Source organism: Homarus americanus, unplaced genomic scaffold, assembly GCF_018991925.1.
Source record: "Homarus americanus isolate GMGI-L3 unplaced genomic scaffold, GMGI_Hamer_2.0 scaffold13041, whole genome shotgun sequence".
Lineage (NCBI taxonomy): Eukaryota > Metazoa > Arthropoda > Malacostraca > Decapoda > Nephropidae > Homarus > Homarus americanus.
The window spans coordinates 426,008-498,096 of record NW_024749663.1 but is presented as its reverse complement, the minus strand read 5'-3'; the positions used below and the strand labels follow the sequence as shown (position 1 = coordinate 498,096).

The window sequence follows — 72,089 nt, the reverse complement described above, 5'->3', positions numbered from 1 at the left end:
TTTGGTTATCAGAGGTTCCAGTAGCCTCTCTGTTTATCTACTAATTCAGCTGTGTTTTTTTAGTCATTACGTAATTATAAAAGGATCAATTGAAGATTAGTCACACCTTTGCATACAGGTAGTTCTGCTATAACGCGATAATTGTGTTCTTGTAAAATATCGTGTTATAGAAAATCGCGTAATAGAAATAACAGGGCTTATGGAGAAAATAGGGTTAGGTGCAGATTACTCGAAATCGAAAAAATTTAGTAGTTAGCCTAACACAAAGGATAGCACAGTCTAAATAAATGTTACATTCATATCTAATAATGAAATCATACAGTAAATTTAACACTTTACCTTGAAAAAATATGAATGTAACTTGATGGGGAGAAGGGTGATTTTGAGGTTGATAACATCAAGCTTCTCTTCAAGTGTTATATCCTTTCTTTTACGATAATCACCGGGAATTCTATCATCAGAATGCTTTTTGGAGATATTCTTCTTTACCATATTCACAGTTAATACCACAAAATTGGAGAAATAGTAAGCAAAAATCGCGTTATAGCAAACAAGCGATCGCGTTATACAAATATTGTTCCGAATTCATAAATCGCGTTAGAGCAAATTCGCGTTATCAAAACACGCGTTATAGCAGAACTCACTGTATTTTCACCTGATGATTAAACATTTGGCGGCAATAAGCGTGAAGACACTATCGTCCTCCTGCACTAGCAAGTGTGAGGATACAAGGAGCAGAAACCATTTATCTCTAAAACTAAATACACGAGTAACATAAAAACTGTTCTTCTCGACAAAACACAAACATCTGTATTAAACCTACACATTTCACATAAATTAATATATATATATATATATATATATATACACTGTATATATAAAATACCCGAGTCCATAATAAATCAAATTTCACTAATAACTCAAACAGATAAGGTATTTGAAGTCAATTATTCTTAAAACTCTAACATCACGAGTCAAGTTAAAAAAAATAGTAAGTCAAGTATGGTTGGCTATGTCCGTAGACTTCAACACAAACTCTTCCCAATGGAGACTTAACATTACTCCTGTGAGAGTTTATACACCTTATCCACTACTCATTACACAGTCAAATTAACTACAATACGTTATGTAAATACTAATTAAGGTAGCCACACAGGTGAGGTTCATTATGCCAATTAACCTTTGAAAAACACCTGTAGTGTGTAATGGTGATGTGGAGGAGATATTATAATAATTCTTCTAAGAGATTATATTAGTTTAAAGTTGTATAATTGCGACGGTTTGGTATTATAGGTACTAAACTACTCTAACAATGTATAAATTCCCCATCTAATCTAACCTAACTTATCCTCTTATAACCTAACCTAACATAAACAAACCTAACCTAATCTAACTTTTGCCTCTTGCAAATTCATCTGCCACCTCTTATCTCTCTAGCCCCCATCAGCCAAACTCTAGGCCCCCCCCCACCACCTTACCACCCCTATGATGTATTTGGTGTAAAAACCTTCACCCCCTCCCACACACCATCTTTTATCACTGCCATCTTTACCACCGCTGGGCTCTCATAACATGACTGCCGATCCTACACTCTTACACTTCTTAAAGACTAAACTAAATTTTCATTCATGGTGTACAATGAAATCTCTATTTAACGGACTATCCATCAAATGAAGTACAGTTGACCCTCGTTAAAATGGACTAATGGGGGGGAAGGGTGTCCGTTTTAGTCGATTGTCCGAATTAACCGATTTAGGGGTTAATATTGCATTGTACAGCTGTGTATGTTTATTTGAGTGCCCCGTCATAGGAGTCCATCTTCTCTCACTTCAGGATGCCTGAGTCGTCCGTTTTCTCTTAATCTTAGAGTGCACCAGAGACTTTGTTATTCCTTAGTAGTGACACAGAATTTGAAATTGCAACCCCAATTGCAACTGGGACAATCCCAGAACCAGAAATTTGAGATGGACAGTTCAGATTTCGTCCAATTTATCCGAAATCCGGATTAACGAGGGTCGACTGTATATAGTGATGAAAGTCCGTTATATCGAGGGTGCATTAGATGTGAAACCTCCATCCAACGGATTATATACAAATAGAAGTCCGTTACATGGAGGAGGTTACACTATACACTATTCCCTGGCTCACCATGGACAGACAGACAGTTACCACTATCTAGTTGCCTCTTCCGATATGAATGACCGTAGCTAACCAGTCACAACCCAACGTGAATCACTAATACACCCTGGTGATAGGAGCAAATACTGTACTCTTGATTCTCGCAGTCTTTGTTATCCTTTATCAATATTGTATCGTCTTAATTAGGCTACGTTACATTATGACCTCAGACTGACCCTTATAACAGCAGCCACACTGTAACCACTGTGAAAATCATCAATAACTCTCAAATAATGTGTGTTGACTCATTGCCAATCTCACTTTTGTACTTAACTGCTCAGAAATTCCATGTTACAGTAATAATAATAATAATAATTATAATAATGTTCTTTCTTACTTAATTGTCCCACAAATTATATTCAATAAAAAATTTCTATGTTTACAAATATTTCCTTCAACATAACCCCAAAACAACAAAAATATTTCACCAAAAAAAGAAAAACAGTTTATCAGATTGTGTTGAAACTCACTGTGTAGGACGTATGTTGACCAAATACGAGGTTATATTCTGGTGAAGGTCAATCAGGGGTCAAGATCAGTCAGGGGTCAAGGTCAATCAGGGGTCAAGGTCACTCAGAAGGTCAAGGTCTTAGCTTCAGGAATAAGTCAGTAACACAGACAAGTAATAGGTCAAGGAAAGCTCTTATAGAGTCTCCCTACATCGTTAGAATCATTGTGTTGTTAATTACACCCCCCCGCCCCCTACACACACACACACATTACACACACATTACACACACATTTCACTACACTACCTGCTGGGTCCTGTCCCTCAGCTCACCAGGAAATGTGCTTACAGCCACCTCGTTAGCACTTGCAGCTTACCCTGCTAACTGGATGTTATGCAGGTAAGCTGCTTCCTAAACCAGCCAAACCTTCCACGGCTGGCACTGAAGTCAGGAATATTGGAGGAGGTGGCTTTCCCCTTCACAGAAAGCCACAGAGACCTGGCCTTCTTCTGGAGCAGGGCCTGGCTTAAGGGACAGTTCCTCTGCTGGTTGTCTTCGATCCATAAGATCAACAACCCTTCCATATTCTTCAGCTTGGGGTCACTTACTCTGGTTACGGTGCTCGAGGAGGGAGAAACACAGTCACCAGCAGCTGCCTTGTACTTAGCTTTGTCCTTAAAGATGGTAGAGACAGTTGAGGTGGTAAGTTGAAATCCTACCAGTCTTTGCTGGTCCATTTAGGCATGAATTTGTAACATACGAAGCTGGAAATAATGAAAAACACGAAGTTGGAGACAACAGGGTACAAGGTGGGTGAAACACACTTGCAGAAGTGGGAAAATGGCAGCAAAAGCACACAGCACTCGTCACTAGAATTCCCACCACCCGCCAAATTCCAAACATCTCTCTTGCTCCTCCCCCATCGTTGGATCAACGGGGTACGCAACGAAACTTGCGGGATATTTCCCCTATACATAATCGTCTGTATGTGAATTGGTGGTTATTAGGACAGTGGTTTTCGGGGTACACTTATAATTATATTAGCATGATTACTCATATAAAACTATTTATAGATAGTAATTTATTAACAATGCTAATGCAACAAATCTCACCTTTTTATCTCAAATAGCAAGCTTGCTATAATTCATTATGCACAATTATCTCTCGTGTGGTGCAGTCAAGGGCGGTAAAGTGAATAACAGGCCAGACCCCGAACGTCTACCTTAACCCAAGTGTTTATTACCAGAAAACATTGGTACTCTATCCACACTGTTAAATGGTTCTACATCTCCAGAATAACACCCGCCCGCTTCTTGGTAATAATGGTAGACATTATTGCCATGCTCACAAATTCTGTTCCTGGCTTTAAGAAACTTGCCATTAATTACTGAAACATGGTTGCTATAATTCAACATTTACTTACACTTGCATGCATCATAGCCCCCTTTGTTTGATGAAATGTTTAATTAAAGACAATTTTGACCAAAGTTTATTTTTTTAAATAAACAATGGATGACAGTTTATATATCTTCTTGTAAAATACTACTATAGATGCGTAGATCATGATAAAAAAATGCTGATTTTGTAACCTAAGGAAGATCTTTAGTCAAAATCTTCTACAAGTCACATGTAACCAGTACCAAGTAACTTGTCTTTTAATGAACCCAAGGGCCTCAAGTGGTATCCAGATAAAATACATATTAAATTACAACTGTTAAGAACCATCAAAGCATCAAATAAAGTTAAAATTGTTTGGATGCCATCAATGTACAACAATCTTATTTACAACAAAGGTAGAAGAATCTTGATTATAACTTACCAGAAGGAGGCACTTCATACATCAGGAAAAAGAGAACAATAATATTCAATAAAGATACAATCAATACTTAACATAATTCAGTAAACATTAATTGTAACTTCCTCGTACAATACAGGCATCCCCCGAATTACGGAAGGGGTCCGTTCTTGAAATTTTTTCCATAACGCGAAATTCCATAACACGGGACCAATTATATAATTTGAGATGCATTCCCAAGGAATTTTTTCAGCCCAAAAACGTAATACAAGCACATATATGAATGAAAATAAATAGTTTTAAACCCACAATGATTCATTCATGATGTAATATGACAATAAATGCACACAACACTTGAATTTAACTTACCAGAAACAATGTTGAGTGCTGCATGAGGTGATGTGGTGGTATTTAATTTACCTTCTTAAAACATTAAGTTTAATGTTCAATGTTATTCCTTTTAGCACCACTGCTTACACCTGAACTTGATGGTCTTTTTCCACTCATCTTGAATAAGGGTACACAGTAATACAGTCCTGAACACAGATGCAAAATTGACCCCCAGCTGAGGAATGAATTCTAACTAAGCAGCACCATTGTTGTTGTGGGTCTTCAACTGTCTTGTAACAACCACACAGAATCCACACGAAATAAATCTGAAAATTTCTGTGAATTTGTTATATGTCAATATTTTTTTTAATATAAAATTTTACCAAAATTCTGTAAGGATGATTTTTTGGGCCAAATCCCCAATTTTGGGGTCTTAATTTCAAAATTCCATTATCGCAAATTTTTCTAACCCGGGTTTCCGTAACGTAGGGATGCCTGAACCAGAAAACGGAAAAACATCAGGATACTCAACTCTATATAATCCTACTCCACCACTTGTATTGTACATAGGTTCACATTATTTGGCAAAAACCCACACATGTGGTTACCAGCTTTCATAGCATGGGTTCACAAGACTGAAGAACTGCATACAAATAGCACTTAGTATAGAAAAAAATTATACATATTTTAATATTTACATTTCGTGTCACATATTAAAAAAACTTTGTGCATGAACAACAATTTATAAATGACATTACATAGATACATTCACATTTACTGTGAAAAAATATCCAACATTATGTTTTGTAAAGAAAACTAACATCACCCCTTAATCAATGGGTACTTACCAAAATTAGTGATTACAGTTACAGTACTTTGAAAATGTAAAATTTTCACTGAAAGGATATGATCATGGCATAAAGCTTTGATGATGTAGGTCAATGATCTGCTGATGCAGGAAAAAGCTTACTCGATAGATTAATTAATTACGGTGGATACTGTACTAAACTGCACTGTAAATTTGAAGAAAAAAAATTGGATTCTTGTTTAAACTTGAAAAAATTCAGCACTAATACCTCATTTACACAATACCCAGGAGTCCCTTTACCAAAAACAGCATGGAGAGTTTAATAAATACAGTATAGTCTGGATTTACGTGGTCAATTGAACCCGTGGAGGTCCGCGTATAAAGCGAAACGCGTAAATAAAATAACAGAACATATGGGATTAATTGAAATAGAGACTGGGCCGACCGCCAAACTACCCTTTTTTTGGCTATCGCCGACACAATACGTATGTTGTAGTAAAAATAACATCTTAATTTTATGATGGTATGCACATACAATTAATATTTAAGAGAAATATCAATATTATTAGGTTTTTTAACACTTCCGTTAGTAGAAGAGATGGCTGGGCACACGGGGATGGGGGTTTGGTTCCGAGGCAGAGGGTAGATTATTGACCCTCACCTGTATCTCTATCCACCACTATCACTAACTTGGGCTGGCTCAATTCATTCACTCCATATTGTCTGGCCAGATCCACCTGCCTTGTGCCTTTTTCTAACTCCTGAACGATCTTGTACTTAACCTCATAGCTTAAGGCCCGTCGCACCTTCTTGGGCTTGGGCCAGGTAGTTCAAGGTTTCTCAGGGGTGGTGGGGGTCCAGCGGTAGCCATTGTGTAGAAACAAAAAAACAAAATAGGTTCCTGGGCACGAGTGAGTATATGCGGGACCAATGAGACTGGCGCAGCCAAGGTCATCAGCCTGGTGGCAGGGGCACGCAAGGTTAAATAGACCAATCACAGAGCGCGGCGGAGGGGGTGCATGGGTGGTAAGGATACGTGGCCCAATCACAGTCCGCGACGTCATCGGCATGAGTCTGACGTCAGCGCCCAGCACCTTGCCCGCCGCTCACCGCGTAAATTAAGGAATGTACCGCTTAACTAATAATTGTCGCGTCTGGACAGGTGCCGCGTAAATGGCCAATCGCGTATAAATTTCCGAGTAAACCCAAACTATACTGTACTGTATTACGAAATATGAGTCACTTCGCAATCAGGCATTTCAACCATTCTGAGATGACACAAGCCATAGTGCTCATTCTGGACTCTGTTGTGCCCAGCTGTTCGAAAACTATTTGTGGCGAGTGTATCTCAAATATATACTGTATTGTGGTACAGGGCACAGTACATATGATTAAATATAATGAAGTATATCTGCAGATGGTGCCATAGTTGGCTGCACATTTTATGCTGTGCTTAGATTAATTTACATATTTTCATCAAATAACTACCACTTGTTTACTGTTTACACCATCTTATTGTAGTAACAAGTTCAGGTACTGTATAAATTACCAGAGCAAGTGTCCCATTTTTCTGCAGTATCAGCTTAACTTCATTGTCTATACTGTATTTGTCTTATTCCTGTTATGTTAAATACATTTATCCCTATTCAACTTTTCTTCTAAATTCCTAAATTACTTTAAAAAGAACAAGGTTAGTGAACATATAGCATGTGGGTCTTACATCCCAGGTACTGTACTAATAGCCATTAAACATTTTGCTCACCAAAAAACAAATGAATTTCTTGGTTTTAATAATTTACATTTATGACTCAATGAACAACAGATACAAGATACATCATGTAAAATAAATGAGTCATATTAATGATTGAGGAACTATATTCTACTGCATAAACAGTTCTGTTCTGTTAGCCGGAACAATTAGCGCAGAGCACTTTCGGGAATGAGAGATTTTCTGGTAATGAGACGACGCTCTCAAAGCTGGAAAAAATCCCTCATCCCCAGAATTTTCCACGTAATTTAAAAATGTTCTCGGAAGTTCCAGAAATTGCGCATTACATCATCTCTCAAAGCCGGAAAAAATCCAACATCCCTGGAATTTTCCGCGTAATTTAAAAATGTTCTCGGAAGTTTCAGAAATTGCACAATACATCACCTCTCGAACCCGGAAAAATATCCCCCATTCCCGGAATTTTCCAGAAAATGTGCTCCTAGAAAAATCGTTCCCCAAGCCGGAATTTTCTGGAAAATTCTGGCTTTTGAAACGATTTTCTGAAAAAATTTCAATTCCGGCTATCGGAGAGTTCCGGGTTTGAGGGATTCTGGGTAACGGATATACTGTATATGAAAAATCAAGTAACATCTGCTTTGATTACTTTAAACAGGTAAAGGTGTCGCTAATTAAAGCATTAAGATTATATGAGTTTCTGGAGTAGTACTGCACTGTGCTGATGTAAATCTTCAACATCAAATTAATGAGTGTGGAGTTCCAAATACCAACAAAGTTCCAATAATACATAAATAATCTTATTATAAAACTTATGAAGTGAAGGATAATATTAAAAATAATAATTCTGAAATGTAAATAAATACATATATTCCCCGACTTACGACGGGGTTAGGGACCGACATCAAGGTCGTAAGTCGAAATGGTCGTAAGTCGGAAATGCTTAAATAATACATAGAAAATCTAAAATGGGGGTCTCTTTTTCTTCTCAGCACCACAAAACTCTCACTTTTAAGCTTGCCAGCCATTTTAAAGTGAATTACAGATGAAAATTTTGTCTGTGCACTGACTTTGGGACTCAATAATACGTTATTTGACCAAATTTTGGTACGACTGAGGCAGGTCGTAAGTGCGGGTGGACGTAAGTCGAGTAGGTCGTAAGTCGGAGAGGAGCTGTAGTTACAGTTTCAGTTCCTATGAAAATGTAATAGTGCACAGTAATCAGCTATAACATTAAGTGTAATTTAAAAAAAAAATATTATTTTACATCACATTTTCTAATTACTGTACATATACAGTAGTATTAATTGAAGATTTATGATCACCATTTTAAGGGAGTGTAAAGGCTGTGCAATTAACACTTAATGTACAGAACATTCCCAATATCTTAGATATAAATCATAGTACAGTACCGTAGTTCAGAATTAACTCAATAGAATCAATATATATATATATATATATATATATATATATATATATATATATATATATATATATATATATATATATATATATATATATATATATATATATATATATATATATATATATATATATATATATATATATATACATGTATATATATATATTCCCTTTAACTGAACTCCCAAATATAATACTGTAACATGAAAATGCTGCTCTGATTAATATTTGTATTAACATCAAGTAATTATTCATTATATTTGAAAGAAAATAGACATCACCCACCTAAATTCATAGCACAATTCAGTTTCTAAGTTACTTAACAATAATATATAAACCATGTTAAATCATAAACCAACTCCTGCTTTAATATATATATATATATATATATATATATATATATATATATATATATATATATATATATATATATATATATATATATATATATATATATATATATATATATATATATATATATATATATATTTATTTATTTATTTTTGTAATTTAGAGATCTGGTTATCAAAGGATATCCACCAAGAACTATTAATTGTACTCCGTGAATTAGTATATTGTAACTAAAGGGTTATAAAATGTAGAAACTAACAATATTCTATAAATACTGACGTGTAAAAAACAAGACTGTACACCTCTAAAGTGTTGCTGCTGCTATTCCTGCTGGCAACTCATGCATTGAATTAACAAAATTAAATTGTCTGAGCTTCTGTCACCAAGAGCTGGTCCTTACTGTCATAAGTAATGGCATTAACAAACTGCATTCTCCAACAGATTCCACGATAGTTACAATACAGTACAGGCACACTTCAAGATACGGAACACTCAATTTACATAAATTCGACTTCTACGTGGCATTACGTATGAGCAAACTCAGGTACTACTTGTGGTTCTGTAGCACTGTGGAGTGTTGATGACCCTGACGACCCTCCTCCTCTCCCTTTCCTACCTCCACGATGTACAGTAGTACTGTAACACTACCATCACACTACCACTAGCAAGTCAAAACTAGGAATTATAGTACTGTACAGGGCAATGTGCTAGTGCAGTACTGTAAATATTTAATTAATCAAATATTACAGTATCTCTTAACACAGTGCAGTAGGTTATTTTATTTGAATTCATTGCATGAAAAGTGAGTGGGCATAACTGCCTGTTAGGGGCAATGTGGATGCAGCAGACTGTATACCAAGTCTTCTGTACACAAGGAGGCAGCATGGTCGGTAATGCTCTCGACCGCATTCACTTCCTAAAGTTGGAAACTTAGGTACCAATTTACAACTGGGTGAACTGGTAGCACCCAGGGATCGAACTACAGTACCAATCCCTGGACAAGGCAAGCGCTGTATCGACTCGGCTGCATACAGAATGATAATATACTGGACTGTAGTTATTTATGTCTAAAAGGTTGCATTACCTTACACTAGGTATTGTGTATATTACATACTGTATAGCAGTATGGATACCCTCTTAAGGTTACTGAGTAAAATCCAATTTACATAAAAGTTCAAGGAAAATAACTCTTATTTAGTCAAGGAGTACCTGTACTGTACAGTACTGTATTCTGAAATTCAGAGTGTAAATCTGAGATTATTTTAAGAACTCAACTCCTCCCAACAAATGTTACTAGGTCATTTAGGATTTTTTTTTATCAACTCCATGATACTGATCCTGGTCATATCATTCATTTACCTTAGTCTGCCAAGGTGGCTTTACTATGAAAAAAGTCAAGTTTACAAGGGATGAAACTTCTCACTAAAAGTCATTAATAACAAAACTCTCCACCAACCGTTTGGATGTTACCTCCTTTACCTCTCTTATTATTACTTTACATTTATCCCTTCCTGTATGTAAGGGTAAACTTACTTCCTGATGAAACTACACTATTATACATTAATGGCAAACTTAGTACTCATTGCAGCCAGCCACTGTTCACTTAAATGCTAGGCTTTAAACATACATGCAGAATCATTCAACCATGTGTCTTAAACACTACAACTGGATCTTCACTACTCGAGTCTTTTGTGGTGTATTTTTAATGAAGTGTTAATTGAAGAATCTTCCTGGAACACACTTCTGAATGAAAGATACAGCTGATATGATAAGGCATATAATTTTAGTACAGTATTAGCTTCTTTTTTTTTCCATCTGTTACTGAGGCAAATTTGCATCCCCAATTACTGGAGAAGCTTATTTTTATTGTTACTTATCACTACTACTTTCTACTGTGATTAATCCAAGATATGTTATGGTTACATTATGGCTCAGTTCTGAATGCTAAGGACAACTACCCCCAAAACATGAAGTTTCATTGCTTGAGTGATTTCAAATTATGCACTTGTAAAACAATAAAGAAGACACCAAATTTAGCTATCAGTCACCAAACTAGTGTGTGTGACCCTACAAGTTACTGTACTTATAAGAATAGTAACTACTAAACCATGGATGTAATAACCAGTAATCAGTATACTGTACTGTACAGAACAATTCATTTTTAACTGAGGCCAAAGAATGCTTACTAGGGAACTTATTACAATTGTTTTTACTGACAATATACAGTAATAGCAAATTAAAAGATTAATCTCAATGAAAAACTGACACCATACATAAAGATTTACAGTTAAAGCAGGTATCCCCTGATTTACGATGGGGCTGTTCCTGAAAAAAACCCACCGCAAGTCGAAATACTATCATAAAACGGGATCATTATAACATGGGGTTCAATAGGATACATTCCCAGCCTGTCCGACACCCACATGCATCACCTAAAATAAAATTCCTACAATAATAATACCCTGTATGACTAAAACACAATTAAACAACACTCACTAAATCATTAAGAACAAACCTGGTCGTCATCACATGTCCCCTTTGTGGCTAAAGGGACTCGACTCTCACACAGCATCAGGGGAGTCAAACTTCACCTCCAGACACAGTTTTCCTGGGTGCCTTGGCTTTCTCAGACATTTTCAAAGCTACACTGCTCACTTCACAGTCACAAAAACAGAACAAATGATGATAACGTAAAATCTATGATAGTGGCCAACACTACTGAGCTGCTCACATCATGTTCACAAAAACAGAGGCAAAGCACTTTACAGTCACAAAAAAACAGCAAAAATCACTAGTCATCAAAACAGAGTATACATTACTGTACAGTACTACAATGTGAATATTAGTGATATCCTCTCACTGTAAGATAAAAAAATAACGCAGATAATAAGTAACAAGAGCGATATTGACCAATAATAATCATTGAGCTACACAATAACGGACATGTGTGATCATCATGGATAAAGCGTAGGACTGTAGTGCACTGGTGGCTGTGTGGCAGCGCACAGATAGACTGCAGCTGACAAGTTTAGCGAGATATGCGTTTCATATTCTGCACGTCAGCAATTTTAGCCAAACGATGACCATCGTTCAAGCAAATTTTTTTATCATAAACGGGGTGTGTGTGTGTGTGTGTGTGTGTGTGTGTGTGTGCGTGGTCTTAATACATCACCACCGTTCAAGTAAAATATCGTAAATAGGGAGGTCTTAAATCGGGAGATAGCTGTATATAAATAATCGTAAATGTGTAATATTGAGGAGTAAAACCCATTAAATTTGCATTGGGGTAGGTTTAAGCTAACACTAATTAGTTTCCACGGAAAAATAAATACTGTACAATATTAATATGAAATATCCAACACCTATAAAATATTTTTCATAAGTAAGCCAGACAAAAAATTCTAATACCTGTATTCTATAATGATGCCAGGCTGATGGAATAACAAGTTCTAATAGCTTCCAGTTAATATGCAATAAGAGTATGAAAAATTTTGTGAAATTAAAACATACATAAGTACAGTATACATTTACCTTCAAGAATGAATATTAGCATTTCATTTTCTTAACAACTAAAAGTACTATGATATCCGGCAGTAACTACAGATAACGAAACATAAAATTATTTGGCACATAGACAGTATCTCAAAAAAGTAACTGCCAAGTGAATCCGATGACTTCAAAAATGCTACATGCAACTCGTGATGTCCCGGGAGGTTTGGTATGCGTGGCTCTGTGACATACTGATCCTACTACATTTGGTAATTGAACATCATATTATTTATGCCAAAGTAGTTACTGTACACACTGCATTACTTACATTAAACTGTACAGGGCAGAAAAGTGTATATCCCAATATTTATCATCCATGGTCTCAATGTTTCATGCAGTGTGTGGAAAGTTACTTTTTTGAGATACTATACGTTTGTAGTTAAATTCATCACTATCTTTTAAAGTTACTTTGACACACAGAGCTCATATTATACTCTAATATGCACTGAGAACACAATTATGATGCTGCATGTGTAGAACATTCATCACAACAAAGTAAGTACTGTACTGTACTCAATTGGCTGTAAGACATTTGTCATAAAAAGTTATTTCCTTGTTAATTATTTCAAATTTTACCCCATTACTGTACTTTTTGGAACAGATTCATCTAAGTAACCACACTGAATGACATACAAGCAGTCCTTGCGATACATAATGGATGAGTTCCACGAAAGTTGTGCGCAAAGCAAAAATTTGTATACTGAAAGCGATTTTCCTATAGACAGTATTATAAATGGCGGATGCGTTCCTGAAGCTCATTTTTAGATACATGTACCTTGCACAACGAAAACTGACCAAACTAAATATAAGACTGACTCAATAAATCAATAGAGCATCACTAAATACATAAGTAAATGAATACTCACCACAAAAACAATAAAACAAACAAAAAATAAATTTTGGTAGCATGGAGGATGATTTGGACTCATTAGTGATATTGTTTATCTCACTCCAGAAACTTCTCGTAGGTTCCCCTCGCAGAGGGAAAAACACTGGCGCAGAAACCAGCACACCTTCTCTCTGCAAGAGGAGAGAGGGTTGGAGACAGGTATAGCTTCCATGCATACCTCCTCAATAAACTACAGTACAGTACTCACAACCCAGACCACTGACTGACTGACATAGGGATGCTCCCAAATGATTGTGTTAGCACTTCGGCATCTTCCAATAATACCAAAAACTAACATATAATTTTTGTAACTTCAGGATATTCAAAGGTACTGTACAACAAAGAACATGATGAAAAGTTACCAACAATAGTAGTCACTCAATACTAATGACAGGTCCCTGACCCGACACCATAGATTGGCAAAAGAATAATACCGTACCTGCACAGTGAACTCTATTTGGTGGAGTGGTGCAAGTTGTAGTGGAATGGTGTGGCCCAAAGTAGCTTAGGAGCGAATTTTTAAATTTGCACGACAGGAAAAAATGCTTATCAGTGATAATACGTTGTGCATAGTGAAAAGTGTTCACCGACTCTTAAACTCGGCACAGGGTACTACATACGCAATAATATATACTACATATTGGGGGTGCGCATAGTGAAGACTTTCTGTACCATACATTCACTATCATCATCAGTTTGAATGAATGCTAAAAGGACAATAAATAAAAAATAAAATAAAAAATTTATGTACAGTACCATACTCAACCATGTTTATTTTTATGAGACAGTGAAGTTAGGATGTTGTTCTACACCATCCAGTGTGCAAGAGATAACTTTGGCCTAGTTAGTCACTTCTCATGTCAACATAATTTATCTTATCTTTAGTTTTAAAACAACAGCTAATCTATTGAAAGCTTTTCTATGACCATTTTTCTCACCCATTTATTTAATTTTTTCATTCCCCTAACAATGCCTCACATTCCACACTTAACCACTACATTCCTCATCCACTCTATCTTCATCTTTCTTCCTTCCTCAGAATCCAATCGCCATTCTAAAACTCTTTTAAGAGATCTATATCAGTTGTCTCCATTTAACTGTGATGTAGCTGTTCACCGTCATCTGTCACACAGTTACACATACACAGATGATCAACCAAGCTAGTGGATTCAATGAGTACTGTACAAGGATTTTTTTTTTTTAATAAAGTAGATTTTTTTTGTTTTAACAAGATAGTCACAACCCAGATCACACAAGAGACCACTTCACAGTCTGCTTGGATTAGGTTCCCTGCCCCCCAAAATGAAAACATTAATACAGTATGTATGTATGTATATACTGTAATGCCTTTAATTGAAAAGGTAGAGTACTACAGTACCGTACTGTAACATACAGTACTTCTCATTCCCCACTGCTGTTTAAAGCTCGATTAGTTATTGTTTCATACAAGCCACATAATTCATTCTTGTTACTCTAAAATTCAAGGTGAGAATAATTTTGGCTTTGATTTTCTTAGAATGGTACATATGACAGTGCACCCTCTAAAAGACAATACAGTACAATATACTGAACTGTAACTGATAAATTGCCTACATATATTCAAACTAGGCTTGCTAGTACAAGTATACCTATGATTTTGATATGTGACAAGAGGTGAAATAATACCCAGCAATTAAAGAGTTGAATGTTGTAGGTGAATGGAAAAATGTGAGAGGGGCCATAAATATATTTCTTACTTTACTTTAATTTATCCTCCTCGCCACTGTTCAACCTGTTCGCTGCTTGGGCAGTCTGTCACGTCTCTATTACACACAGTTGACAAGTACCGAACCTGCGCCAGTGTTCATCAAGTCTGGTCTTAAATGAGAGAAGTGTTGGTAATGATATACCGGTAAGTGGCGATGAAGTTTGATAAAGGCAACATGCATGGAGTAGGGGTGGCTGACGTCTTACAACTTGGAGTGAAAGGCAGGAAGCTGACCATTCTTTCAAATGTTTGCAGCAACTCCTTTTTCTCTTATGCAAAACAGTCATTCCTAAAATCACCTGCATGCTTTAACTGAGACAAAGACCAAATTACAATGCATAATCTAATATGAAATAAACCCATTTGAAATTTTTTCCCAAAAAAGTGACAAACTTATAACAGAGAAGGTGAAGATACTAAGTGATATAATACATATTTCCTAAGTTGACATGACAGTAAAATACTGTACTGGCTTGGAATAAAACAGGATGATCTAAAATATAACCCATTTGCCACACAGGTGCCAGGCAACTTGTTTCCTGCTGAACTGGGATGTACAGTTTTGGATTTTCAAAATTGCTAATTGGATGGAGGGGAATAAATTGTTAATCAAAGAAAAGGAAGTTAATCTACCACCAGACTGCCCTGAAACAATGATATCTGATTATTAAGAAGATAATAGGTGGTCTATTGTGTGTAAATTAATGTTACTCTCACCTACATCTTGGCCAACAATACATGTCTTCATTGGCTTGATTTTCTCAAAAATTAGGTCTAATCTAATTATGTTAGGCTAATATCACAATTTTGATATTTCTTGATTTGAAATCAGAAAACAAAGGAAGATTAATGAGGATGAATTGATCAATACAGTATTGAGAACTTTCCATAAATTGAATTCACTGTACAGTATGCCATTTCTGGGTACAGATAGAAACAATGGACTTTTAACGGAAAGTCCAATGTGTCTTAAAACACTATTGACAAGGGAGTACCACAGTCTGGGATTTTAAGAGTACATGTACTAATTAACCCCCCCCCCTGGAATATTTTCTGTTCTTTACAATAGGATCCCATCTGCTACAGATCTCCTCATAAATATCTCATGTAAGAAAAAAAAAAAATATTCCACGTTAGATTTCAACTGCAGGTTAGGAAAACCCATCTCGACCATCAACCAGTTCTGGATACTCAATCTTGTTAGGTACACTCACCACAAAAGGTTCTTGAATGCTCTAAGAGTCATACAATATGACAAAACAAATGAGAAATCTGAATATTGCTCTCTTTAGTTTTATTGCAAATTAAATTACTTCTTTTCCCCTGTAAATACTGTACTATAAAGACAAGCAACATACTGTATATTATTACAAAGTATTGAAAATCACTTTGCAACCAGGCAAACCAACTATTCTGAAATTACAATAGCCATAATGCTGTGTTCATTATGAAATGTGTTGTGCCCAGCTGTTGCAGCACTTTTTGTGGCAAGTGTACCTTAAACAACTGAATAATCAGATCAAAGTGGAATCCCTAACAAAAAAAAATTAGTTACAGGGGTCTGGAGGTGGGGGGGGGGCCTGGAGGTCCAGACCCCCCCCCTCCCCTTTTCATCAGAAAATTCCAATACCTTTTCTTTAATGCAGTGTTGTACTCAGGCATTTTTGTAAAGTAAAAAATATCGTTGACCTCAGAATATCTCCTAATATCAAGTGCACATGGCTTCAAAATGCTCATGCCATATTCCCCCACCCACAACTTCTTGGACTCCCTTTTGATAATCCTGGATCTGCCCGAGTTATGATCTGTGTAATAAGGTTACTCTTACATCGTGAATGGACTGTCATTCCCACAGACTAACAACCTAATGTAATCCATAGATAATACCATTATGTTACATGCCTTGTCACGAATGAACTACTCGTTGTTTACCAAACCTTTAAGTACAAGTGACGGTGTGGCTACTGCCAATATGTACACATTAATATAAACAGTTTTAGACAGTTGAGACTTATCTAACTTATTATTATAACAAGTAACAAAAATTAGTATGTCAGAAATTTGTAAGGTCAATACACTTAACCAACCTCTGTGGAAATTGATGGTGGGAGGACCTGGATGGGATAGTTTCATGGGCCCTGTTTTCTATAATCAGGTAAAATTAAAAGTGGCTATGCATTTAGTAGTAGTCAATCTTAGCCTTGTGGTATTTCTGCATTGAATGTCAACATCCATACTATTCACAGAAACACTCTATTTTAGATATGAAAAGTTGAAAAAATGACTCCATATGTAGCACAGTACAGCTGTTATGCTCAGAAAGCAAGATAAGATTGTTCTGACATTGTGTTAGTGAACAATATTTTGGGCTACTTCCAACCTCTTGATCATAAAATTACTTAATTGAATGACAACTCTGTTAGATAATTCATTATATATATGTTACTTCTATTTGCAGGGCACTAGTCATTTAATAGAATTCTAAAGGTGTTGTAATAACAATGGCAATTGTTCCATACATGAAACTACATATCCAGATATCTCACAAAATAAATATATGTTGGGCTGACAAGCATTTCTGGCAAGCACATAAACAATATCCTATATTCATGTGTTTGTTAGCAATACTACCACTTATATGAGGCGTTTACTACTCGCATAGTAATGTAAACATACACATAACACTGTGCAGCAGCTACAAATCATGTGCATCTGGATTCATACCAATGTAAAATTATATGCCAATTGATTCACAGAACTATATAGATATATAGCAAGTTGTACACTATAAAAAATTCATATATGTTTTGTCACGCAAACTAAAAACCATGAAGGCTATGTCATCTGCATATAATCTCAAATTATGTGCATGTGGCTGCTAGCACACCTACATTTAGCCCAAATTCAAATTAAAGAAAATCATGTGACACTGGAATGCAACTGTTTAAAAATTAAACAAGGTTTGATTCATAAATCCCAAATTACCAATAAATTTCTAGACCAAATATAATTACTGTATTAGGAAATACTGTACAGTACAATATTTTTTACTAAATGTACTGTAATATACTGTACAAATATTAACAGTTCTAAAATCAGGAGACAAAACACTCACACCCGAAGAAATTTTTGGTAAACGAGAACTTTTATCATTCAAGAAACTTGGCCATTATGTGATCATATAATGTTGTATACTGCATTGAGATGCATCTGTTTTGATATCAAGATAATTAGGGATGATTACAGGTACTCCTCGACTTACGACCTATTCGACATATGACCGCCTCAGTCGTACCAAAAATATTTCAAATTAAGTACGTATTTTCCAGTACTGAAACGTTTCCGTCCCGTACGAGAGCGTGGCGTGGGCTGGGCCGCCTCATAGTTTACAGCGTCCACGCCATAGAGCGCTCAATTGGTGGTTGGCCATCGTTGTCGTCGGTAGTGATCGCGCTGTGTACTGACAATATTTTCGGTTCTAATTCCCTTTAAAATGACTGGCAAGCATAAAAGTGAGAGTTCTGGTGGTGCTCAGAAGAAACAAATGGCAGAGGCATTTGCTACTATTAATAAGGGGATGCAAATGTTTGACGAAATGGATCAAAATGTTGAGCGTTTTGCAAAAGTTGACAGAATGATCCAAGATGCACTTGCTTGCTACAGAGATATTTACAATGAAAAGAAAAGGCAAACTGTGCAGTCTAAATTAGACATATGTTTTAAGGAGTCCCCCACTGCTCTCTCTCCATGCCCCGTGTGCATTCAGCTGACTACATTAAAGGTAAGTGCACAGTAACACTATATTCATTCATCATTATTGATTACTTTTACTGTACTGTATTGTATTTCATTTTAGATTTTCTATGTATTATTTTTTGCATTTTCGACTTGCAACCAATTTGACTTACAACCTGGATTTGGGTCCCTAACCCCGTCCTAAGTCGGGGAATGCCTGCACTACCAAATTAAGTCCAATGAAAATACAAAACTACAAATCTCAAACTTGATAATTTGAGATATTTAAATGAGTGGTTAAAAAATAACTATAGTAAGAAGAGCCAATATTGACCAAATATTTGTTAAAGGGGTTTTCATACATGTAAACCAGAGCAAGCAATATGTAATATCCATAATACTGTATATACAGTATAAGAGGTAATAGCAAGATACTTATTGTGACATGTATGAGCAGGTTGCTCACACAAATACATTAACTTCTCCAGTCACTAACCAAATTTCTTATTACCAAAAATCTTCACTATGTCAACTGGATTTGGAAGAGCCACAAGAGAGAGAAATAATCCTTCTAGAATTGTCAAGAACCTTCCACACAAAGATCTAGTAGATTTTTACATGAAATGGGTACCCTATTAAAAATTTGGGGCTCACTATAAATTGGGGTCCAATTATCAGTCTATTGTGATGGACAGTCCAAGACACCAAAAATTTCAGTACTACAGGTTGACAATCCCTTATCTGAAATCCTTGGGGCCAGAGGCATTTCGGTTTTCGGAATTTTTTGGTTTTCAGAATTTATTTTTATTTTTATGTGTGTGTGTATTAGCCGATCCAAGCACAAGTCACTGACCCACATTGGGGCCTGGGGGGGGGGAGTGAAAATAGAATAAAAATTATAATAATAATAATTCATAGGTCTAGGTCGTGTTTCTCACTTTTGATCTTTTTTCATCGTATTTCTATTATTATTATTTTATTATTACAGTATTATTGCTATTATTATTATTGATAATTTTTTATTATATTTTATTAATATTATTATTATTATTGTATTATTATGGTGTATTTTTTATTAAAATTTTGATTTACTATGAATAATTATTATTATTATAATTATTATTACTATTACATTTTCGCTCCCCAGGCCCCGATGTGGGTCAGTGATCTATTCGGTTTTCAGAGCTTTTCGGTTTTCGGATACAGGGTTGTCAACCTGTACTGTATACTGAAGATACTGCCACAACAGTACACCCCCTTACAGTACAGTACATGTACAGCATAACCTCACATTATCAAACAATAAGGGGCTGACTCATGTTAGAGAACGTGAAATGGAATGTGAAATGTTCATCTCCTGCCTTTTACAGTAACTGTATATATTTAATCAACAGTAAACCCTAAAGTAGTATTACAGTGATCTTGACATGTTCATAACCATTCACTGTTTATATGTTTTCATAGCTTTTGTTACATACAAATCTGCAGGTATGAATGTTATAAAATATAATAGTGTGTGTGTGTGTGTGTGTCAGCCTTTACCACCTTCTATAAGCTACAGCAATGACTTATTTGTTACTATGTCATTTATGTATACTGTAATGTATTCCTGGCAAAGCATCAGGCATGTGTATCAGCATCTACATCAACTTCCTAGACACCAAAAAGTACAGAATTGGGCAGGCTAGTGGCACTACTGTACTGCAGTACAAATGCTCAAGACTCTGTAACTATATAACTTAGTTGGCTAGATATTTGTCCAGTCACCTTAGCATATATGAAGACATAAGTAATTGTTTACAAAATTATGGACAGTTCATATCATACAAAAGATTTAATTCATTTTTATAAAATAATTATTTAAAACACAAGATATGTTTAAAATACTGACAAATTTTTCAGTAAATTTTCATGATTTACAGTAAATTTCTTACACATGTATATTTGTTACTGCAGTGTGTGCCAAACAAATTATTTGCTCACCTGTTATTTTTGCTTATCAGATATGAAAAGTAAGAAATAAAATTATATTAAAAGTTCAAATTTCTATTAACAATTAATTAAATTAAAAATAATAGAAGCAAATAAGTTCTAAGAAAAACTCTTGTCATACATACACTGAGAAGATGACCATCACTTATCCAAACTAGCAACTGACACAGCTGAGAGTTTGCCTCCCTCAACATGGCAGCCACTCAGACGTGATACAATGCCATTCAATGTGATATGTTTTGAGATTTGTGGATATAAATTTTTGTGAAGAACAGTTATTAGTGAGATTTCCTTACAAAAACCACAGAATATTAATTCTTACTTTGCAGCAACAAATTATTTGCTAAAATAATGTAGAACTGTAAATGCATGAAAATGAGGTGAAAACAGGCAAACAAAAAGATTCTGCCTATTTTCACCTCATTTTCATACATTTACACTCTACATTTAAGGTAGGATGATAATCTTTGATTATCTAGATATAATGGCCAGTTCCCACTTTTAAAAGTGGGTTGGTAATAGGAATGGCATTCAGCCATAAAATTTGTGCTGATGGCAACTATAAGACCTGCCGTCAGGTAATCACAGCTATCCCACACATGTGTAGAAAACAGCCATAAAACAGTGAAGATGATGATGATGATGATGATATTTCCACTCTACATTATTCTAGCATGATGATTCTGGTTTCTAAGCAAAACCCATTACTATACTATGTGTGATTTTTTAGACAAAATCTGCTTAAAAGATGTGCACCACTTCATTGAACATCTTTATATCCCCAAAATACCACATAATAACTCGTTATATCTAGGAGAGCCAGCAATCTCACCAGTGGGTTTACATAATGTTTGTTCTAGTGTTGTTATCCCAGTACTAATTCAACAGAATATAATTACTGGTGAATCTCCAGTCCAATCTTATGATATTCCAGATGACCAAGTGACCAGTAATTCAAAGTACAGTACTGTATTACTACAAAACTAACAGTTGGTGGAAAAAAGAAGGCTGAGCTGTATTTTTATTGTACCATTAAGGGACCACTGGGTCCCATGTCCAATAACATGCAACTTTACTGGAAAATGAAGATTAAGCCTTAAACTTGATGTGCCAATAAGCTTGGGTCCCACTAAGAGTTGGGACTCAAAAGGCTCAAGACCTGATAAGAAGCCAATTTAATTGACTATGAAGACTGACCTTAATTTCAGTTTGGTTTAAAATTTTTGAGACATCTAGAATGCAGCTCAGTCTTCACTTTTTATCAAACTTTATTGGGACATTGATACTAAGGCTCAATCTTTATTTTCCATTAAAGTTGGGTCTTATAAGACAAGGTACTCACTGGGTCCTATGTCATAATGTGTGCCATAATTATTAGCACTTCAAGATTAGGGCTAAGCCTTTATTTTCAGTGAAACTAGGTTTTATTAGGGCTCATGGATCATTGCACAGGCCCGAAATTCTTAAAAGCTCCAAATTTGAGTTTAAAGTTTGATGGCTGCATGACTAAATTAAAATAAGTGCATGAAGAATTGGGGAACATCCAATTTGGGGATAATTTTGTCTGGTTAAGGGAAAGTCCCTGAGTACCTGGAATTTTCCATTAACTAGACTAGCTGCACACCAATTAATCTGGTACCTGGATTTATACAGAAAATAGAATCTAGATGATCTGGTGGCACTGCAACAAAGCAGCACTAAGAATTATGTGGTCCCTCTAAACATGAGGTAAGATTAAAAATCAGAAAGTTAAAACCTGCCCTGTTGTCAACTGAATCAGAGCATATAATACTGAATTATACTTCATGTTTTAACTAATACTTTATATATGAATTGGTAAGACAATTTCAAACAACCTCAGTTGAAAAAATTATGCTTAAACCCCCAAATTACAAACAGTATATAAATTAAAGCAACAGGTAAAAACAAACAGTATATGAAACTAGAGCAACAGTTAAAAACCATGCTACTTGCTAGCTCTTATAATACAATTATAGAACACCCTATAGGGTTTCACATATTTGATTTTGAATGATTTAACTAGTTATGGTAAAAAATAAATGTCATCTTCGTAATCCAAAAATTTTACAACACTGTTACAGTATGATATGAGAATCTCTGTACTGAATACATCATCACTGAGCGTAAACAGGTTTAGCAGTTATTGTAGCAATACTGTGATAAGAATTTCACTGAACACCCAGCATAAGACAACCTGCCTTACAAGGGCATCAAAGACATGCACCTCAAGAGAATGTATTGGGGAAACATTTCTTTATCAAAAAAAGAAAAGATACATGAGGTAAGATTGTACTAAAGCTAGGTAAGATTCTGAGCCTTGAAAAGAAGCCAAATGAATTTAATGTCACTGACACAAAGGACTAAAAATATCCAAAGGTATCTTTCAAGGCTCATGATCACTTAGCTTAATAATAATTTGTCAAAATACCTTTTCTGCTGCACTACCACTATTTTAATTTTATTGCACTAGCTATCCTTACTTTAGAACAGCAAGCAAAGCATGACCTAAAGTGTGGTCTCGCCCCACAAAATATTATCCAATTGCCTTAACTATACTTGGTCACCTACACCATAAACAAGAAGCCTACATACTACTCTTTTTCATTCTGCATTTTGCATAAATATACAGGAAAATAAAAAAATATCACTTTAACCAGCTGGCAACAAAAAATTGCTGGTGTATGTATTAAAACAATGAATTGGCAGCATATTCAACAAAGTCAAGCCTATAGGTATCTCATTCTATCATTATCACTGAGGCAGTATGTAGGTCATTAAAAGGAAATATCAAACACTCCATTACTATGAAATTTATGTACAAATAAAACTATGAGATACATATTATATAATGTCTACCTACTGTAGGTACTTTTGGAAGAGGCTATCTTACATATGAAAATAATTTAAGGTTTTATACCAAGCCAACATTTTATATGTTCCTTTATGGGCTGATAATACTGTAATCTAAGCAGCATCATTTCTCGTGTGGAGCGAACACTGTGAAGCAAGCTCGCTTCACTTTCAAATACAAGAATTACTGAGCAAGTAAGGACAAAAACCACAAAGACAAAAGCTACAAGAAATACTCTAAGAAATGTTTTTACACTGAGCCTACTTATCCGGCCCCTAAGTAGCCTCTGGGCTCCTCCCCGTGTCAGATCCTGCGGAAGAGATAGTGGTGGAACTTTCATTTTTTCTCTTCTGATGGGTGCCAAACTACTTCTTAGTGGACTTTCTAGACATTTATCAGCTTTTCTTGTTAGTGGAGATCGAGGGTCAATTTGGTTATGGGGTGGTCCCAAAGTCTCTGTTGATGAAGTATCACCAAACTCACTTGTGTGACCTCGACCACTGTAGTCACAATAGAGTTGTTGTTGAAGCATTGCTTCTTCCCCTGAAAAGTTATTGAAAAAATTGGGTAAATACTAAGGAGCATCCTAAGATATGAAAAATCTCTAGATTTCCAAAATACAAATGTATCACAATGTAAGAATGAAAACTTATTTGTTTCAAGTTAGGAAGCTAGAAGCATGACTAGTATAAAATTCCTTTCCAACATTTGTCAATGTGCAACACAACAATTCTCCAAGAACAGAGATGAACTAGTTAAATTCTCAGGTTGGTAGTCACAAACTTGCAGATACCATAAAAAAAATAACATCAATGCTCACTTTAGAATCTGAAATTGATCTACAGGACTCATACTGTACTGCAAAGACACCATGCCACCAAGTTCACAATTCCTATAATTCAAACCCATGAGATTGAATGCTTGTTAATATTAGAAATGTTTCATGCAGATTGAGAACATTCTAACAAAATTTACTAACATGCACTGACATTCGCTGTGCAAACACAAGTGATGAGACAAAGTTATTTATAAATTAATCAACATACCTATTTCAGAGAACATTTTAATTCAGTGTGTCTAGCTGTAAAAGTAATAAGCCTTACCAAATTTCATTTAGTAAGCAAAAGCTTTAAAAAAAATTCATAATAATTCAACCTTTTCCCATTGAAAAAGAGGGTTACAATATAATTGAATAATGCATGATTTAATAATGAATGCAAAAAATATAACTGTCAAAGCAATTCCATGTAAAATATTATTTAACACAGAAACTTTACATTGAAAAAATTACAACCTACAAAAAAACTCACTTGCAAAGATATAAACAAACAAAATTATACATAATCGTATGTATAATAAACAAAAAAGTCCTATATCATGGAGCACATCAAGAAGCTATTCTTACCATTTACTTCCAACTCCTTACTGTTTCCTGTTACGTCCTTCTCTTTTTCCTTGTGCTCTTCATCTTCCTGTTTTCCTTTGGTCTCCAAGCATGGTTCAAGACTACTCTCAGCGTCCATAACTAAAACAAGCATACATGCATTATGTCACCCTAAGCGGATCAGCCATTTTGAACCATTTACAGGCCTCAGTAAGACCTGCTGTCCTATGCCAGGATCCAAGAATCTTTTGGTCAGTACCAGGGGGTGTATTCGTATCAACAAAGTCCAAATTTTTTAATTTATTTTATCATGATTGTGTTTTATATTTCTCTTTAATTTATTTCATTGAATCACAAGAGACACTACAAGATCTTTATGTACACTCAGAGAAAAGACCGAAAATGATGGCAGTAATGAAGATTATATAAAGAACTAGTCTTGGAGAAACAAGTCTCTCAAATCCTGTAACAAGAATAGTAAAACAAGAGAGAGTGCACTGCAGTTAATGGGGGTGTTGGTGGTACAGCGGTAATGCGCATAACTCCCACCAATATGTCAAGGGTTTGAGCCTCGGGCCGGACACACGTGAGAAGGGTGTTATCCAGTGTGACCATACCAAACCTTACAGGTTTCCCAGTCCCTAGATTTCTCCTGTACTAACACTGGACAGACCACCCAAATGGCTAGGTTAGTAAGCTGATAAGTAGCAAAAATAATACCATCTGTTTGCTTTGTCATTCACTGAAAGTCAAATTCCTCCTCACAAAATATTGTTTAATGTTGGAGACAGCATGCTGCTTCAGTATATTTTACCCTGTATTGAATTACTAGTGTCAAAAATATCTAATCATATGATAAAGCTCTTGATTGAGGAGTACTTCCCCTGATCGGTCTGTGCAACACAGGGTGTAGAAACATTTTGAAATTAGCCAGTAGTGACATTCAATACTAGGTATGCCAGAAAATTAAATTTCTCATTAAAATATTGTTATGGAGTTGTGTTTCTTTGCAGTTAATAAAACATAGAGTTGCAAGTTATGCCTACAATACTTGCATTAAGTAGAGTAATAATTGTTTTAATTCAAATTGAAAGCTTCATATGTTTAGATACACATAGACGGCTTTAGTGGTGCAGGTCTTGCCAAGTGCACAAATAAACAGTACTATACCTTGCTACATCCTGAGTAATGCATTTTGAAGCACATTCTTATTTTCCTCATACCCTTGGGTATGGGTTTTAAAAATCTGGTTATGACCGACTACTACCACCAGAAAATAGGGTCAATCAATAGGGAAATTTTTTTATCCTGAGGTCAATATGACAACCTAAGAACAATATTGTTCTCTTTTCTTTTGCAAATTTTGGTAGCCATTTGTTTGAAAAATGGAATAAGCAAAGTGGTCACTCTCATCACTAGAATACCAAGCAAAAGGCAAAACATCTCACAGAAGAGCTTTCTCATACATCAAAGCTCTACATATTATTCCCAGTCTCAAAGATATGAAGCTGAATCTGAGACTACTGAAATGCTTATAATTGTTGAGGAGGATGACATAGAAGAGAGCACCTTAGTCCTCCTGCTTCTACAGTGATGCACAGACCTATAGATCAGAAATGTTGTCACCATATCTGAGATCCAAGCATAATACAGATGGATTAATGGATACCATTACCATCATTGCCATATCTCACTGAATTCTTTATTGGGGGAATGAGATGGAAAAGGAGGAGTGAAAATGGGAATCTCAACCTGAAAGATAGTGTGGCATTTGAGAGCATAAGGCAGATCACCAAGTGTTCTTTTTTTCATCCTTTAAACCTTTTTCTACCATAATACATGATAGCCCTAGTCAAAAGTAAATACAGTACAAATTCTCCCTTCATTCTCTTGATTGATTCATCCTTAACTCCTGTAACAGAAGTAGTGTCATTCATCAGCATAAAGTGTCAGAGATGTGTAAAAATAGTATTCAAATAAAAGTATCATCAAAGGCAAAAGGGTAATCTCTCTGGTACTGTTGTGATTCTATGGGTATTCAAGATCAACCAGCCTATACTCTAGGCTTTTGAATCTTGTAATATATATTCTGAGATACAAATTGTGCACATCTACAGTGAAATTCTATACACACCCTGGTACATGAACATGATCAATAAAGAAATAAAACAACATTACAAAGGAGCTTTTCTCATAGCGGAGATGCACTGTCTATGATGTTCGAGCAAAGAATATAAATTATAAACTATATAACTACTAGCTATAGTATAACATAATGCAAGAATGCATGTAGCTTTAAAAATCATATTTTCCTTTAATACAAAGCATTTTTCATTGCCAGTGTGAACAAAATCATCTTTTATACAAGCCAAAAGAAGGAACTTTTTACTGTAATAATCATATGACCCATGAAATTTGAAAATCATGAAAGCAGTAGAAAATATGAAAAAAACTCCAAAATTAAGAATTTGGAAACTAAGAAAAACTAAAAACTAAAGGATATACTGTATACAAATTGTGAAATTGACTATGTATCACAGAATAGCAATACTGTACTTAACTTTACCAACAAAAATACTGAAAATATATCAACTGATCATTCTATACTGTACTGTACAATTACTTGGGTGTGTTCCAAACATCAAATGAGAAGTATATTGTTATGGTTTCAAATCTAAAAATTAAAATCTGTAGTCAATATGAAACAATGTAAGAGCTTATATTAAGAAGAATTCATCTTTAAAAAAAGCAGCCCTGCAAAATGCAACAAATGCAAGCTCACACTACTCCCTGCAGGATTTCTTCTCGCATTCATTTTTTCTTAGATCTGTCTGGATGCACTCTAAACTGAACTGCAAACCTTATATATCTACCCTGTCAACCCTACCTTCAGTGCCCCTAAAGACAGTGCCCAACAAAGTATTGGATTACAAGTGTTATGACACAGGATAAGAAACCGATTGCACGTTTCCTCTTACACGAAATTACATCAATGTAAAAAATATGTACCCGGTAATTGAACCAAAACACTATTTTCTGTACACGAATAAATAGTTCAATTAATTTTGGGTCAATTTACAACACTGTGTTGGACAATCTAGGATTAAGTATATCAAGCATAGCAAATCCTACTCTATCCTAATGTCAAGCTTAAATACCCAAGACAGAAACACCAAAAACAATGACTTACAACTTGAATCTAGAATAGAAGATGAACGAGATTTGTTCTCTTGTGCCTCTAATAAGGGCTCCAACAGTGATAGTGGAGGTAAAGTTGACTCTGGACAGTAGGCAGCCCCAGGACCTTCAAATAAATGGAAACAGTTGAGAATAATTAGATAGTTTTGATAAGTGTAAAGGGGGCAGTAGCTTTTAAATTATTGATGAATAGGTAAGTAATGAAGCGCGCACTTGAATTCATATGAAGTGATTTTTTCCACTGAACATTGATAAACGTACAGTAGAGTCTTGATAACTCACGGGTTAAGTATTAGAAGACATCGTGAATTAACAAATCGTGAGTTATCATTTAATTGATTACAATGGAAATAATTAGGTTGGTTCCAGAAGCCAAACTATACCCTTAAACTGTTCCAAAACTGCCAAACACATAGATATTGTACCAAAAAAAAATAGTTCTACATACATAAATAGCTCCTTCCCTTCTCATAATCGTCCTGTGGGTTATGCCAATACAACATGGAGAAAGGTAGGCACTGGGTTAGCTGCGACTGCACTATGTAAACAATAAACTAGGAATTTAATACCACACAATAACTCATCTGAGGTTAGGTGTGGGATTTTTTTTCTACCTCCCACACACAATCCATTTTTCTTATTTTATAGTTTTATATTATATTTTCTGTATTTTTAAGTCACAATAGAGCACTGAAGTGATATTTATATACTATTTTCTTTATTTCTAAGTCAAATTAGAGCAATATAATTATATTTCCACAACTTTTATGGTTTCTTAGGTAAATAAACACTGTGGCAGCCAGCGCTTGGCCACGAACTATGAATATTTGAGAACGAGAAATTGTTTTGCAAATTATCATGACTCTCCTGTATAGATATAACAAGAATCAAGCTTAACAATCACACCTTAAACCTACAAGTAATTCTCGTTAAATGATGGGGTTGTGTTCCAGAAAAAACTAATGTTAAGTGAAATTAGCACTGAACAAGGGATAACAGCAAAGCATGGAGTGGTAACAGCAGGTTCAAACAGCAGAGCGTTAAGCACTGAGCACAATCTCCCAAATAATAATAATAAACGAGTTTGTTATAAATGGTTTTGAAGTTAAATGATTGATCTATTAACACCAAGCATACACACCCTTAATTTTTCTTATTTTGTAGTTTTATATCATATTTTCTTTATTTCTAAGCCACATTAGATTATTGTAATGATTATTCCACAACTCCGATTGCACCACCTTACCTAACCACCTCCCCTAACGCAGCACTCAACATCGTTTGTCTTAAGTTAAATTCAAGTGTTTCATATACAGTAAGTCCGCACTTAACGTCATCCCGCTTAAAATTGTTTCAGTACTACGTCGCTAAACTTTAGAGACCAAAAATTCGCTTAACGTCCCGGTGATCCGATACTACGTCGTTTTGCTTTGTCACAGACTACATTTTACGGTGCATCATCCTCTCTCATCTGGCCGAGCTACACTCTCTCGGTTTGGCGCAGAGTCTCAGTGACTCCCCGCCCTCCTCCGCTTCCGCCATACTCCCGCCATCCGCCTCCTCCGCTCCACTACCCACCACACACTTGCTCTTCCACCTCCGCCCATCCGTGAGTACCAATACAAACTTAGTAGTTGTATATGTATGCACTATTTTCTACAGACATGGCAATGATTTTCTGTATATATAATGTATTTCATGGGGCAAAGGGAGGCCCAGGAACGTAACTCCCATATTTTATCTATTTTTTATGGGGAAAAATGATCCGCTTACGTTGTTTCGTATAACGTCGCGTTTTTAGGAATGTAACCCCGGCGTTAAGCGAGGACTTACTGTATTTATTATCTTATTATATCATAAAATAATCAATGTTTGTGTTAAAAAAATTTGTTTACATTCATAAATGTACTTGTATTACATCTTATTGCCAAAAATATTTCCTTGGGAATGCATCTCCAATTTATATAAAATAAAGTCAATGGGAAAATTGGTTTCGCGTTACGGATTTCACGTTACGGACAAATTTTCAAGGACACATACCTTCCGTTACCCAGGGGATGCCTGTATAAGAAAGTATCTGAGATTTTTTAATTTTAAGCAGATGATAGTCCAAGTGGGGCTCAAACTGATGTCAAAACCATAATGATGAGGGATATATAAATTCTGACCTCTCACTGAGGCGAGATCAGGTTAATTTTATAAAATTAAAATTGAGGAGCTTTGAGAACTTATATCTACTGTCTTCCAACCATACATGATGGCCTGAATCAAACCAGATTTGCTTTAGTCTGCATTGCCAGACTGACATAGACAGCAAATGCTGTCAAGTTTCTTGTTTAACATACTGTACAGCAGGTAACACCAACCACCAAAAATTAAGATCGTGACGCAAAAAAATAAATAATAAAAATTTATGACCGATTGATCTCATGACAGTAAACACTTAAGAAAATACCAGATGGGAGAATAGCCGCCTAAGCATATGAAAAGTACCTCACCTCCGCAGCCCCCATTTATGTGGTTGAGCCCTTCTGTGGAGTCTTGTGAGCCTGTGTCAGCTCCACACAATACATCCTCATCCAAACTACTGCTTCGGTCTATATATGGAAGAGGCCGGTGGACTCGACTCATTACAGCTGAAGCAAGCAAATGGAATTGTACAATTAGACAAAAAAAAAGATACTGGAGGTGAATGAATCCTGTACTATACATGGAAACTACATCTAAATTACAATTAATTTACTTAATATTATTCTATCAGATTAACATACCATTCTGATAAGCATAAAGACTATTAAGCATTCTAACTGTTGTTCACATTACAAACAGAATAGTGTAATTGCCCAATACATATACCAGTATTGTACAGTATTTATAATGTGAACATAATAAGATTAAATACAGTTGGTCCATTTAAGTGAAACCTCAGAGACTAACAAACTAAAAAGCCTATTTACACTTATTTACTGTATATACATATATATTGTCAATGCAGTTTTGTGACCTGGTTATCCATTGATGTTGACCTCTAAGATACCTGCACTAATTTGAGATCAGGTTTCAATAAGTCATTTCTCAAACTTGTTCTCAAAATACAACAGAATCTTCACAGTACAGTTTGAATGAATAATCAGCTTACAAAAGTGCATCAACAATAATGGCAAACTTGATGAATAAATCGATATATACAGTAAACAGTATAGATCAACCTCCCAGTTCTATTACTCCCTATGGTTCCACTTGAATGATATCCTACAAAATGAATTGACAGTCAGAAAAATATATGAACTGTTGCAGGAGATCCTTCTCAAAAACCATTACCAGGTGTATCTAGCATTAGAAAGTGAAGTAGTCTCTAATCTACACTATATTCTACTTCTGTTTTTACCTTAAAACTACTGTACAGGGTTTGTTTATGAAGCAACATTACCATCATAAGTATCAGAGTCAGCTGGTGTAGTAGGAAGGGAAGTTGATCTGCCAATGTTCCTGAGAGAGACTCTATTTACAGTTGGTGGCTCTCTTAAGATGCTCGAGCTTTCTTCCACCACCTCCTTTTCACAACGTCCGGCATATCGGAAACGTGAACCCCGCGAGAAAAAAGATCCTCCTGTTACTACAACACCCTGTTTATTGGAATTTTCTAGCCTGTGGATAAAAGGAAGAAGAGTTTATGTTTGCTGTTTACGTTCAATTAAAATTATAAAAACAATTATAATACAGAAAATGGTGTGGATCGATTCTCCTCAGTCATTCCAAGGTAGAAAATATCATGAGAAACATATACAGTACATATATACAGTGCAGTAGTCTCAAATTTTTTCCAACTAATGCATGAAAGACAGAAACAAGAGGAAATACACAAAAAAAAATGTTCTTTTTAGTCAATTTCATTCTTTCATAACAAATGGTTGTGTTATGCAGGCTAATGAACTGAGTACTATTATGAGTCTCATACATTCAAGGACTTCATAAGATCCTAGCACATGGCAAATCTTACCATATGTTTTCCTTCTTCCACTGTGTAGTATGGCCAGTGAGTTGATGAAACTACTGTACCTAGAGGCCTACTTAAAGTAAATGTTGCCAGTACTGCACTCTACCTTCTTTATTCGCCAATTATTGTAAAGTTAGGTACTCATTCACAAAAATGTTAAACCATTGGGGTAAGAGGCAAGTATTGTATCCATTCAGGCACTACACCCCTACAGGCCTATTAAATGGGAACAAATTTGAAATACAAATATTGAATTCAGGCCCTCAGACACCTTTAATACTCTTCAATAACACACCAAGCTTTAAAACAAAAATTCTATGGAGCACTCGCTTCTTTCTCCTATTTATATGGTGTTTTATAGTAGTAGCTTTTATTGAGACCTGTGCATTACCTCCTGATCACAAAATAATGGTGAATGAAAGTCTTGGAGTGAATGGGTATAAGGCAAGAAGAGATAAAACAAAGATGACAAAGACATTAGTGAGGTAAAGGGGGACAGGACAAAATAGAAATTAAAAAAATAAATAAATTGAAAGAGAAAAGGTAGTTCTGTTAAGTCAGTAAGAAGGAGGGCATAAAAATCTAAAAATGTAAAAGGACTGTAAGGCATGGAGGAGGAAATTCTACTTATTCACCTATGCCTGATGGTAGTAGATGGTGTAATAGACACAGGTAGATTAATAAGCTTAGCAAAGATAATCAACATCACCCTGACTACCAGGGAACTTGTCTGCAAAGATGAACTGCACTAAATTGAGCAGATAATAATTCATTGTACTGTACAGTATAGTCTGAATTTACGCGGATTTTGTTTACGATATGGTCATTTACGCGGCACCTTGACAGAATGACAATTTTAAGTTACGCGGTTCATTCCACCATTTACGCGAGAAGCGGCGCGGGGAGGGTGCGCATTAGGTCGCTCTTACGTTATCGCTGACGTCATATGACGTATCAGACTGTGATTGGGCCACGCATCCTTACCTCCCTCTGCCGCTAGCTGTGATTGGTCTAAGGTAACATGACGAGCCCTGCCACCAGAGGGAAGAAGTCGCTGACCTAGCCGGGCCAGTCTCATTGTTCTCAGTCTCCGCGTATACAGTTCTCTCTTATGCCCACTATTCCCCTCACAATGGCTTCCGCTGGACCCCCACCACCCCCGAGAAACCTTGATCTACCTGGACCAAGCCATGGTTATGTGAAGGAAGTCATCGAGTTGGCGGAGAAAATTAAGCTCATCCTTGACAAAGACACAGTCAATCATCGGTATGAAGTGTCTAATAACCTTCTATCGAAATATATGGAGCAGTATGTCCAGATGTATGATGACAACATCAATGCTAATCGTCAACGTAGTATTACGGACTTCTTCGCCCACAACCCACCACAACCACAGCCAGCCCAAGTCAGTGACAGTGACGATATGGACTTTGAGGGGTTTGTCAGGGAGGCCCTGCAAACCTCTGTGAATAGTGATAGTGATTCACTGGAGGGCCACTAATCTGCCCTCTGCCTCGGAACCAGCCGCCATCCCCGTGTGCCAACCCATCTCTTCTATTAACGTAAGTGTTAAACACCTTTATATTTGTACTGTAGTGTAGTTTTTTATTTATATATTATGTGTGTGTGCATACCATCATAAAATTAAAATGTTATTTTTTACTACAAGGTACGTATTGTGTCGGAAAAAGGGTAGTCTGGGGTCGGCCCAGTCTCTATTTCAATTAATCCCATATGTTCTGTTATTTCGTTTACGCGTTTCTCGTTTTATGCGGACCCCCACGGGTTCAATTGACCGTGTAAATCAAGACTATACTGTATTAATTTTAGATATACTTTGGAACTCAATATTTACTCTAATTCTACATAAGTATTAAATTCAAATCAACAGAGACTGTGTGTGATATTATGATTAGAATACAGTACAAATTTAACCTTCTTAATTCCTTTATATCTTTACAAATTATAAATTCACTAAAGAACTTATTTTCTGCATTGCATCATTCTAGGTCCCTCAACCGCTAACAAAATGTTCAATATCAAAGTTCATTTTTTTCAATATTTGTAAATGCTTTAAATTGATTATTTTTTCTATTTATAGCCATACTTATTCTTGCAAAACTGAAGTTACCGTCCAGCACATACGTGTAAAAGAGTCTCTGCTCAACTGCACATCTCCATAGGTGTCTGCATGCAGATGCTGTTGGGCACTTGAATCCTACAGTGTGCTTCTTCTGCAAGTTTAGCATAACATCAATACATGTGGGCATAAAAGCACACATAACAATCTTACAACTGTAGTTTGTGCTATGCTATTATACAAAATAACAGTACTAATATGCTTATAACCAATCTATAAAAATAATTCTTACATTTATATTTAAAAAGCAGTGCTAGTTTTTTACTGACCTAATCAATTATAGGTACCATTAAATGCAGTGCATTAGGTGAAAAAACAAATGTTTTAGAAGATATAAAAACTAGGAAACAATATAAAAATAATAAAAGTGAAGTTCAAAAAACAGCTTCCATTAAAAATACCCAAACCATCAGTAAATCAAAGGCACTGATAAACCTGCACTAATAGCAGTCATTCCAAGCACTTTAATCACCTTCCATTAAAGATAAAACAATAGAGAAAAATAAAAGAACCTACCCCAGAAAACAGATACTGATAATGAACAAAATCCTGAGAAAGTGTGTACAGTTTCAGCAGCAGTTTTGAAAAAGAAGCTGATTAAAGTTTTTCTAAATTTAGTAATGGCAACCCACTCACAAGTGGTTTATGCTAACAATGGACACAACTTCAACAACAGTACTGTACATCTTTCAGAAATTTCACCCAAATTAACAATTTCAGTCAACCATAGCAGTGGTCCATCCAGATGAATTATAAATTAAAAAATAACATCCAGTTAGTAGTAACACGAGAGTTAATCATACTATAGTGCGTTTTTTCCCATCTGAGAAGAGATGCCCCGCCCCCTCCTCAAGAGTTACAGCTGATTGGTTGTTAAAAATCTGTACGATTTCGTCCTTAAGTAACGATGTAGTGATATCTCCATTAGCCGGAACAATTGGTGCAGAGCACTTTCGGGAATGAGAGATTTCCGGGTAATGAGACAACCCTCTTAAGGCCGAAAAAATATCCCTCATCCTCGGAATTTTCCGGGTAACAGAAAAATGTTCTTTTTGAAGTTCCAGAAATTGCCCGGTGCATTATCTCCACAACCCGGAAAAACATCCCCCATCCCCTGAATTTTCCAGGTACTGGAAAATTTTTATCGGAATTTCCGGAGGCGCACCTAATTTTCATCTCTCAAACCCGGAAAAACTCTCTCATCCCCAAAATTTTCCAGGTATCAGGAAAATTTCATCAGAATTTTCCAGAAAATGTGCCCCTTGGAAAAACGTTCCCAAAGCCGGAATTTTCCAGAAAATTCCAGCTTTGCAAATGATTTTCCAAGAAAATTTCAAATTTGGCTATTGAAGAGTTCCGGGTTTGAGGGATTCCGGCTAACAGCGATATTACTGTATTTCTAAATGAATTTCTTCACAATCGTTGGGATAACCATTTCTAACAAGAAAGATATTTAGCTAAATTATATAAAGCTACATACAGTGGTCCCTCGGTTAACGAACACAATTCGTTCCAGAAGGTCGTTCGTTAACCGAAACCATTGTTTCAATGGGATTTTGGGTAATTGGTTCCAGCTCACCGAAAATTGCATACAAGCTAAAAATAAATGCAGTAAAGTACACTTACTTTGAGGTGTGTATGTAGAAGGCTCCTGGTTGATGATGATGATGATGGGAATTAGAAGTGGGGGTGGAGAAGGGAGAAGAGAAGGCAGTGGGGGTGGAAGAGAAGTCACCCCATGCTTCATGCTGCCATTTCACCCATAAAATTTTAAGTTCACTTGGTGTAACTCAAGATTATTTTCTTTAAATCAACACTGCACTGCATTACATATTGTCAATATGTAAAATAAATTTCAGAATGACCAATAATTGTACTGTAAAAATGTAAAAATAGTTTATGTTCAAGAGTCTCAAGCAAGATGCTTCCTCCACTGAGCAGACACAAACTGACGCCATTCTGGGCGAGTCAAGTGGCTGTTTGGCGAGCTAAAAACTAGTTCCCTGTACTTCAATTATGTTAAATAATTGTTAAAAAGACAAAAAAATTTAATATAAGACTTGGAAAATTATTGAATAGTACAACCTTCTTGATATTTACTCAAATGGTAACAGATTTAAGCCCTAAAACCGATTACTATATTGGCGGACTACTACACCAGCTAGTGAGCAGGCGAAAACATGTTGACACGATTTCGTAAGGATTTCGTGAATCAAATTTTTGTTTGTTAACCGAGTTGAAGATTCTTATGGAAGGTAATTCGTTAACCGAGGGATCACTATACATTCATTATTTCAAACATGAGCACGGTCGAAGTTTATGAGAAATCTTCACATGAATTAACTGATAAACATTGGTAGTAAATTCACGCTTTCGGAGGACGCATTTAATATACAGTATATGTACTTATTTTTACCCACAATAAGGCATACCAAGACAAATTATGTATCAATAATGCTATATTATGCAAAGACTAACATTTTAAAAGATCAGATTCACACTGAAATATTACACGGCCTCTGAAAGTTGATGGATGAATGAGAGACTTGGCCACTCGAGCGAACAGCCGTCAGCAGAGGCGGGAAATATGACTGCAGATGACTTCTGGACTTTACCAGAGAGCTCTCTGCTTAACTCCAATGCTACAATATGCTGTCTACTCTCGTATTAACAGTAATATAGTTTTAATGATCCATAATTTGTCGTAGTATGCCTTATTGTGGGTAAAAATAAGTATACTGTATATTAAATGCGTCCTCCGAAAGCGTGAATTTGTTACCAGTGTTTATCAGTTAATTCATGTAATGATTTCTGATAAACTTCCACCGTGCTCATGTTTGAAATAATGAATGTATGTATCTTTATATAATTTAGCTAAATATCTTTCTCATCAGAAACGGTCATCCCAACGATTATCAATAAACTCATTTAAGACGAAATCAGACAGATTTGCAACAAACAATCAGCTGTAACTCTTTAAGGTGGGGCAGGGCATCTCTTCTCAGCTTGGAAAAAATGCACTATTGACACAATTTCACTGATAAACAGTGATTAGAGCATCACCATTACTGTCATTACATATTAAGCACAGGGTCAATAGCAGGGTAAAGCCTGCAACTTGTAACCCATAATGTCAAGAATTCAAGAAAAGGTATGATGCCGAGGCAAATGTATCCTACATCAGGGGTGGACACAGAACAGCTCAAAATTGATCTGACCTTTATTTATGACCTTGACCTTTGATGAAGGACAGGTTCTTGTCCACAATAATATATATTACCTAGTAGTGAAACCCATGATTATTAAGTTTAATATGTTTATTTTCAGTTGTTGAGCAGTTACAAAATGAACACAAACATAATGAAAAGGCAAAATATGTATTGGGCAAACATATGGACAGAAAAATGCAATCAAGCATTGCCCAACAATTTTTTTGGGTAGAGATAATAAAAACACAAGTCTAAACTCCATGATATCCCCCCCCCCCCCGCCCCGGAAGAATACTTAATTATATACAGTAGTACATAAATGTATAGAAAATGACCTTTTACATGATATTCAACACGGTAGGGACACAGTTAAATAATGGAGCAAAGATGTTATAACATGGAGAGAGCATAATACACACCCTATTAAAATATCAGATGGCATAGGAAATAGGGCAAGTAACAAATGAGAAGTCAAAGGCTGTAATGGTACAGTCATAAAAAGGAAAAAAGTCACAGTGCAAAAAAATATGAGGAATCAATTGGAGATGAAAAAACATGTTAGAAGGATGCAGAGGTGTATGGGTGCACTGGAGCAGATGTATTGGGTCAAGGGAGACTGCTTACATCATGGGGGGAAAAAGTGAAAACAATAAATTAAGAGATAAACAGGGGAGGGGATATGGGGAATAAAGCAGGCAAGTTAAATTTATAATGATAAGTTGGATTAAAAATTCCTATTTTGTGGTCACCCCCTCATAGGTAAGTTCCCAGGAGTGAAACATTATATATAACACAAGATATAAAGATATGTCTATGGGCTCTTAATAATAGTAAAGATGACTGGATCCCTTCTTGCTTCCTGAGATACAGTACTACCATGTACACCCGCTAATAAATTACTTGGCATCCGTGTCATATTGTATTACGCCATAAGGGTGCCGAATAGTTTTTTAGTGGGTGTACATATACATAACAATGCCTCCCCCTTTTACTCTCACTCAGTATGCACAAACTAGGTTGAGACATAAATCTTCCACAACCTATCAGTATATACACAACCACACCTGCTCTCTCTTTCTAAATCTCCATCACCCTGGCTCTTTCACCCTTAAGCATTGGGTCTATGACTGAGAAATGTGGACTGACCCCTTTTATCTTTCTACCTCTTCCATAACCCCCACAACTTGGGCATTTACCTTAGTCATGTTTGCATTTTTTAAAAAGAGAGAGTCCAGAACATAATATTCATATCTAATGATGAATTATAGTACAGTATGTACAAGTAATGAGCTGAGGTAATATACAACTTATTACGTAAGTAATTCGTGCATTTATGAAAGTTAAATTTAGAACTTAAATTCTACTAACCTTAGTCCTTGCATCCTAGTGCACAGCATGCAAAGCATTGCAGACCATCAATACATGGAGCCAAACTGTACATCTAAAACATTCATCAAGAAAACTTATAAAAAGGATTATGTTGATGCAATTCATATTTTATTTTAAGAGAGCTGTCACAGGTGTTATGCAGGCATGAGTTAACAACCTTGTTTGTATACACCCATCCTTCTTAAATCTGGATAATTTATGAATGAGAGAAGTGGAGAGTCATTAGCAGTGATAGAGAAAGAAAGAGTAAGTGAGTAGAAAATAAAAGAATGGAAAGAAAGATTGTTAAAGAGATGAAGATTCACAAGGGAAACAGGAATGGAGTGAAAAAATAAAGAAATACATGATTCAAGACACACAAAGAAAGATATTTATTGCATACAAATGCAAATAAAATACTTTATTCCCCAAACAAACTGACTTCTTCTGGATGTAATTTTAACGGTGCACAGTAATATCAGTCTATAATTCTTTAATTTATTTGAAATTATCAAAGTACCACATCTCATAAATAGCATTTAGTTATTCAAACCAATTATTTGTAAATACAAATCTACCTCCCTATCTACATAATACAGACCCTTTCTGGCTGTATAGCTTGAAAGCTTTATCACATTTTCTCACACCAAACCTCAGATATTTCTGTTAACATGCAAACTCTTAATTTCATGCTTATGTTTTACCTTCAATTTCCCTATATATATTCACTATTCCTACTCTTCTAAGTGATACACTGTATTCGTCTTGCATCATTTTCCAAATTTATTGAACCCCTGCACTCCATATTATACTCAATCTATCACTACTTGTACTAAATTGATACTGAATTTCTCTTTATTTCTAATCATAACAAAAACTTCTACATTCCTATCACACAATAGACAATATCCCTCATTTCATAACAATAACTTAATAACCAAATTCCCTCATTTCATAATAAAGTACAGTACAGTACTACATTAATTTAAAAAATAAAAAAGAAATATCTGTAAAAATTAAGTTCTACTGTTATTAACTGAACTAGTAACATGAATGATTTAATAATTAAATTGCAAAATACTCAAGCATGATTCTAACTCTAAATAAAGGACTGAATATACAGTAACAAGTCATATGATTTATGTTTCAAAGCAACCTGTACCTCAGCAAACATGAGATGCACAATGAACATCTTGCCCTCATAGTTCAACTTCTGGACATCTGCCCAACGAAAGTGATGTGTCTTGCGGGAGCCCTGAAACGTCAAGACTCCGGTGTGGTTTAGACCAAGATAAAGTTGACTTCCCCGATGATCCTGGTAATGGCAAGTTTTTCAATTAAAATTTAAAAGTAAACCATATAATGCACAAATTTATATATACATGTGTGTGTGTGTCTGTGTAAAAGCAACTCACCTTTCAATGAAAATCTTTGATTAGTCAAAAGTAATGAATCATAAACTGTACCACTTCATATTGGTTTGAATGGTCATGAAGTAAGATGATGTACTATAGTACTGTATTTCAAGCATGAAAATTTATACTTTCAGCCTAAAATAGAGGACAAGACTTTTGTGACTTGTTTTGAATTCCTAATTGACAAAGTCTGTATTGGACTGATGATATCTAATCAATAATCATTAACTAGAAAAGATATGGGTGTGCAGCCTTGCTTAAAACAAAATGAGTCTGATCAGCATTTTGCATGCTGTTCCAAATGAGAGATCTAAACTTTTATTTTTAGTTCATAGCTTGCATCTTATCATCTAATAAACCTACATTGCATCTACTTCATAATGGCATTTACTAAGGCATACTGGAAATAAACACTGATACTGTAAAAGGAGCATGAACTGCTTAAGTATTTTCCTACAGATCTACTGCACCCATATTAAAGACTTTATTATAGCCTACAATATTACCTCACGATCTTCAATCCAAACCTATCAAAGTTGAATAAATGAACAATCATTTGGATGAAAAAGTATGAAAATTAAGATAACTATACAAATGAGGGATTGATCCTGAAATCCCAGTGGAATTTGAGAATTAGTTTTTGCTTTCCAGTCATATCCAGGGACTGTATTGAAAAAAGAAAAAGACCTGATAGATAAAGCAATTACCATTAACAGCTGAAAATAGTGTCTGTCAGTCACACAAACACTATTGCACTCTATGATCCTTACTGGCATGGCCACACTGTGCCATTGTAAGGTCAACCACATCAGTTCCAGCTAACCTAAACAGCCCTAAGAGGGAGGCAAGAGGGAATCTACATCATCTGATAAAAGCACTGTTATGAATGAAATTTTGGGATTTCAGGATTGATACTTCACTTACAGCCTCATGCCTGGCTCAGGCAACTCAATGTCTAAAAGCTAGCTAGAAGGGGAAGAAATAGACAACTACACTATATTTTAAGTTCCAAGTGTTAATGTAACTACTGTATGCACCCCAAAATAGGAACAAGATTACTACCCAATGAACATACTATACTGTATGTCTCTAGGTGCCACACTGTCCAAAGTTGTAGTGGAATCCCGAAAAAAGACTCGCATGTCTCGGCTGCCTTCTGAAGGACATACATTACAGATAGCTCTTGTGGGAATAATGTAATAACCTACAGATTGCATGCACAAGATACTCAACTTGGCTGAGAACCTAATAGCCTTATTATGTTTTTAGTTACAGAATCTAGTAGCTACACACAATGAACAGTGATATACAGCAAATTCAAGGATTATTGACTTAACCCTTTCAGTGCAATCACTGTGACAAATGGTGGTTGGTAGGAATGCTGTCACCATGTAACACATTATGGGTTGTTGGTTTTTTTACTCTTCAAACACCTTTTGCATATTTGATATTAAAAAAAAATAAGTCAATGAAATACAAAAAAATTACAGATATTTTCTTCAGATGTAAAATTGACAATATCTTTAAAGAAACTACTAAGGAGTGTATGTAATGCAGTGTTACTTGTTTAAAATTCATCATTCTATAAGAAAAGAGAAAATCACTACTGTATATGACTAAACTATGACAAAAAATTAAATCAAATTAAGAGATTTCAAATATTTAGCTTATAAATTACTAAAATCTTATGAAGGATACAATACAAATGTTGCAGCACAGTAAAGGGCTTGTTAACCAAAAATCTATTTTACAAAATAATTTACAGTATAATAAATATGAATTTTAAGAGCATAGATTTTTCTTAATTTTCCACTCACAGAAAATTAGTACCGTATATCACGGCCTATAAGACGGAAATTGAACCTTACAAAAATCAGCCCAAAATTAGGGGTCGTCTTAAATACCAGGTATAAAATTCTTACCTCTTACATATTGTGGTTTAGCGTGTCAAGAGTGGTGATGGAGAATATCGTAAAACACTCACACTGTCCTACCACTAATTATTTTATACTGAAACTTATGTTAGGGAAGCTGGATTAAAAATAAGATTACCGGTATATTAAAATAATAAAAATGTATTATAAACCTAACATACCGTAAAATAACAACATACCCCGGTAATAAACGCATGTATGTTGTGTTGTTAAAGTAAGAGAAACAATTGAAACTGCAATTGTGTGTAAATGAGGCAGAAAGTCAGATCAGCAACCTGGGACTTGGTCACAATTTTCGCGATGCCATATAGAAGCAGGGTCTACCATTAGACAATACATTAGGCTTTCAATATCTTCCCAGGAGGTAGTATCTCCCTGTTTGGTAGCTGCCTACATAACTTTTAGTAATATTACTTTGATACAACATGATAAATTAGACAAACAATGAAAATAAACAAACAAAATTTAATTACCAAGATGCTTCCCATTGGCCACTGTAAGAGGGGGAGATAGAGCTATTTTTTAGCCCGTCTTTGTGTCCCAAGTGGCCAGTAATACATACCGGTATATTTACTGATCATAATACTTATCTCCTATAAATAATTCATTTAAAATTCATTTTTTTACAAAGAATATTCAGTAAATGACTGCGATAATTCTTGAAACTACCGACAGTGGTAGTTTTCTTCATGCTAAATTTAGGATGAGAATGAAGAAGCCGAAGTCACGTCATCTGATTCGGAGTTTGATCCTTAATGATGATGCAACCAAAAATGTATCAGGTAAACTTCACCTACCGGGTATAGCCTCCCTTTGTCAGGAAGCAGGTTTATAAATTAAAGAAAATACTTGCAGTGTGTTTAATATATTACAGTATATTATAAATAAATAAATAAACAAATAAATCGGTAAATCCATTTCAAGTAAATGAAAAAATTTTACTTGACACCGACATTAGTTCCAGTTAAATAACAGATGCTTAAGTGACGTCATTAGTGTTTACACTACACCAGCCGGTAACATTTGATGCCATTGCTTGAAGTGAATTGGTCTTATTTTAAATAACCAAGGATGTGTAAACAGCACTGGTCAGTGGGATGGTTGGTAAAGGACTACTGGGTCAGTAAGCTCCCAATGGCAAGTGTCACATTTGAGGTACCGGTCTTATACAGCAAATAGAGCTCAAAACCTACTTTTTAAATGGAAATTTTGGGGGTCGTCTTATACACCCCGTAGCCTTTTAGGCCGAGATATATGGTAAATGAGATTAAATTTGATAATCAGGCAACTGGCTTAGTGACTGCGTGAGTGGGGGTGTGAGTGATGAGTCTACTTTTTTTTTAAGAGGATTAGCCCACCTGGGCACAGGTCACCAACCCACATAGGGGCCTGAGGTGGGGGGAAAAAAGCATAAATAAATTGCACCATAAATAAATACAGAAATGGAAAAAAAAATCAGATCAAGAGTGAGATACAGTCTACTGTACTGTATATGCTGTGTTGCCAAAGTAAAAGAAACAATTGCGACCCTGCACTTGTGTGTAAATGAGGCATAAAGTCAGTCAGATCAGCAACCTGGGACTTGGGTCACAATTTCTGTGATGCCATATAGCAGCAGGGTCTACCATTAGACAACACATTATGCTTCAAATAATGACAGTTTTCTGAGAGCCTAAACTACGTATCTCATCTCGCATGGACAAACACTCTCCCATTACATTTAGACTGCGGGCAAGAGCAAAAATATTAACGGTTAGCACAAAAGTGTTTATTCACAGCATCTGTTCTAATAGTGTAGGAGAGATGAATTTAGTACCATAATGATCCTCAATAAATTCTTTTCCATAATAGATCCTTAAACAAAATATTTAAAAATTATATAATGCTGGGAACTAAAAAAAAAATTAAAGAAATATTGGTACCTGTACCAGCAATGATGTCTATGCAACGCCCTCAAAAAAGAATATATTGTACTGTACAGTACAGTCATCCCTTGGTTATCACGCCTAATTGGGACCGCGCCGAGTGCGTGATAACGAAAAACGTGACAGTGAAAGTACAGAACCTATGTGATTTATTCTAATTGGTTCCACGCAACCAAGACCCAACCCCAATTTTCCCATTTTACGACCATTTAGACCCACTAAATATATAGATAATGTTATGGTAAGTATTAGAAACACACATAAGCATGGCTAGGTTTATTACAAAGTGGTGAAAAGGGTACGCTCAATACTGTAGTCCACAAAACATGTAGCTATGCTTTCTTTATTTGAGTCCCCCATCTGAGGAGTACGTTTTCTCATCGCTTCAGGACGCCTGAGTCCTCCGTTTTCTCTCAATCTTAAAGTGCACCCGAGACTTCGTTATTCCTTAGTAATGACACAGACTTTGAAATTGCAACAGGGGTTGCAATTGTTGAGGCAACTTTGATATGTCTGATTACAGCAAATGTGTTACTGTCAATTTGTAAGTGAAAGATTTTATCCTCAATAGATGTAGGTGAAGCAAGGGGGTAACAATACACCTGGAGGCAACTGCCTGATAACGAAATTCTCGGCCTGAAAAATGCGCTATAACAGCAGGTGTGCAGATTTTGATGGAGGTGTGATAATGAAAATCGGGATAACCAAAGGGTAACTGTATACTGTATGGATAAATCACTAGTTGATAGAAGACTGCAGTATATCAACTCTGAAAAGTTCCACACACAGACTGAAAACCCAGAACCAAACCAACTGTGCATCTAATGAACAACTAGTCCTCTAAGGAAAGGTGTTCCTCTGGCCTTATGTTAAGAGTGTTAGTGAACATAAACACTTACAATATAAAAAAAAAAGTAAATAATTCTCATCTTTACACAACACAATATGGCACAGCCCTGTGTAGAAACTCCTGAACATACATGTCAATAGGTCAAATGCACTTAGCTTCTCCACAAATTAGTGTAGCCAGGAACAGTTGTTGCTCATTAAGAGATCACCGTTCGTTGTATAGGATCATTCTGCTTCGTGCTCCATGGCAGAGATGAAAGGTGAAGGAGCAGGCACATGTACTGAACTCATGACTCATTACCTCCCTGCCTTTAAAGGCAACTTCAGCTTCTCAGACCCACTTTTAAGAGAGAGTGCTGTCATAGGGGAGCTGTACTGAGCATCAGATTAGCCCTAGACAGTTTAGTTTAGGGCTCCCCTGAGTTCAAGAACCCCTAGCATTAGCAGGCATATTACTTGATGGATGTTTAATATGAATTAATGGTATATGCAATAAGCTGCAAAACTAAGGCAAAGAGATATATGCCAGAAGGTGTACGTAATTAAGATACGGCAAGCAAATTGTAAATTCAAACAGGCATACACTGTAAACTCTCTATACCACAACACTTTAAGAGAGATGCTGCTGTATTGGAAGATATTTTTTGTAGCATCAAACACAGTTGTTGAGTCATTTCCTTTAATAAACTTAAGAAAGCACAGTTTTGTATTTATTTCATCATGATAATTATATTGTTGTATATTAATATCCACCTTATCCAAAATTAAGGCATTACTTTCTATCAGTTCTGCAGTGTATAATATAATCTGAATTTACTTTGAAGAAAGTACAATAAAGGAATATTTTTCATTAGAAAAAATCCTTACATAAAACACTTGAGTTTGTGCCTAGCTGGGATATTGTGAGGGAACTAGGAAAACACACAGTGGACTATGTCTAACCTTAGGAGGCCATGCTGTAAATTAAAAGAAGGCACAGGCATAAACTACGTATCTTGTATTACTAAGATACCACAAAACCAGTTCAAAATACTGTAAGTAAAAACAGGGTTCATATCCGTCATATGCATAAAACTACTGCCTCGGTAAGCCTTTAGCTTTTATCCGTATCTGAGCATACAACTAGGCATTATTAACTTCTACATTAAAAAACACTTAGAAACAAGAAAATTTTCAGAATACTGTATTATACAGTACATCTAAATCATCCTTACTACTTTTAATATTTACAAACAATAAAATACATTTTAGATTCTTTTGAAACTGTGTGATGGACAAGAGGAGGTGTACATAACAGTGTTGTCTGGAGGGTGATACAACTGACAAGTTAGCCGTCCTCAAGCTAAGCCTTGCCTAGTACAGTACACCATGGATGAAAAAATAACAGAGAAAGACTTTAATTACTGTATAATCACATTTTCTTGTAAAGATTATCCATCAGTACAAATTTGCCTCCTTTAATAGGGATCCAGTTAAAATGTACTTCACAAAAATCATTAAATACTGTAACTTGCTTAACTAAGTGCAATCTTACTGGTCACAAAGTTCTCAACGCCTAATTATATAAAAAAAATGTAAAAGTAAGAAAATGATTTAGATCTTGTTATATCTTTATAAAGGCAAAAACAAAAAGTAATAATAAAAAATTGTAATTCAATATACAAAGCAATAAACCACTATATAAAAAAACATCATACAGTAATAATAATTTGCAGAAAAGTGCTTATAAATCTAAAAGATAAGCCACTTATAAGAAGCTTCATAACTACTTAAATAATCTGCTGCACAGCTACAGTAATCAAAATGGTATTAGTATTAATTTTGTAAGAGATACCTACTGTATCAATCTCCTGATAATTTGCATGGGTAGATGAGATAGGAAAAGAGAAAAAGGCAGTTTTACCTATTTTTTCTCTATGAAAATATACAGTAATTTTATAACACATTAAGAAGTTATACAGTATAGTCAGGTTTTACGCAGTTAATTAAACCCATGGAAGTCCGCTTATAAAGCGAAAAGCGTAAATAAAATAACAGAACCTATGGGATTAATTGAAATAGAGACTGGGCCGACTGCCAGACTCACCTTTTTTTGGCTATCGCCGACACAATACTGTACATTGTAGTAAAAACAACATCTTAATTTTATGATGGTGGTTCAGGGCCTCTCGGGGGTGGTGGGGGTCCAGCGGAAGCCATTGTGTAGAAAGAAAAAAAAGCACTGGTTCCTGGGCACGAGTGAATATACGTGGAGACAGTGAGACTAGCGCAGCGGCGGAGAGCGTGGGTGGCGGGGGTGGCAAGGATGCCTAGACCAATCACAGCGCGCGGCAAAAGGGGTGCGTGGGTGGTAAGGAAACGTGGTCCAATCACAGTCTGCGACATCACCGGCGCGAGTCTGATGTCAGCGCCCAGCACCTCGCCTCGCTGCTTGCCGCATACATGATGAAATTTACTGTGTAAGTAATAATTATCTCTTCTGACAGGTGCCGTGTAAATGGCCTTCCGCGTAAAACCAGACTATACTGTAATGTCAAATTCAAATTTTGCTGGCATTAATAGCTAAGTAACTTGGCCAAAATATTTTAAAAATCTAAAGAAAATATTTACTTGAGGCCTGTATTAAAATACTCTTATCAAATAAATATAGAGACATCTGGTTAAATTAATTATATTCATCATCTAAATTCCATTTCAAGTCATCTCTGTAAGTACAGTATGATGAAAAACTCCCATATACAAGAGTAGGCAGCTAGTTGAACTCTAAAACTAACAGTGATACTAACACCAACACTTCATACACACACCACCTTCATGTAATACTCATCTCAACACTGCATACATTGTAAGCAACACAAACATCAACTTAGTCCTGTACATAAGAATCCAGTCAGAAGGCAGATTTCTCTTTTCCTGTTAGTGTAACATATGTGCTCTGCTATGGTCTTCCCCTTCCACAACACAGCACCAAGATTTCCGAGTGGTTTATCCCCACTGCTTCACATAACCCAGCCTCATCCGTCACTTTTTCCCAAGGCTTTTCCTGCTAAAATCAAGAGCAAATGCACACATACACTCTCCTACCATATGTTCATTCTTACTGTTGTAATACATGTGTTTTGCTCTGGTACTCCCTGTCACTTCACACAACCTAGTATTTCCCATCAGCAGGACTATCCTTCACCAAAAATCATTTGAAATGAAGCCTTTGCTCATTCATGCACACACATAGAGGTTATATTTAATCCAACTGTATGTGACAGTAAAAACAAATCAAGGAAATGTTATGATATCAAACACTTGCTCTTGGTTAAATGGCTTCAGAAATAAAATACAGTGGGCCCTCAACTTAAGCAGGAAGTAATGTTTATGGAAAACCTTTTCTATACAGTACAGGTATAAAGTTTGCTCAAGACACTTAATTTCTTATGAGAAAAAGAGGTTGCGTTCCTGAACTTCCCAGATCTATAAAACGTGTTACCACTCCCTACTACCCCACCTTTCACAAATATTTACAGTATATAGTATATTTTTTAATGGTATGACACTTATACATTATTCAAACCCATTCATTATTACACAATAAAAGGGGTCCCCAGGTTACGAACTAGTTCCTTTCCTAAGGACGTTCTTAAGTCGGAAATGTACCTAAGTCGGAACACATACCAATGTACACTATATCATAGCCTAAGTCCTTTTATACATCTCGAATCACTTAATTTAAGAAAAGAAGGATTAATTGAATGTCAAAATACAGTGAAGCAAACTAAAAATTAAAGTTTAACTCTTACATTGAAACCTGGGACTCGCTTGTATGTAGACATGGGCATTTGTAGGAGTGACAGAGGCTATATTGGGATGGTTAAACTGAAACTTTCTCCTTTTTGTCATAAATCTCTTTCATTAATATCTCCATGAACCTTGGTGAATCTTGCTGTGTTGGTATCTTGCAATTCAAATTTAAACAATCCTTCTTCAATCAGCCTGAAACCATCTGCCATTTCTTTTGTAATGAATCACTTTGGTTCTGGGGTCTCAGCTTCCTCTACAGCCTCTGACAAAATTTACTTCTGCAGTTCAATCAGGTCATCATTGCTTAATTCTTCAGCATGAGACTAAAGCAACTGTGTGACATCATCCTCACGAATACCAAGCTGGAGTTAGTTTCCAAGGTCTAACACTGTCTGTATCACTTCCCCAACATCATTTTCAAAGCCCCTGAAATCGTGGACAAACTGGGCAGTTTTTTTCCAAACACCATTTGCCCTTATCTTGAACTGATTAAACCTGCCCCTACTAGCAACAAAATCTTCTCCATCACTTTCACCACCACGTCTAGCCTCCAAGCCAGCGTGCAAGCTTCTCGCTTTTTCCTAAATCAAGGCTAGACTTAAAGGCAGACGCTGTTGATTTTGATCTTCCACCCATATCACTAACAATATTTCCCCTTTAATTAACAATCTACTTCTTTGTTTTGTCATCACAGTTGAGTACATTGATGTAGATCCTTTTGCATATTCAAGAATTTTCTGTTTGTCTTTCAAAATTGTTCCGACCACTGACCGACTGAAGCCCAACGCTTTACCAATGACTGAGGGTGTTTTGCCATTTTCAGAACGTTTAATTACATCAACTTTCACTTCCATTGTAATAGTTTTTCCTTTTCTTGGATGCACTACTATCACTTGCATCAGGTTTGCATTTGGGAGCCATGATGAGGGCAGAAAAAGAGAGTTAAAAAGCGAAAAACAACAGTTTGCACTTGATCACGTACAATGAAAGACAAAAGTCGTGTCGTAAAATTTGGTGAAAACATATGCTGAAGGGCTAAACTTTTAGTGCACTCTGCCTTGTGGTAGGGGGCTCTCATAATGTTTCACGAGTTATATTTAATCTTCGGACAAAACTGCGACATGATTTTTGTCTTTGACTGTACACTAATGTGGCGAGGGTAAAGCTTACTGACGCTCCCTCAAGGCGTGTGGCTGGGCAACACATCACTCCCCACCCACTCCTCCGCCTTGCCACTACACCACGTAAACTAGTTCTCGTACGTAAATACTACGAACCAGTTGTACTTAAATAATCGACCTTATGGGACCTCATTCGTATCGGCGGGTGTACGTAAGTTGGGGACCCCCTGTACTGTATACATTATATTTAACAGAAATATATGACTAATAAACATAAGTGAAAAACATACTGTATTCATTTAACCTGACTTACACAGCTACACAGCGAGTGGTTTATTTATAAAAACTAAACAAATCTATATTTCTCGATGTGGGCTAATTTTTTCATAATTTATATATATTGTAGTACTATGTTTTTGTACAATACCCATTCGTTACTGCTGCAAGACTGTTTCCAGATGTGTAATGAAGAATGAGGTTGTTACAAATGGCCCAGAGCGTAATAAAAACAGTAAAGTTATGTCAATGTTTTGCACAAAGATTGAAGGAATAATAATCAATTTTAGGAAAAAAAGACTTCCCATCCATTTATATGAATATGTCAGTGTACCCCTTAGACATAGGTGTGTGAACAATACAGCTTGCAGCCCACCTCATAGTTCCAACATACTGTACATGTAGGGCAGTATTTTGTTATCTATTATACCTATTAAAGATTTAATACACAATAATTAATTAATTAGAATAAGATTATTTTTACCAATGATGCAAATGACTTGAATATTCTTCTGCTTTTATGACTAAATAAACTATGTATACAGTAGTAAAGTAGAGAGCCCACTATGTAAATATTAGTACTGTACAGGTATAATGGTATAGAATCTTGATGCCTTCTCCAGATGGCCACAGTTTAGTATACTATCTGTATTTATTTTCTGGCCAATGCATATGCTGGAGTAACGACTCTTAACTGTGACTTTTAGTACCACAACTCACATTATAGATAAAAAGTCTCATATTTAACATTTTGGGGTCTAAAAACATATGATGTATTATGCAAAGATCACAGAGACAGAATTCAAGCAAATTGAAGGTTTACTGTACTATTGAAATCTACACATTTACTTTTGAGACATTTTTAATTCCTGTTACCTGAAGTAATATAAACCTTAAAAGTTGTCCATTATATCAATAACTATTATAAAGTTAAATAAGCTTAGAATTATAAAGTTTTAAGGCAAAAAACAAACAAACACTGATGGGCACTGAATTCATGAAAGAAAGAAAAATTTGAGAAACAATTGGAGTGAAATATCACACAAATTGATCACAATTGTTTTTAAAATAAATCATTAAGATACAACCCTACGAATATACCTGTATACACCATATGATTGCATGATATTTGATAAGACAACATCCTGAAACATAGAAGAGTAAAAGCAAGATATGAAAAGTATAATATATTCTGTATAACTGATAATACCGATACTGATGAATTAGGTGAGGAGTAGAGAGAAACGAGTAAAAAAGATTAGAAATTGAAGAGCATAAAAAAACATACAATAAGGGCTGACTGAAAAAATCAAATTTTGTGGTTTTATTCTCTTGTCTTCGAGAAAGATAATGACTGACTAACCACAAGAATTGTATGGTTCACGACCTTCTACAAATCCCTCAATATTAAACAGACTACCAAGGGGTGACTGCCCCTATGAATCTCCAAGTGTTGGCAAGTGTAAATGAAGTTATGCCAGCCTTTCTAACCAGAAACAAAGCTTTTTAAGTACGACTGCTTTTCAGACTGAGAATAATTTATGTGATTGAAGACTATAAAGGGTCTTTATGTTTTTGTTTTATTACGGGGAATAGCTCACCCGGGCACAGATCATCGACCCACAATGGGGACTACTGGGGAGCAAAAAAATAAGAGAAAAAAAAAAATAAAAATAGAAAAGAAAATGATTACTGTATATTAATCTACACCACGAAGGAGCCGGAAAACCATCTTTTTGAAGTGAGACAGATTGTATGAGTATGGAAACACAAGAAGGCAGAGCATTCCACAGTTTGGCTTTGAGGAAAGAAGGTTATTCTAGCGTGACCGACATCCACAGAGAAAAGGTGGGCCACGTGGGCAAGACAAGTGTTAAGAGCCAGTGGTACACAGGATGCCAAATCCACTGAACATTGCCCGTTAAAGTACCTGTAAAAGAAAGAGAGTGAAGCAATATTGCGGCAAATAGAAAGGGAAGAAAGATTATTAAATAAAGAAGGAGAGTTAAGACAAAATGTCTTTGATTCCACCCTATCTAACAGTTGAACAGAAGAAGAGCCACCCAGATATGAGAGCAGTACTCCAAGTCAGGACGAATGAATCCCTTATATACTTGAAGCAACTGCTCAGGAGTGAAGTAGCTACGGCATCTGTACAGCATTCCCAGCTTTCAGGAGGCAGCTTTAGCAATGCTGAGGATGTGTGGCTTCCATGACATATTAGAGGAAATGGTGAGGCCTAGCATATCTATTGTAGAATTTGGCAGAATGATTGCATCCTGAAATGTGATTGGTGGGAGATCATCTAATTTTGAAAGTGAAATTGGTAAATACTATGTTTTACCACTATTGAATTTAACCAAGTTTCTATTTCCCCATTCGGTGATGCTGCACAGATCCGCATTGATAGATGTAATGATATCAGCTCTAGAAACAGATCTAGTTTGAGAATTAGGGGGAAGGGGAAATGTGAAGAAGAGTGAAGAGTAGAATCATCTGCGTAAGAATGGACAAAATTAGTTGTAGTGTTAAGTAAATCATTGATAAAAAGAAGGAAGAGAGTAGGTGAAAGAACAGAACCCTGTGGGACACCACTATTGGTAGAGAAAGAGCGAGAGATTGATCCCTCGACAACAACTCCCAAGGATCAGTTCTCAAGGAAGCTAGAAATTAGAGAACAAAGTGGGAGAGAGAGAAACCATGAGAGGGAAGTTTAGAAAGCAAAGACTTGTGCCATACCCTATCATATGCTTTGGAGATGTCGAGGGCCACGACGAAAGTTTCCCCATAATCCCTAAGTGAGGATGAACAAAAATGGGTGCAGTAGGAGAGCAGATCACCAGTAGATCTTGCTTGGCAAAACTCATACTGGTGATCCGACAAAAGAGAAAGGCGTTCCAGGTGACGGAGAAAATGAGAGTTCAGGACAGTTTCGAAAATCTTAGAGAGGAATGAAGTTAGGGCAATGGGATGATAGTTAGAGGGATTGGAATGGTTACCCTTCTTCGGGATGTATTGAACTAAGGCATGCTTCCAAGAAGAAGGATAAGTTTGGGTTTTGAGGCAAAGGCAAAAGAGGCAAGCAAGCACAGGGGCCAGAACTTCAGCACACTCCCTCAGAACACGAGGGGGTATTCCGTCTGGTCCATGCGCCTTACTCACATCCAACTTGGATAACACACCAGGAACCCTACGAGTGGAGATTATAGGAAAGTGCATAGGTTCAGCAGGAGGAGCAGAAGTAGGAGGGATAGAGTTGAAATCGTCTAAGGTAGAGTTAGAGGAGAATAAGGTGCCAAAGCAATTGGCTTTTTCAGGGGGAGAGTTGTCTATAGAGTTATCAGGTTGGAACAGAGGAGGCAAAGAGGGAGTGCAGAAGTTATTACAGATGTTTTTGGTTAAGGACCAGAAGGATTTTCTAGAAGAAGAATTAGTCAGGACAGTGGTCTTTCTTTTTAAAAAATTCCGCTTGGCCCTACGAAGAATAGCCTTACAACGATTCCTATAAGTAATGAAAGAGGAGTGGACAAGGAGATAGTTTCAAAACTTGATATGCCCTATATCTCTCCCCCTACATGCAAGAAAAAAGGAGCAATCAATCCATGATTGTAAAGTAAAATTTTTGGTAGAAGATGGGATAAATGCACTCATACCACCTTGTATAACCCCAGCAATGCTGTCAGCACATACCGAGGCATCCTGAGTGAGAAAAAGCAGCATTCATCTCAAGGAAAGTCAGAGAAGAATTCAAGCAAGGATTGCCAGTTTGCCCTCCGATAGTGCCATAGTTGGCGTTTAGAGGGGGACGGGGGAGGTGGTCGTGCCCAGCTCGATTTAATAGAAATAAAATTGTGATCAGAAGACCCTAAGGGAGCAGAAATTGAGTATGAGTAGTGTGAGGGGGTTAGAGGTAAAACAAAGATCAAGAATGTTAGTAAGTTGATCGTGTCAATCAGGAAAGCGTGTAGGGTGTTTAATTATTTGTTCCAGATCATTAAGTAAAGAAAAAGAGAGTGCCTCAGCTCCACCTGGATCATCCCTTGCAGAGCCAAGCCACTCTTTGTGATGTACATTGAAAACCACAAGTTGAGGATCTCGGTGTTGGGGTGTTTGGATAGCCATGACTTATGGCAAGAAGTAAGATACTCAAAGAGTTCTAAATAGTTTGTAGAGTTGGGAGAACAGTATAGAAAACAAGGAAAATAGTCATAGTTGGAATAAATATTTTGAGCCAGATGACATCATACAGGGAAGATTCAAGATCCGTGAGCCGAGCTATAAGTGTATGTGTGATGCAGTAGGAGCATACACCTCCCTTAGAATGGAAAGAGGTATAAAGGTTGTAGTTGGAGACTTGAAAAGGTTTGGGTGAAGCTGCTTTGGTCAGTTGAAGTTCAGATAGTAGTAAGAGGTCAGGGGAAGAGGTTAATAGATGGTGCTACACAAAATGAAAATTTGATCTCAGGCCGCGAATGTTGGAAAAATTAAGTGTAAAAAAAGCCGATCCTCCAGCAGCCGCGGTGAAGTCAGTTGAGGCCCCAGTAGTTTGATGATGATCAGGTCAGCCCTGGGGTCCACAACCTTCCCGACCAGTGGGACCCATCCGAGAAGGCCCCGCTTCAATATTATTGTCAACTGACATCATAGGAGAAAAAAAGAAAGAAGGAATAGAACATATCAGGAGTGAATACGTTTATAAATGTTGTGTTGTCAATAGTAAGAGAGACAATTGAGACCCTGCAATTGTACGTAAATGTGGCAGAAAGACAGATCAGCAACCTAGGACTTGGTCACAATTTTCGTGATGCCATATGGCAGCAGTGTCTACCATTAGATAATACATTATGCTTCCAATATCTTCCCAGGCGGTAGTACCTCCCTGTTTGGAAGCTGCCTACTACCTCAATAAACTTCTCTAAGTACTGTATTACCATTTCATGTGACTGCACAACCTGTACCCTAAACACAGAACATATAAACCACAAAAAAGACTTGAGTAACAAATTAACTATTTCAAGGCAAAAGTATGAAGAATGGAAGCTGAGGCATATTACAGAGAATTTATCTAATCAGTGTAGGAGATGAGCATTATGAAAGTCACAGTTGAAAAGGACACACAAACAAAGAAAGTTCTCAGAGGGATGACGCTTTGTGAATCAAATCATACAATAATGTGAAAGGAAAAATGGTAAAGTGAGATGTTGAGACAGAATGATCAGAAGAGGATGATAAAAATTATTTACATTTTCTTTTCCTTCTAAAATAATAAGAAAACTTTTTTATATAAATGGTTTAAGAGTAAATGTGGGGTCACCTACTTTTACAGGATGAGGATCAACACCATAAGTATCAAGGATGGAAGCTTTCTTGAGGAAACAGGTCTCTGCCATCAGTGGTGTATGATTCTTGAGGGTTGAGTGTAGCTCCATGATTTTCTCTTCAATCTTTGGCGTCTGCTTAAGTAGGATCTTAAAGTCACTAATGTAATTGCCATAATGTTTGGTTGGGTCATAATCACCAATCTCAGCTGCAACAAGACAAATTTATTCATAAGAATTTAATAATTTTTTGCATGCACTTCCATCCTTCTACTGTTCAAAGAAACACAAAAATCATAGTACAGCTTTCATGATGGGAAATGTAAAACAAGGCACTTACAATCATTTTCTTTAAATTAAGTGTTAATACTGCATGAACAGTGAAACTATATGAAGGACATAGTTAAAAGTTATAAATCTACAATGTGTCCTATGGTTAAAAATGATAATCCTAAAATATGTCATAGATAAAAATGAAAAATATATGTTGTTTCCTAAATTGGTAGTGAACACATATACTGCACAATAAATAATAAATAGTAATTAATTGCTCTTACAGTTTGTTCATGAGCCCAAGTAAAGATTATAATCTATTTTGTCATATCAAAGGTTGGGTTTCTTTTTCAGTCGTAACTGAAGGGCCTCTACTTTAATCTTCAATGCAAAGAATTTAAATAAATTTGGAGGACATCAAGTCATAAGTCAAGGCCTCCGATCAGGTTCAAAGTTAATCCTGTGCCATACAGTATATACTTGAGTATAGTTCGAGTTTTATGATCAAATTTTTAAGCAAAAATTATACATGTTTATTATTTTTGAGGTACAGTACATACTCACAGTAGGATAAACCATACCAGTGTCATGGGTTGTGTTAGGCTAACCCACGCAACCAACTCCAAAGTTTGTTTTACTAGAGATAAGGCACCCGGCGAGCCATGACTACGACATATATTTTCCATTAGTGGCATATTTGCCAGCCTATAGGGGGAGGCCATTGAGACAGTGCTGTACTGTTCATCGCCTCAAGCCCTAAAACCTCCTTTTGAGTAGTATCCCCTAGGCCATGGGCTAGTTAAGACGTCATCCCCATCCTCTCCCTCCTGAAGGGAACGGGACACCGCCACCCTGTCCTGTGGACCGTCGTCGACACGAGACTAAGTGTGTTAACCGAAGTTTGTTATCCCCGTGGAAATATCATGTGTGGAAGCCTGGTTGCGACAAAAGCAATCCAGGCTGGTCTATTGCACCTATGTGGTTAATCAAATCACACTTACCAGTTCTCCTTGCCACGACAACCGTCTACAGTGACTGCCAGTGACGTGAGACTATGTGTGGTAACCTTTTTTGTTGTTATTTCCCGTGGAAAGAAGTTCTTGTGCAGAAGCCAGGTTGCAACAAGAGCAATCCAGGTTGGCAGTAAATGTATCACTTGAATAATTAAGGCTCTGTTAAGTCATACCCATAGTAGAGTAATCACATGTGTCCCCAAGTTGAAAATTCCCTCTTTTAGAAGATTAATTTTATTGCAGCGAGAGCGTGAGTGACTCATATATCCATGCAAATTGTAAATCATTGTATGGAAGCTTGACAAGTAAATGTAAGTGCAATTATCTGCCCGTATCTGTGATCCTATCTTATTATTACTAAAGGTAATGACTGATTGGTTATGACAAAGATAACCAATAACTTAGATGGATGTTGGAAATTAATGGAACTCATTAAATCATCATTTATCAAGTATAAGCCATGGAATGTGGAGTGAACTTCTACGTAGGTACACCATAATCTCCTGTAAGTAACCAGTGTGAAGGTATCGCTACGGTAAGAAATATAAAAAGCACAATACAGTACTGTATATTAGAATCTCTACATAATAAAATCCATACTTAGACCACTACGACGAAAAACCATGACAACCAGAAAGCTCCTGCCTTAACCCTAGATTCTTTCTTTATGTTGCTACACGGAGAGCAGGACATCATTCACTATACAGTATATGCTGCTTTAAATCTACAAATACCTGATGCAAATGAAGATTTACTATTAAGTTGCTTTTCATTTGTGTCCGTTAACATCCCTGGTGGCATTGTTGCCCTCTCCCTACCAGGGAGTTGGTTATTTTTCAACTTGTAATTTAGGGTTAATATATGTGACTTCATTTTTTTATTGTGAATGTCGAAGCCAGGCAGCCAGCATTCCTAAGACTGCAACACAATGTGTACACAATCTTGTGTAATTATTGTTTTTTTCTATGCTTTCATTATTACTATTTATATGCTTTTACAATTATTGCTTATATATGCAAACGATATAAGCTTTGATGTTAGAGTGTACAATAAAAGCTACTTTTAGGTGAACCTAGTGAAATTTATAAATAGGAGTTGGAAACTAGCAGGAATTCAGTTTCAGTAATGGTAACACTGTTCACAGCATCAGGTACTGTGGAGGTAATGGAAGTCAAGGCAAGTTGGTGCCTTGCTACAAATTATGTCTATGATTATACCTAGTATTTCTCTAAAGTTAAGGCCGAAGTATACACGACGTATATGAAAAATTCATATTTTTTTACCCCAAAAATGAGGGTTCGGATACATATGAGATAGACTTATACACGAGTAAAATATACTGAAGTCATCACTGTAAACACTAACATTTTGACAGAAGTGCAAATGGTGGTTAGGTATGGAGTCATAAAAAATAGTATCAATTAGCAGTGAAATCAAAGATAAATGTCATAGTTCAAGGAAAAACTCCCAACTTTTAAGATAAAATATTCCCAAACTGGACAAAAAATTTTGACAAAATATAACATGTAGGTTGGACTCTGAATAAATAACTTATTAATTTTTGAAAAAAGTGAAGTACTGTATAGCACAGTGCGTAAAGTTCAAAGATATCTGTGTGTATAAGTAAACAAAACATCTCAAATACTGTAGGCATGTGGCCTTTGATGAAGCTTATAAGAGGGTACAGCATTGGGTGTTTGGCAAAATTTGAACTAATTTTGTAGATGCATGTCAAAGCTAAAGGTCAAAAGCTGATGGTAAAGGTCTACACATGGTGCAAAATATTGATCTGGTCTTTTGTTCTCTTTTTTTTTTGAGGGGAGGGGGGGTGCAAAGTCATCATCAATGTTTTACAGTCATTTCCCACACTTTCATGAATTAGCTGCAAATATTTGATGGCAACTGTTGGGTAAAACCAGAATGAGGTGTCCTCCACCACCGCAAACCCCTGGGTGCTAGCCCAGAAAATGCAGCAGAGACCCAGTTGCCATCAAGCGTGTTAAAAAAAAAATCAAGGGTGGAGTCCTTCCTAACACCAACCCACGAGGTAGGAACAGCTGGTAAGGCAGGGTCATAACTCCCTGAGATAATCAAAGACTCAAATTAATGTCATACCAAGCACCATGTCCCAGTTGGCATCTGTACTCCGTATTTCTCACTGCACTTTCCATTACAGTACTTACAAAATTACTTTAAAATCGAACATTTATTTTTCAAACAATTATTTCTTGTTGAAAACTCTCTCTAACCTTGTACAATATAAGCAGCAAGCATAGCAGCATCAGCCTGGGAGCAGTACAGCCTTCCATGTAAAAGATCTCGTCGAAGTTGAAGAAAGAGCTGATAACGAGTGATCTCCTCTTGAAGTCTAAGAGGATCCGCAGGATAGAACTTGACACGGAAACAAAACAGGATTGGTGATAGATCTGTATAAAGATAACCATAAATTAAAAAAAAAAGAAAGATAAAAGACATTTTCTCCAGCATTATAACTACAACTTCCACAAACAAAATTTATACAGGTTGAAACTCTATTGTCCGGCACCCTTGAGACCTGACCGATACTGGACCACAGAAATTGCCCCAAGAACCTCTATACCACTCACATAACTGAGCGCTAATGCCATTGTTACATGTTAAATAACCACGGAATTGGTGGAAAAGTCATTTCCATGTGCTAGTGCGCCTTATGAATAAAGAAATTCAGTATGTACAGTAGAACGTCGAATTAAAGCGATTCAATTTAAGATTATTGATTTAAAGTGACACCCATAATTAAGGACAATGTTTTAATTTAAAGCAAATCTTTCCTATTTTGCACGAGTCAATCTGGCGCATCATATTTAAAATTCGCGCCCAATGTTTCACTGGGCACGCTACACTGTCCTAAGGGCAAAGCTGTACTGTACATGTACTCAAATTAATGTACTAAATGATTATTAAAATTTTTGCCTAGTGCAAACTATAGTATAATTATATTCAAATTAATCACGATCTTATAAGAATTCCAGCACTGTAATTTTCCCCGGTCACTTCTGTGACATTTTATAAGCAAAAAACATAAACTCAAGCTAAAGGACATAAATAAACAAATAAATACTTCACTAGAACTTCCGTGCCAACTGTCAAACATGTCACTGTCACTCCCTTCCCCCCACCCATCCTCCCAGCCAGGGTTTGGTGTTGTAGGCTTAAAGTTTTTATCTTATATAATGTCACAGACTAAAGTTAGGAGAATATAATTTGTATTGCTGGAATCCTTGCAAGACGGCAAATAATTTGAATATAAACGTCATATATTTTGCACGAGATAAAAATTTTTGCTCTTTGCAATAAAATTCTTAAATTAGAACTAAAATTTGTATGTCTAATGCAAGCTATAGCATGTTTATATTTAAATTAATAACTATCTTTTAAGAATTCCAGCAATGTTAATTATATTCTTCCATATCAGTTCAGTGACATTTTATAAGAGAAAAGCTTTAAGTCACTCTTAAGGACAGATAAATAAATAAACACTAGACCTTGGCATCAACTGTCAAACATATCACCCCCAGATTCACAACATGCCAGACAGCAAAAGTTTCCCGAGCAGAGAGTTTCAACCTGTACTGCATTAATAAGTTATAAATGCAAAATAGAAAAAGATAATACTGTACCTGTAATATAATAGTATACCCAGTAAATGGCTACCGTCAGATCTTCTAAATAAAAATTTTGTAACCTTATGCAAACCAAAATCCTGAAGGGTCAGTAAATTCCTTTGTTCCTGAACATTTTTTTTATATAGAACAAATTTATCATTGTTACTTCATTATCGTACTTTAATGGTATATTTGCAACCGTGACTTCTATACAGAATAACATATAGAATATGACTTACTCTTTATTTGTCTTAGGATGTTCTTGTTAGGATCTAACCAGTGCTGAAATAAACCCAATTCCATTAGGAACACAAATGATCTTTCCAGTATTAATAATTAATACAGTATACTTCAATCTTATATTACTATTAAATTCATGGATTAATTCAGAAAATTTAAAAAAAAGTGTATTGTATCACATAATTATTACAGTAATAACATTATAGATATTGGAAAAATTTCTGAACCAAATGTTTTATATGTTTATGTTTTGTGTTTACCTAGCTATTTTTCAATCTTGTTTCATCTGCACAAGCGAGTTTTCTGTAATACTGTACCTTTATTTTTTCATTTTTAAGCCCTTAAACATCTGAGAAGTAAAGTTTGTTTTTTCATAGTCTATGAGCGCCTAAATTACACATCTCATCTCGCATAGACAAACACTCTCCCATTACATTTGGACTGCGGGCACGAGCAAAAAATATTTACAACTAGCGAAAAAGTGTATAAACGTTTATTCACAGCGTGTTCTAATTGTGTAGGACAGATGAATTTGCTACCATAATGATCCTGAATAAAATCTCTGGAAGACTGTCTCAATAAACTTTTTTATTTTTACTTTTATCCTCTTCACCACCGATTGGCTTATTAACCGTTTGGGCAATCAGGTCACGTCTCTGTTATGCACAGTTGGCAGGTACTGGGCATGCACTGGCTCCTGAACTTATCTGAATCTGCTCCAGTGCTGGTCGAGTATGGCCTTCAAACAGCTCACACTCAGTACCGTCACAACACTCTCTGGCAGATTGTTCCACGAGTTCACAACTCTCAATCCGAAAAAGTTACCTCTCACAGTTTTCTGGACTCGCGACTTCTTCAACCTTGAGCTGTGACTCCCTGTGGGACGAGCGTCCACCAGCTCCAGGTAAGGACACTTAACTGAGTACTGTAGTGCCCTTTGAGATGTTTATACACCTCAATTAGGTCCCCCCTAGTCCATCTGTAGTATAATCTAGGCAATTGGAGGTACTCTAATGTCTCTGGGTAGCTGAGGTGCCAAAGTGCCGGCACCAGTCTGGTGGCACTCCTTTGGAAATTTTCAATCAACTGACAGTCCCTAGCATATCTTGGGGAATAGACAGGGTGACAGTACTCCAGCCGGGGAAGCACCTCACTCCTGAAGATTGGTACGAGGGATGGACTGTCGAGATATCTGAACGACCTTCTTATGAGACCTAATAGTTTAGTTGCTTGGTTCACCTTCTTCTCACAATGGCCCAAGAATTTCAATTCATTGTCAACATACACACCCGAGTCCTTTTTGCATTACGTCTCAATTAATGCAATTTCTTCATCCCATTGGGACATATATGATACATCTCCTTACCTTTGATACGTCCCAGGTGCAGCCTCTTACACTTCATGACAATGAATCTTAGCAGCCATTTCTTCGACCATTCTTGAAGCTCACAGAGATCTTTCTGCAGCTCATCACAGTCTGCTTGGTTCTTAATTTTCCTAAATAACTTGGCATCGTCTGCAAACATTTGTATGGAGGAGTGTACAACTTCTGGCATGTCATTTATGAAGCAAACAAATAACAGCGGGCCCAATACACTGCCCTGTGGCACCCAGCTTGTCACGGGTAGACATGATGATTTCGTGCCATTAATCACCACACACTGCTTGCTATCATTGAGAAAGTCTCCAATCCAAGCCAGGACAATTCCCTGAATCCCATACCCTTTCAAATTAATTTTTAGCCTCTCATGGGGTATGCTGTTGAAAGCCTTGGCAAAATCTAGGTACATATGTATTGTCGATATTTCCACCCTGTTCCAGAATTCAAACATCCAGTACTTGAGAAACTGTGTTAAGCAGGAGCATCCCGGCATAAAACCAAGTTGGTAATCCTTTACAAGGTTGTTTCATAGTAGATGTTCCATCATGGCATCTCTAATAATACTCTCAAGTACTTTAAATACTATGCTGGTCAGGTTCACTGGTCTCTAATTACTCGTGGAGTGTCGATTGCCCTTCTTGAAAATAGGACTCACATAAGCCATTTACCAAGCACTGGGGACCTTTTGCTCATCCAGGCATTTACAGAACAGGATCTTCAGGGCTCAGCAAGCTCGTTGCACAACTCTCTTAGCACTCTGGGATGCACCATGTCAGGGCCAGGACTCTTATGAACCTTTAGCTTTGACAATTTATTTATTATTATATCTTCTGAGAACACAATGTGGGTCAGCGCTGTGTCGAATCGTTTGTCCTCAAATGCAGGAAGATTGTTCGCATCCTCTCATGTGAACACCAAGGAAAAGAAACCTCAACGCTTCGGCTTTATCCTAGTCAGAATCTGCGTAACTACCATCTTCAATCCTCACATCTGATACTCCTACTCGCATTTTAAATTTCGACTTTAGGCTTGACTTGACCTCGCTTGCAATCAGCCTCTGGAACTCCTTTTCAGCCCTTCTACACTCTGACTTTGCTTGGTTTCTGGTTCTGGCATACATCTTCCTGTCCTGCTCATCGTTTGACCTAACCTACGTCTTGAATTTCTGGGTGTTCTTAACTTTGTTGACCGCCACATGGTTCTTGTGTAGCAGTCTCCTTGTATTGCTGGAGGCTGGATGGCCAGAGTGCTAACACGTTTTTTACGGAAACACGACACGACCCGCACGACTTCACTAGCTTAAACAAAATATTTTGACATGATATGATGACGAGACCTCAAATTAGTTATAGGTAACTGCACCAGTTTCTTACCAAAATAATCCTGAAAAGTTTATGTAAAAGTTTGGTTAAATAAATATATTTATAGAGAACCTATAAGATATGGGCTGTCAAATGAAGGAGTTTTTAAGGCATGAGGTTGCAAACAAATATATTTACAGCTAGCAATAAAGTGTACAGTACTGTACAGTACTCTAAATGATGTGACTAATCAGGCTACCTTAATAAAAGATAAAATTTGATTTTGAAAGCTGTTAAGTGACAACATTTGCTCCACTCTTACAGTGCCCCTTAAAAAGTATTGTACAATGAGAGAGAAGAAAATGCATTAACATACAGTATAACATAACGCAATACTTACTCTCTGTTTATTTTGGTCAACATAACGGAGGGCGAAGTAATCAGTTTCTATAAGGTTGAGCCTGCTAAATACGTAGTCAAGAAGAACCTTCCCTTTGTGATAACTCTGAAAAAAACAAACACTGAACAAACAAATCATTGTCATTAGTTTTTATTTTATGTTTTACATAGCACGGTTCATGGATTAGCACCTTATCAATGAGCAGGGACGGATCCAGGAATGTCAAAAGGGGCGTTCCAAGAAGTTGTGGGTGGGGGGAACATGGCGTGCACAGCGAGTCCACCCAGCTGGTGGGGCGCTGTATACCCCTCCCCCATTTTTTTTTAATCTGACCCATATATTATGGTCATTTTGAGGCCATGTGCACTTGATATTAGGGGATATTCTAATGTCAATAGTAGTTACTTTTTACCACTCAAAAATGACTGAGTATGATACTGCATTAAAGAAAAAAAATAAGAATTTCTGATGAAGGGGGGGAGGGGGTGTCCAGGACCTCCCATGATGAGGTGGATTAACCCACTAACTGCCATCTTGCACATGGCATTATCATACCATATACAGGGTATTTTTTTTTCTAGCGCTATTGTATAACAATGGATGTTAGCCTGATTTATTAAATACATATTGTCTTCTAATTTATTATATAGGGATTTAAAAAAAGATAGAATTGGCAGATTTTTCCATCTTGTTGCTTAACTAATGAAGTACAACTTCCTGTAATGTTTATCTTCATATTCAGAGAAGTACAGTATGTCTAAGGTGGTCAACTCTGGCACTTTTACAATATGACCAATGAGTTCAATTTTCTATAACACACTTAGGATAGGAGAGGCCAATTTTATTCATTTTTCATTCCTCAGTTGGAAATCTACCGTTTTTCTTTATGAATAAGGAAAACAATTACTTAGTACTGTACAATACACTGTATTGTACAGTACTGTAATTATAAATATGTTTACAGTATATGTATGCTTTTTATTTAAAGGCAAAAAATGAAGATGAATACACAATAGGAAAGGTACTTTCATTAAAGCTGGAGGGAAATTAAAAAAAAAAGTAACTTCACAAGATTATAAAACTTTTACTCTCAGTGCGTAGGCAGGATTATGAGTTAAACTGTGGTCTCACACCTCCATGAACTTAAAATGGCTGTATACAGTAATATGATATGTAAGGTTTCATTGTATTCCTGGAGCCAGTGGGTTTAGTCTTGGGGATATATTTATCAATCAAATATTTCACTTTATTAGCTATGATATTCAGTGAAGTGGTTGCATTCTTGATTTTGTGTGTCAGGCCAGTGAATTCCTCTCAACTCAAAAAGCATTACTCAATCAAATGTACATTAATTGCGATACCAGTTGGACATTAGAGGTCACAGTCTTCAAGTTAAAGAAGCTATCAGCACATAAAAACTAACTTCTTGCCTTAAGAATTGTGAACTCTTGGAATAAACTGCCAGAGAGTGCTGTGGTAACATCATGCGTGAGCTCATTTAAATTCCAGATATGATCAACAATGGAACTTTTCAGGAACGTATATTCAGGAAACTGTACCTGTCCAACACATGCCAAAAATATGTACCAGGTAACAGAGAAATGACCGACCATCTGGTAAGCTGATGTACCTGGTAAGTGGCAAAGGGGATGATTAACTACAGTAAATCACCATAAGTCATTCGAATCTGCAAATGTTAACCAGTTCACTGTAACCCATCCATAACCAAATATTTAACACTCCTTTTCAAACCTTTAGAACTCTATAAATTCTAACTTTTTTTATAATATCACGATGTTCCGCTACCACATTTACTTCTGAAGAAGTTAAACCAGCAAAATACAGTACAGTTCTGCACTAGGGGTCCGACTAATTACCCAAATGTAGCTGCAATGAAGTCAAATAATGGTCCTACATGAATAAATCGGACTGCCAATCACTTCTCGACTAGTATTTGGTGTCAGAAAGTCACAAAAAATTGGAAAACTTACTTTAATCTGAGTTAATAGATCGCGTGCATGTACCAAGGGAGCGAGTAATTGCCCAAATGTAGCCAAATGTAGCCGCAATGAAGTCAAATGATGGTTGTACAAGCGTAAATCGGGCTGTAAATCACTTCTCGATTATTATTTGGTGTCATAGTCACAAAAATTGGTAAACTTAATATAATCTGAGTTGTGTTAGGTTAGGTTAGGTACATGCACTTGATCTATTAACTCAGATTAAATTAAGTTTACCAATTTTTTGTGACTTATGACACCAAATAATAATCGAGAAGTGATTCACAGCCCGATTTATTCATGTAGGACCATTATTTGACTTCATTGCGGCTACATTTGGGTAATTAGTCAGACCGCTGCACTAGTACTGTACAGTACTCCTTATGGCGTACAGTGTGTTCAAGTACTGACAAATGCAATATCTACTTTACTTTTATATACAGCGATAGTCTTTAGTGGTCACCCCATTCATCAAAAACAAATAATTTATGTGGTGTGGAATTATGAAACATCCTTCAATACCTCCACAAGCCATTGCACGTCAAACTTCACTGGCTAATTTTCAACAAAAATAATTATACTATATACAGAAAACATAAAAATCCCTCACAGGTCAGTAATTAAGCAATGAGAAACACCCAATACAAATGTTTCCAGGCACTGGGCCACAACTCAGACCACCAGTTATAACACGGCATCCTTTTAACTTCACTCACTATCCATTTAACATACCTGAAATTCACATTCTAAAACCTCGTTATCATCTAGAAGACGTATTGTACACTTAGAGTCTATACCATGGTCTTTTCTGTTGCCTAACTTAAGCATATTTAAAGAGACACTCGCTCACGTCATCACACCTGACAGTCAACTCTTCCCTCTATCAGCAGACGACTTAACTTAGGCCACTCGTTCATTAATACCTTTAAACCATTTATATCCAATGTGTATTTAGTATATGAAAAATAATAATATCCAAAAAATATATAATTCATTCAAATCTTTACGTAAAATGGTAAAACATATAGTAAAATAATTTCCAGTTTGCTAAAAGGCCACAGCTAAATAACATATAATACTAAGGTATTTATTTGTAAAAGTTATGATAATCTACACCATTATAACGATCTAATTACCTCTGTTTTTAACCTATATATCAAAATATCATTAGATGGTTTAACTGGACAATTGGGAAGGTTTTTATTAATGGTTAAACAAAAGAGGAGGGAGCCATCAGGTGTGACCATCAGCCGGAGACGTGGAGTAAACTACACAATGAATAAGGTTCTAAAAGTAGCCTGGTAAGCCTTAATATAATACAAACCTCCGTAAACCAGTAAAGTCTTATGTGGTTTATATATATTAAGGTTGGGGAGAAGGTGGTGACTTCATGTTTTTCTTAAAGGATCTTCACTGATATACTAATATTATAGGATAAAATGCTGCTAATTGCTGAACCTGTAATGGGTCTAGTAAAGGGTAAATGGGGACTCACAAAAAAAACGGTAAATGTTTTTAATTACCCCCACTCCACTAGGACAACTAAATTATGTTTTCTGGTGGTTTTAGGCGAGTTTCAAACGATTATGACCTTCATCTCTATCGGTCGATACTCATCAAAAACCATCGTTAAAACATAATTTAGTTGTCTGAATTTAGCTTATCTAACAATGTTGTGGGACTCATGGGGAATTTTTTTTTTGGGGGGTGGCGAAACAGTTTGCCGTCAAAACCTAACCTAAGCGTTATCTCGGTAAACCTTTGTTTCCGACGAAAATGTCATCGAAGAAAAGTGTTTAAAATTGTATAAACTATAAGATATGTAAATAAAAAAAAAAAGTTAGGCAATTAAAAGCCCCCACCCCCCAGTTAAGTTTATATAGGTTAGGTTGGTTAGATAAGATCAAAAGCACCCAAAACACGTCAAAAACCGTTGAAAAAAAATATGGATGAGCGAAGCAATAATTTAAAATTTTTCAGTATAAAGGATTCCATTCCTGTCAACACCACCAGCTACTGAAGTAATCTTTGTATCTCCTAACTTGTACCATATATGATAACAAACCTAATGTGGATTATAATCTAGAATCACTTATTCATGGAAGGATAACTTTAGGAAAAAATAATATCGAAGAAATTGGATTTGGTTATGTTTAGTTTGGTGAGGTGAGGTTAGGTTAAGTTAGGTTAGGTTTCAACAATGATTTGGAAGTTGAAATTGTTATGAGAATAGATTTTTTTGTCTTTAGGCATGTTTTATTTAAATCTGACCATCATTTCATGTGTAAATGAGTGAATTGTTAAAAAAAAATATATACAGTATATATTTTTTTCTACAAAATTCGTTCATTTGTCCCCAAAAGAGGCCAGATTTTAATAAAACACATCGACACAAAAAAAACTATTCACATAACAATAAGGAGCCACAGCAATTAAATGAATATTTATCCCCCCCCCCCCATTTGAAGGTTAGGTCAGGTCATTTGCGAGGGAAACGTCATAGAAGAAAAGTGTCTTAGAATTATCTAAACTACCGATTCCAATACCGTTAAATGCCTAAGATTCCCCGGGTGACCGAAACCAAAACTTTTCTTAATTTTTTAAACATTTAGCACTTGCCATGCATAGAAATAACTTTTGAAAATACTGTATTTTTTTTTCTGTGTGTATTTCATTGTTTCTTATGAATTTAACCTTCATTTGCATCAGAATTGGGTAGTTATCAAGATATGACCCCCCCCCCTACACACAATTACCAACAATATTGGTTGCATAAAGTGGGCATGGCTTTGAGGTACTGTGGTAAAAACATGCAAAAAAACTGATACGAAACCTACCCAAAAACACCTGATGTAACCTCCTCCACCCCTAATGTGTAAAAACCTTACCTTAATTTATGGATGCATGAGGATAAAGTGATAGCACTTGAATAAAGAAGTAATGCAATTTGGTGTTGTGATTTATTTTATGTTCTTGGAACATCTACTGAGCAAAATATTGGCGGTATGTTATTTCCTGTTGCTCGTATGAAGCACCCAATCTTCACAGAGACACCATCTTGCAACTATGTACTGTACAGTACTGTAATTCGAATTTCATAGTTTTTGTATGCTCACAAGTCTTCCGCTGAATGACTCATAAGTATCAAGGGTAAATATTTACAAGTTGCCATGCAACTTGGGGTAATAGTGTAGATGACAGGCTTGTCAGAAGAAACCTTTTTCCTACCTCTAAAATATGCTCACATTATGTTACTACAGTACTGTACTGTATTCACATACTGTACCTGTATTTTGAAATTCTGTTTGACATTCCTGATAAATTGATGACCACTTCAGAATTTCATAAAGATTTTCCATTGTAATATGCAGTCATGCACATGTCACTTATGGTTATCATTATATTTTAGGTTTGCCACAAAAGTTGGCATTGGAGGTGGTGTAATTTATGTGACTGTGGATCAAGGAATATGGGGTGACAGTCACCGGGCTGCTGCCACATATGACAGACTTTATGACATCATGCCTGGAACAAAGAGTGTATCAGAAAAGGTATGTCTTTTAGTGCTTAGGTGTACAAAAAATTATGCTAATTTTTTACTTAATAGTTGTACCACTAAACTGAACCATAATTTCCAGCAGGAATATTAATGTAGAAATGCATCTTGGCTTCAAGGGGGAGGGATATAGCAGGAGTGGCCTAGCTCAGAAAACCAGGAAATTCACAAATCCAGCAGTTTCTTTTGTCTCATGAGTGTCAGATTTGAGGTTACATTCTGTTTTGTATATTAAATCAAAACTTAAATGGTACAGTAATTTAGTTATTTTGGCACATTCTTGAACATTTTACCAGGATACTTATTATTCCTCTTTTTTTTATTTTCAGTACTTACAATTACCGAAGAAAGATGATGTTAATATTAATTTCCGAAGTTATTGGAATACTGGGATCTTTTATACTTTTGACTTCATTGCTAATCTACCATCAAAAATTGTCAGGCTTAAAGATGTCATTATAGATTTTGCAACCTCACCACCTGTTCCTGACAAACAAAATGAACAACAACTTAAGGCCGAGGAAACAAATATGGAAGAAAGCCAACTGCCACCTAGTACACCTGTAGATGATGTGACAGCCACACCTCCACAAGACTCGGTGGATTCTCCACCACCATTAGTCCCTCACCAAGCAGATGAAAAATCAGACTGATATTGTCATCTTTCCAAAATGATAATAATGTTTTATTAAGGGTTACAGTATAATAATTTACATCTCCTTGACTTTCTAACTCTGTATATAGCCATCATTAAATAAATTAATATCCAAGTTTTTATTTCAATATACCTTTGACAGGAAGAGGCTGCCAAATAAGCATTATCAAGATTTATAAATACAATTATCTTAATTTTCAGAATATAAAGAAAAAATTAAATGACTATTTATGGAGTGGGGAGAGTATTATCTCCCAAATATTCCTCACCATACCCAAAACTGTCCTCAAAAGGACCCTTTGACCCCCTGATCAGATAGACCTGGAGTCCTTGTTGTTTAAGTGCTGCCATTGACATTAATATAAGTGACCATGTTTGACCTTTTGCTTGATGGTCTTGACCCTATTCTGTATACTGTACAGTGACTGAGCATATTCTTCATGGGTCATTTTGTTTTGGATAAAGAAAACAATAATATATACATAAGATACAGATTGATATAATCTCTTTATGAGGTTCATATAATAAATCATAAAAAATACCTGTACATATCTTTTACACCAGTGTTTACAATATACATAAACTGTACTGTATAAGTACTGTAGTTGAAGAATGTAGAAAATGACAGGAGTAAGTATTATCATCATGAGTACAGTACAGGTATAAGCAAAACTGCATTTTCAATGCAATAAGTCTTACTTATTCTACAATTATATTTCTGAAACTATATTAAAATAAATATATATAAAATACATGGACCTGTAGATATTTTGTACAATTATTTAGTTACTCATAAATGATATTGGGTTCATAAGACATTCTGCATTAATAAAGATAAAAATACATCAACATTATTATTAATGGAACAACTATACTGTAATAGGTAATCATACCATGGAGCACAAAGGAAAAAACCCGAGACATTCCCACCTGAAGGTAAAACAGTTTTGTCGTTAACAGAAGTGACATGATCGAGAGAAGGCTTAAGTTATGGAGTAAATTTTCAAGTTAATAATTTATTTGCTTTTGAGATAGATCAGGTGCAGTAAAGATATGTAAAGCCACTGATTTTCCAAGCAAAAATTGCCGGACTGTTTCTGGAAAAAACATTTTGCATTAAACTGCCATTTTGGCAAAACAATTGTTTTTCTACACCATGTTGTAATGAATGAATACTGTAAAAGCCATGCCATTAATTTCTATGTGGTTTATTAGCAGAATTCACATTTTATATGCATGGAATTCTCTTAGTTATTTGTTTATAGTCAACAAGATAAATCTAATGTAATGCTGTTACCTCACTAACATGGAATTATTAATGCAGTCCTACAGTACCAGTCTATGCAATTGGCTAATCTTAGATACTGTAGCTTATGTCTACTTAATATCCTTTAAGTATTTTCCTCTCAAGTTAACTACTGTAATCATGAATGTAGTGAACTAATCATGCTCATCACATGATCATTTACGGTGTCTATCCTCATGAGCACTGCAGGGTTTAGGATTAGAACATAGCACTCCATGGTCCTCATACATGTTATCTGAAAATTATTTTCCCTTTTCATTTGTCATTACTCAAAGTAATGAGGCATTTCACTTTAATTTTTTAGAGAAAAATGCTATTTTTTTTCTATGCGCCTTGTATGTGATATATAGTGTAGTAGTGAGCATAGCCTATTGCTGTGCAGTCCAATATGTGGAACATTCACATATAAGATACATTCCTGTAACCTACAGATTTTCAAATGTTGGGAACAGGAAGATAATGGCATTACCAAGGGAGGCAGGAAGGAGACATTAATGTGATATTCAGATCAGCAGGCTATTGTATGTGTTTACTACATCATGTTCTTGGGGTAA

The 72,089-nt window shown here is 36.0% G+C and overlaps 2 protein-coding genes across 6 annotated transcripts; one reads left to right on the top strand and one right to left on the bottom strand.

The window, feature by feature from the left end:
- Nucleotides 1-23,036: 23,036 nt before the first annotated feature.
- On the bottom strand, nucleotides 23,037-67,049 carry LOC121853716 (FERM domain-containing protein 5-like). Of its 5 annotated transcripts, XM_042348056.1 has the most exons (14): nucleotides 66,751-67,046; nucleotides 64,019-64,123; nucleotides 60,936-60,978; nucleotides 59,302-59,478; nucleotides 55,767-55,975; nucleotides 47,098-47,109; nucleotides 40,299-40,451; nucleotides 39,137-39,151; nucleotides 34,565-34,653; nucleotides 31,853-32,070; nucleotides 30,921-31,058; nucleotides 28,415-28,528; nucleotides 25,246-25,365; nucleotides 23,037-24,383 (listed from the first exon to the last, which is right to left on the bottom strand). In XM_042348056.1, the coding sequence occupies exons 1-14, from the start codon at nucleotides 66,844-66,846 to the stop codon at nucleotides 23,893-23,895; spliced, it is 1,980 nt and encodes a 659-aa protein (XP_042203990.1). In that variant the 5' UTR covers nucleotides 66,847-67,046; the 3' UTR covers nucleotides 23,037-23,892. The 5 variants fall into 5 exon arrangements, with proteins under 5 accessions (XP_042203990.1, XP_042203995.1, XP_042203992.1 ...); XM_042348061.1 differs by lacking the exon at nucleotides 25,246-25,365 and having other exon boundaries at nucleotides 66,751-67,049; XM_042348058.1 differs by lacking the exon at nucleotides 39,137-39,151.
- A 124-nt stretch (nucleotides 67,050-67,173) lies between these two features.
- Nucleotides 67,174-70,344, top strand: LOC121853717. The gene is made up of 3 exons (XM_042348062.1): nucleotides 67,174-67,319; nucleotides 69,428-69,569; nucleotides 69,904-70,344. The coding sequence occupies exons 1-3, from the start codon at nucleotides 67,225-67,227 to the stop codon at nucleotides 70,225-70,227; spliced, it is 561 nt and encodes a 186-aa protein (XP_042203996.1). The 5' UTR covers nucleotides 67,174-67,224; the 3' UTR covers nucleotides 70,228-70,344.
- Nucleotides 70,345-72,089: the final 1,745 nt, after the last annotated feature.

Bases quoted from the DNA above. Each gene is read 5' to 3' on its own strand.
- LOC121853716 (XM_042348056.1), bottom strand. From the start codon at position 66,846: ATGCTTAAGTTAGGCAACAGAAAAGACCATGGTATAGACTCTAAGTGT. The intron at 64,124-66,750 runs GTATGTTAAATG...TGTTTTTTTCAG, and splicing joins TTTTAGAATGTGAATTTCAG to AGTTATCACAAAGGGAAGGT. The intron at 59,479-60,935 runs GTAAGTCATATT...ATCTTTATACAG, and splicing joins CATCCTAAGACAAATAAAGA to ATCTATCACCAATCCTGTTT.
- LOC121853717 (XM_042348062.1), top strand. From the start codon at position 67,225: ATGGTTAAACAAAAGAGGAGGGAGCCATCAGGTGTGACCATCAGCCGG. The intron at 67,320-69,427 runs GTAAGCCTTAAT...ATTATATTTTAG, and splicing joins AAGGTTCTAAAAGTAGCCTG to GTTTGCCACAAAAGTTGGCA. The intron at 69,570-69,903 runs GTATGTCTTTTA...TTTTATTTTCAG, and splicing joins CAAAGAGTGTATCAGAAAAG to TACTTACAATTACCGAAGAA.